The sequence below is a fragment of the Engraulis encrasicolus genome, chromosome 2, assembly GCF_034702125.1.
Source record: "Engraulis encrasicolus isolate BLACKSEA-1 chromosome 2, IST_EnEncr_1.0, whole genome shotgun sequence".
In the NCBI taxonomy this organism is placed as follows: Eukaryota; Metazoa; Chordata; class Actinopteri; order Clupeiformes; family Engraulidae; genus Engraulis; species Engraulis encrasicolus.
Window position 1 is genome coordinate 28116388 of NC_085858.1, and position 66614 is coordinate 28183001.

At 43.4% G+C, this 66614-nt stretch overlaps 1 protein-coding gene across 4 annotated transcripts; it reads left to right on the top strand.

Annotated features, from left to right (window-relative positions):
- Nucleotides 1–5482: 5482 nt before the first annotated feature.
- ints1 (integrator complex subunit 1) lies at nt 5483–60241 on the top strand. Of its 4 annotated transcripts, none has more exons than XM_063185923.1 (48): nt 5483–5549; nt 6083–6165; nt 6276–6563; nt 6767–6963; nt 7429–7566; nt 8181–8340; nt 10876–10981; nt 11443–11629; nt 12472–12617; nt 13602–13743; nt 15850–16026; nt 16301–16409; nt 16607–16727; nt 17313–17390; nt 18253–18410; nt 19703–19799; nt 20844–20935; nt 21266–21326; nt 21934–22131; nt 23136–23265; nt 23990–24169; nt 26395–26544; nt 27509–27688; nt 29594–29698; nt 30333–30500; nt 30816–30927; nt 31309–31470; nt 33151–33297; nt 34590–34688; nt 35990–36114; nt 37057–37335; nt 37777–37936; nt 39881–40012; nt 42072–42228; nt 43158–43281; nt 44714–44844; nt 46213–46300; nt 46613–46923; nt 49623–49752; nt 51123–51256; nt 52734–52926; nt 53646–53770; nt 55328–55437; nt 57226–57345; nt 57986–58056; nt 58799–58890; nt 59444–59553; nt 59713–60241. In XM_063185923.1, the coding sequence occupies exons 2-48, from the start codon at nt 6111–6113 to the stop codon at nt 59826–59828; spliced, it is 6651 nt and encodes a 2216-aa protein (XP_063041993.1). In that variant the 5' UTR covers nt 5483–5549; nt 6083–6110; the 3' UTR covers nt 59829–60241. The 4 variants fall into 4 exon arrangements, with proteins under 4 accessions (XP_063041993.1, XP_063042002.1, XP_063042017.1 ...); XM_063185932.1 differs by having other exon boundaries at nt 57229–57345; XM_063185947.1 differs by lacking the exons at nt 53646–53770; nt 55328–55437; nt 57226–57345; ... (2 more) ...; nt 59444–59553; nt 59713–60241 and having other exon boundaries at nt 52648–52773.
- Nucleotides 60242–66614: the final 6373 nt, after the last annotated feature.

The window sequence follows — 66614 nt, forward strand, 5'->3', positions numbered from 1 at the left end:
TACAGTGTTGTCGTCATCAAATTTCAGAAGTTTGACAGATGGGGAGTTGGATGTACAGCTGTTGGTGTAAAGAACAACACATGAGTTTTACAGCCATGCAAAATAGTGCAGGCTTGAAGACACTTTTTTGTCCGTAGGGTTCATGAGTGCCCTTCTCTATTTGATAATGCCATTTTGTGTGATCACACTTGTTCCTGATGCTTGCCATCGTACCAGCAATTCTTTGTGGACACTAAGACACATCTAAGGAATTGATTAAGCAAAACTGGCATTAATATAATATTAAGATAATCTAATATTTAGTCTTTAGTAGGGCAGTCATGGGGAAGCGGTTAGGTCGTCAGACTTGTAGCCCAAAGGTTGCCGGTTCGATTCCCAACCCACCAGGTTGGTGCGGGGAGTAATTAACCAGTGCTCTCCTCCATCCTCCTCCATGACTACCCTGAGCATGGTACCGTCCTGCCTTACTGCTCCATTTCGGGCGCCATTGGGGGCTGGCCCCTTGCACCGGTGAGGCATAAATGCAATTTCGTTGTGTGAAGTGTGCAGTGAACACTTGTTTGCTGTGGAGTGCTGTGTCACAATGACAGTGGGAGTTGGAGTTTCCCAGTTGGGCTTTCACGTTCACTTCACTAATCTTTTTAAAGGAACAGTCCAGTCTTCTTCGATGTTCACATATTTGCTGTATTTCCATGTAATGTGCATATCATTTTGCTCTCAGTGTGTTCAGTGCTTAGATTGGCATTATTAGCATAGTTTAACACAATCACAGGAGGTAAATGGTACCATTGGAATCAAGCCACAAGTGATTACTTAAAGGGACACTGTGCAGGAAATGGTCAAAAATGGTACTGCAACTATGTTGCTCATTGAAACTGGGCTGACAATTGCCAAATTTGATCTTTACATGAAAGTTTTCGAAGTAATAAACAAATATTTTCTAGTATGGTCCAAGTAGAGGAGTGATTATACGATTCCCCTACGCTTTTACCAAAGCAAAATGTCAATTATCAGTATTTTTTTTCAACTAAATGACCTAGATGTTTACATAGTGTATATATTTAAGTTTCCAAACAAACAAATTGCCAAGCTTAATCTTAAATCATTTGATAAATACTCTAATGAAAGCGAACATTTGCTTAATTATTTTGTCAACAGTGTTATGGACAAATACTATGTCATTTCAAACATATATAAAAATACTACAGAGTTGAAACAATATATGTTTGAAAGTGCTTATGTCCCTTAGCAGTAATGTTGTCATTAATCTGTGCATCTGATATAGAAAATGTGATTGTTGAGCTTCATAAGTAGGATTTTATGAGTCACTGTGATACAGACTGACACATTTTTCATCATAAATCCCTGTAACGTCTGATTTGAATATAGTCACCCTCCTTACACAAGACTTCCTTCTCCAGAGATAATCCCTAGTGTATGTTCATAAGATTTTTCCAACACATAAGGGATCAATAGCGCAAAAACACTTTCAAAACAGTCAACCGTGTTACTCAACTGTGTTACGGTCAACAGTGCAGGGGAACAAGTCGGCACTTTTTTAGGAGAAAAAACAGAGCAGACAAACCCATCTCCCTAGAACATAAATTATTTTGTTTGTTTGTCTGTCAATATGGATATAAATTGGCGAAAACATACTCCTCCTCAACTGTCATCAGTGTTGCCAGATTGGGCTGGTTCCCGCCCAATTGGGCTGCTTAGGATGGCCGTGTGTGGGTAAAAATGGCATCTATCAGAAAAACCTTCCCACATATAAATCAATAGAATTGGGCGGGTTTTTAGGGCGGATTTTGATCATTTTTTGGGTTGGAAATCATCAGCCTCATCTGGCAACCCTGACTGTCATACTTAATTGTAACACCATTGACGGTAACACCGTTGACATTTCAGCCATTTTTATGGTGTTGTGCTAACTGAGGACCTCAGAAGTTCCACCACAACACCTTAATCAATTCATGTATCTGTATGCTTTATCTGTGTTTTTCTACATGTGATTTCTAATTCAGATTCTTATGAATATGTTGATAACACAGTTGACAGGCAATTTTCCCGCTATGAGAACATGAAAAAGAATGGATTAAATTATGGAAGGATGGAGCTCAAAATTTACCAAAAAGTCTTCCCGTATCCTGCCAAAGAGGTTATGACATCACGTGATGTTATTCGTATGGCCTAAGACCAAACCATTACTGATTTATGGAGGAGGTTTCAGACCGTGACACGGTTAACACAGTTTTCGTGGACACACACAAAATGGCAAATTTCATGTATAATGGAAAGGACAGTGGTCTTTCTGACAGTTTTGTCATATTGTGATGATTACTGTGAATCAACATTTGCAATCGTCTTGGGCAAAACAAGTTTCTTTACATGCTAATATGAAGACTGAATCTGACATTTGGAAAACAGGACGGCATGAAAACGCCCAAAACCAGTATTAAATATTCATTCTTGTTGAGGGAAATAATGCTATGTCTACACTTTCTGTATTATATGAAAGATAAATGTTTTCTAATGTCCAAAACATCATTGGATGCAGTTAATAGTTAGTGGAATTGCCAAATAAAATCCACGGACTTAAAAGTGTAGGCGAATTAGAGAATCACTCAGAGTCATTTTTGCAGCTAAAAATGGCTATTTTTAGAAATTCAAAATGGCGGACCATGGAGAAGATCCCCCTTTTCATGTATGAAAAGTGCAATTTTCCCAGTCATAATGAATACTTAGAATTTGATGCGGGTGGTAAGTATTCATGAAAAAGGTAACATTAGTGAATGGGGAGCATGAATTCTGGAAATAAACAACTAAAAATCTCACACAGTGTCCCTTTAAATGTACGGAATTAAATAGCTGTTTTGCACGCTGGCAATTTTTTCAGTGATTTTTAAGTGCTTCAAGTACATTCATGATGTCTTATGTGGTTCTATAGACTTCCATTGCTATTTTAAATATGGCTGTACTGTCTAACTAGTCATTGCAAACATAAACAGAAAAAAAATCTAAGGACCTTAAAGGACCACGTCAGTCAATTTCAATATGCTGTTGCATTGCTCACGCTACCCTTGACTTGTCAGTATTAACATAGGCCTACTCCAAATATTTTCCCAAAAGGTACTGCTGTTTGAAGTTGTCTTCTGATGTAGCATAACCTTTTGGATGTTTTTTGGGAATAAATAAAAATGTTTTTTTGAAATGTAAACAAACCGCTGCCCCCATTACAATGACCAGGATCTCAGAAAAGGTTGAAGAAAAAAACAAAAACCCTCAGGTACTGACAAGTCCAGGGTAGTGTGAGCATTAAAACTGCATGTTGAAATTGACTGAAGTTATCCTTTAACTATGGGTAAGCAATAAGATGGACTATTCCTTTAATCCATTTGAATTGTATACTGCCATGCAGTTTTCACAAGGAAGAGCATGAAGAAGGACTCGTTGCCGAAACGTCAGCACCAAGAAAAATTTAAAGTGGTGAACCGTGAAGAAGCAATGTTGCACTCTTCCTTGTGAAAACTGCATGACTGAAGTACCCCGAAAAGTTGCACCTGCTGAAAAAGAAGCCTTCGAGGTGTGCAGGCTCTTGCAAAATGTTGTATGCCGCCTTGGACTGCAATAGGCATGTTGAGAGTCGACACTTTGGCCTTGGAATTCCAAAGTTGTATGTGAACACAGTCTCCAAATTTAGCCCTGTCTAAATGACAATAGCATGTGGTATTTTCTGTCATATATAGGCAAATAGGAACAAATACAATTCGTTTTTTTTTTCAATCTAACCAGACTATGCAGATGGGAACACATTTGTCATTTGGCAATGATGATTCAGAAATATCTGTGTTTTACAGTTATTTTTAACGCACCCGAGCCAAACTTTGACAGCTTGAGAGCAATCCATCACTCTATTTATGTCCATCGAACATAAATAAAATAGACTTCTCCCTTTCATTTAAAATAGAAACCAAGTTACTCTTGGCTACCCCATGCCTCCACCCAGCAGGAACTGGAAAATGCAGAGCTTGCAGTTTATCACAACTCTTTTGCTACAATCTATCAAAAAATTCTATTAATTTAATACATGTCTGAGTAGGCTAATGCCTTTTTTGTATCTTGTGTATCTGTTAAGTCTGAAAGAAAAATTGTGGAAAAGCATGACACAGGGAACTATGTTGTTATTGTTTTTATTAATGTCCATGAAGTCACCGCTCCCTATATGTGGTTTTGTGTGGAAAAAGCTTATGACAAAAAATGTTTTTACAGGGCGACAGACTTCCCCTCTGAGACAGCCTTTATATTTGGAGGATTGACTAAGCATTCCACTGACCTCACCGAAATATGTTTAATATGAAAAACAGTTTATATAACACGTTGGCAGCTTGTAGTGGCATGCGTTCAGATGGTGAAGTAGTATTTTCTGCCCGTGTGCATTGAAACACTGGCAGATCCCTGTGGTTTCTGGCCGTGACGCAACACCCACCATGAAAAGCCCTTTTAATTGGTTTTATTATTCCTGATGAAAACTGTAAAATCGCACAGGCTTAGCGGGCAGTATCAAGTGGCAAGGAGGGTGCACATTACTGTTAAAATGTTTTGCATATCAAACTTTTAATGATGTCTGAATGATGACCTTTAAGAAGATCTTTGACCATGAAAAAAGTATTAAATCAGTGTGCTTTGAACTGGCACTGCATCTCTTATACATCTGTGTGAAGCAGTGTCTTTCTTCCCCTCCCTGTCTCTCTGTCTCTGTCTCTGTCGCTCTCCCTCTCTCTTTCTGCATGTGTGTGTGTGTGTGTGTGTGTGTGTGTGTGTGTGTGTGTGTGTGTGTGTCTGTCTGTCTGTCTGTCTGTCTGTCTGTCTGTCTGTCTGTCTGTCTGTCTGTCTGTCTGTCTGTCTGTATGTATGTGTGAAAAAGGGTTTGGATCGAAGCACATGTTGTTTTCGGGGTGAGCCTTACAGTGTGTGCTTTGTGGTGTTCTCGTCTGGGTAAAGAGTTCTGTTTTCTTTTGTCTGGCAGGCACAGTAATGTCTCTTTCCATGCCTGACATCATTTTGTAATGTGAGGATTCTTGGAACTGGCCTGGGCTTTCAAATGAAACAGTGCCACCCAGAGTCTTGCCAACAGCCCTATATGCTGATCTTGCTGAACTGAACAGACTGTGTGGGAAAGTGTTCACAATGTAAATTACCCACACATTCTAATGTCTACTTTGCATTGAAGTAAATTATAGCCTAACAGACAAACTAAAACCACCACAATTTTTAAGTGCATGCAAAAACTGGTAATATGGCTGCATCTTAAGGGTGTCCTGTAAATTAGTCTACTGCTCCAGACATTCCTTATCTATTTTTTTCTGTTACTTTTTGCTTGTTGTTTTGTATCAATACATGTTTAACTTATGTAACTTTGTTGTAAGATTGTTTCTTTTTGAAGTGACATAATGTTGCCAATTTTGTCTATCAATGGGCGGGACTTCCGTCTAGACACGGCTGCATTGCTTCCGCTCTGAAGAAAACATGGAGGCACAGTGAGAAACATTGTAATTGTCTATTTTCTGTCGTATTATATTAATTTACAAACTTCTGTGTCTGTTTCCCCGTTGGTTCTTCTTACATGGATCTCACAGGGTTGTGTCATGGAACACATATCTGAAGCTTCAACGTAGCTTAGAGCTAGTGTCGTATTTGTGAGCGGCTGCTATTATCAGTGGAGTTAGCCTGGTTAGCTAGCTGTGAACATGCAAGCTACTCCTTTTCGTGAAATAGAAAGCTTTCTTCTCAAGCAAGATATGTGCAAATCGATGTGTTTTGTGTTGTATATGATTGCAAATCACGCACAATATCGACTTATAAATGTATTATTGACAGATACATTGCAGCAGATCAGTTGGAAGTATTAGCCTGCAACTCACCAATAGTGGATGTGGTGTTGTCTTCCAAAAGTAGGATGCAGTTCAGAACTTCTAAAAAAATTACTCGTCAATAGCAAAGCTGTAGCTGTAACAATAAGGTGAATGTACATATTCTGGCCCGATAACACGGTAATGATGTTACTGTCAATCTTTTCCTCCAGCATCCCTAGTAGATGTTGAAGTGTCACAATGAATCGACCAAAACCTACAACACTCAGGCGGCCTAGTGCTGCAAAACCCTCAGGTATGTCATTATCATCTTTAACAGTATTGCACTATTATAACAGTTTATTTACCAAAAACATGACGAGAATGGGTTTTTTTTCCATACCATTTGTGCAACATGTGTTCCAGGCCACCCTCCACCAGGAGACTTCATTGCCCTGGGGTCAAAGAGTTCAGCTAGTGAGCCCAAAGCACCTGCCCTCCTGAAACCAACTTCAGCAGGCTTGCCGTCTGACCGCAAGAGAGAGACCACCTCCGCCCTCCCCTCTTCCTCGGGTCTCTCCAGCTTGGCCAAGCGTCCAAAGCTGTCCTCCACACCCCCCATAAGTGCACTGGGACGCCTGGCAGACGCTGCAGCCGTTGATAAGAGAGCCATCTCTCCATCAATCAAGGAGCCGTCTGTTGTTCCTATTGAAGGTAAGTTATGATAAAACGATATTTCTGGCAATGATAATGATGGTGATGGCTGTAGTTTTGATGGTTCCTTGTGCCAATTGGTAAATTCTCTAAATTCCAATAACTTTCCTCATATATTGCTACGACCGAGAAATGCATCTAGATGTGATATTCATGAAATCTCAGCAAAATTGATGATCAATCTGTTTTTTTGTCTTTCGTAGTTCCCCCTGCCGTTCTTCTGGATGAGATTGAGGCTGCGGAGGCTGAGGGCAATGATGACCGCATCGAGGGGGTGCTCTGTGGTGCCGTGAAACAGCTCAAGATCAATCGGGCCAAACCGGACTCCACACTCTTCCTTAGCCTGATGTTCCTGGCCAAAATCAAGCCAAACGTCTTTGCCACTGAGGGTGTGATTGAGGTGAGTGCTTGATTCTTTAATTCCATAATTGCCATCACGAGTCTGGTAAACTAGGCCTTTTTTGCTACATTTATTATTTCTACACTGTGTCAAGCTGTTGGCATGGTTGACTGGTAGACTCTTTTTCAGATCATTCAGCATACAGTAGTACAGAGAGTGTGCTCCACTGATGTCTACGTTGTGGGCGCTACAGGAGCCATAATGTTAAACATGAAATCAGCATCATTGTTCACAAATAATAATAGTGTAAGGGTCTGGTTTCAGTTACTGGGCTATTATATCACAGCATTGCAGAAGGCACTGCACGTGACGTTTTCCTTGTCACATACTGCAACTCTGCTATGTCAGTTGGTCTGCCAGTCCAAATTAAAATGGGTTTGCTTTTTGGGAGGGTTTTCACATGAAATAGGACGGCTGGCCTAGGACTATTTTTTTTAATTGTTGTTTTGTTTTCATAATCTCCAGGCGTTATGCAGTCTGCTGAGACGAGACGCCTCCATCAACTTCAAGGCCAAAGGCAACAGCCTGGTGTCTGTGCTGGCCTGCAACCTGCTCATGGCAGCCTATGAAGAAGACGAGAACTGGCCAGAGATCTTTGTCAAGGTGAGCAGCTGCTGCTTCCTTTTTCTGTCCTTTGTCTGTCTGCTGTGGCGTAGTAAGATTATATTAGATTGCCTTTGTATTTCCCGAGGGGAAATTTGTTTCCACCACCATTTAAACAAGTTTACAGCCAACATTGAAGACAAAGCAGCATACACAATAGAGTACACAAGGACAGCATAACATGAAGTACAATATACATTCATACACAAATACTGTCGTCAAACACATAGGCCTACTCTCAACATGTACACAAATCCACTCTTTTTTTCAAATCGTCTTGGTGGCTTAAATAAATTTAAGCCACCAAGACGATTTGAAAAAAAGAGTGGATTTGTGTGCATGTTGAGAGTAGACCTATGTGTTTGACGACAGTATTTGTGTATGAATGCATTGCGGGTTTGGAATGATGACTCCCCCCTCCCAAAAAAACCCCCCGTCTTGTGGGTGTTTTGCATTGTGAAGTTGTAGGTTTTTACTTCAGCCATGTGATTCCTGTGCTTGCCTGCATTCCTCTTTGTTCATGAACGTTCAGCAAACCCACTGTTCATTACAGTGCTGTACAACCATTGGAACTGAGGACTCACACCGAAATATCTTTTGTTTTGCTGGAGTAGGTATACATTGAGGATTCCTTGGGAGAGCGTATATGGGTGGACAGCTCCCACTGCAAGACGTTTGTGGACAACATCCAGACGGCCTTTGGCACCAAGATGCCGCCCAAGAGCATGCTGCTGCAGGCAGAGACGGGCCGCTCCGGAGGAGACCTCAGCGCAGGTAGGAGGTCCAGATGACAGGGGCTCAGACAGTGCACTATGATTTCCAATACGGATGTTCAATTATGGGGAAAAATCAATATATCGATTGTTTCAGTCAATATTGAGATCACATTTTTTTAAGAAAAAAAATTGTGTCAAACAATTCACAATCTTCCCTCCCTTCAGCAGCATGAGTGGAGAGCCATAGAGGAACACTCAATGGTGTTCTGCATGAGTTGGTTAGCAGGTCTGCTTTGCGCTCGCAGTAGCTCATGGAGGGGAATGTGTTGTGTGCAGCACAGCCTGCCTTTTGGCAGTGGACAAATGACAAAAAATTGCTGCGATCGTTTGACAGCAAAATTGATATCACGATATGAATTTGATATAGTGCACAGCCCTAATTTCCAGATGACGTGGCGTGGGCACAGGTGATGTGAGGTTGTAATGAACACAAGTGAGGTTCTACAGTGCCCTCCATAATTATTGGCACCCCTGCTTGAGATGTGTTTTTTAGCTTCCAATTATTTTATTTTTTTTCTAAATAATATGGGACCTTAATGGAAAAAAGAGAAAAATCCAACCTTCAATACAAGTGCATTTATTCAGTGGGGAAAAAATCCCACATAAAGAAAAAATTATTTGACATCAAATAATGTGTGTCACAATTATTAGCACCCCTGGTGTCAATATTTTGTACAACCCCCTTTTGCCAACAAAACAACACCTAATCTTCTCCTATAATGTTTCACAAGATGGGAAAAGACAGAAAGAGGGATCTTCAGCCATTCCTCTTTGCAGAATCTCTCTAAATCATCCAGAGACCTGGGTCCTCTCCTCTGTACTCTCCTCTTCAGCTCACCCCACAGGTTCTCAATGGGGTTGAGGTCAGGGGACTGAGATGGCCATGGGAGGAGCTTGATTTTGTGTCTGGTGAACCATTTCTGTGTAGATTTGGCCATATGTTTAGGGTCATTGTCTTGCTGAAAGACCCAGTGATGACCCAGCTTCAGCTTTCGGGCAGAGGGCAACAGATTTTGATTTAAAATGTCCTGGTATTTCAAAGCATTCATGATGCCATGCACCCTAACAAGGTTCCCAGGGCCTTTGGAAGCGAAACAGCCCCACAACATCACTGACCCACCCCCATACTTCACAGTGGGTATGAGGTGCTTTTCAGCATGCGCATCTTTCGTGGTACGCCAGACCCACTTAGAGTGTTTGTTGCAAAAAAGCTCAATCTTGGTCTCATCTGACCAAAGCACACGGTCCCAGTTGAAGCCCCAATACCGCTTGGCGAACTCCAGACGCTTGCGTTTATGATTGTGAGTGAGGAAAGGTTTTCTCCGTGCATGCCTCCCAAACAGCTTGTTGGCGTGTAGACAGCGCCTGATGGTTGATTTGGAGACTTTGTGACCCCAGGATGCTACCATTTGTTGTAATTCTGTAACAGTGAGCTTTGGAGATCTTTTGATTTCTCTTACCATCCTCCTCACTGTGCGTGGTGGCAAAATAAACTTGGGTCCTTGTCCAGGCTTGTTTACCACTGTTCCAGTTGTTTTGAACTTCTTAATTATTCCTCTCACAGTGGATATGGGCAGCTGCAGTTGATTCGCAATCTTCTTGTAGCCTCTGCCTGACCTGTGAAGGTCGACGCACATCTGCCTCACTTGTATGCTGTGTTCCTTGGTCTTTCCCATGTTTAAGAGTGGATAAGAGAAATGGCCTCGGTGTCACGTCATATTTATACCCCAGGGAAACAGGAAGTGATGAATTACTAATTAAATGTTCCTACATACTCTGGTAAACTTTGTAAACTACTGTAGAAATGACAGAAATGCTTCAATTATATTTATTTCCTGGGAATTGGTAAGGGTGCCAATAATTGTGATTTAATGAAAAATAATTATTTTTTAGTCAGGGATTTTTTTATTTTCTTACAATTCATTTGAGTTGAAGGCTACATTTTCCTACAATTTTCAGTGTGACAGTATTCTTCTGCAATAAACACTGAATTTATTTTAAGGCTTTTAACACATCTCAACCAGGGGTGCCAATAATTATGGAGGGCACAGTATATGTTGTCTGAATAGCACTAACTTGCAAGCAAATTATGTCTCAACGTCAGTATGACAAAATGCAGTACTTCTCAGCTCAAATGAATCGGAGGAAGACATGCTATCTGTATACGGACAAGTACCGTTGAGCGAGTGGAGATTAGAGAGCTGCAGTATTTCTGTTAGACATTTTCTCTGGGCTTGTGCTTCCTTGCACTTAACGTGTAATCTTGTTTTATGTATTTGCTTCTATATTTCTATATTTTCTTTTGATTTTTTTCCCCCCATTTTTTTTCCTGCGTCCTGTCTTTTTTCTAATGTGATGTGTACAAGAGATATTCATCTCAACATGATTTGTTTCCATGGTTCTCTGGTTTCCCTGCTGCAAAACACATACAGGTTACAGTACTTAGGCCATCATTCTGGACAATGATAATAATAATTGAATGCGACACACAGTGATCAGGAGAGTTGTCTGAACTCCTCATTCTTATGTCCAGGTAACAGTCCACACCCCTCCACTCCAGACGAGGATGACAACCAGGCAGAGCTGCTCATAGCGGAGGAGAAACTCAGCCCAGAGGACGACGGACAGGTCATGCCCAGGTATGCCACCACAAGGGGGCAAAGGGTCTTTGGAGCACAGCTTTGTTCCAGAGTTATTTTAAAGAACACTTTACGCCAAGTTGCATGCTGAACTGTTGCTAATTTTGTAACTTCAGTACAAGCATGAGAAATCAAAACAATGAACGCTTGCATTTTTCCTTTTTTTTCTGAATTTTGTGATGGAGTGGCCATCACTAGGCGTCTGATTGCACAATGACTGTCATGCCAACAAGCCTGGGTCTTTGGTGGTGTAGCAGTCAGAGCACCACTTTGTTACCTTTATCAGGGAGTCTGATTTGGAGGCTGAACGAGGCACCTATATTCCTCTTTATAACATACCTGTATTAGTAATTTCTTATTTAATTCTTGGACATTTTGTTGTAAGTCTATTCAGACCATGTCACATGTCAATTTTACAATGTGTGCGTGCGTGCGTGTGCGCGTCTCTGTTATCCTGTCAGGTATGAGGAGCTGGCGGAGAGCGTCGAGGAGTATGTGCTGGATGTGCTGCGCGACCAGCTGAACCGGCGGCAGCCCATGGACAACGTGTCCCGCAACCTGCTGCGGCTGCTCACCGCCACCTGTGGCTACAAGGAGGTGCGCCTCATGGCCGTGCAGAGGCTGGAGATGTGGCTGCAGAACCCCAAGGTCAGTCCAAAACCAGAATTAGAATCCGAATTGGAATCCAAATCAGTTCTTCAGAATTTAGAATCATTGTCAGTTTTAAAGATGTGACTGCTGTGCTGAACAACCAAGGTGAATCCAATTTGAGTAGTTTTAATGCACTGATCGAGCTTTCCTGCGCACTGCCAATGCTCAAGATACCGATTTTAACGAGTTGGCATACTAATTGGCTGAGGGTGCAAATGTGTCTGCAAAACCCTAAGGTGTTAGTCATGTCAGAATTACAATCAGCTTCATTTTGGAAGTAAACTTGAAATATAAACTTCTGTTGTAATGCAACCAGATGCTTGTTCCTCAGTGTTGAGACATGTAATTGTATCTGGACAATACAAAGCAAAACTATTCATTGCAATATGCAATACTAGACAATTTTACAACAGATAGTCAGGCTTTGCCCATTGGGTATTGGTTTCATAGGCGCATTCCTCACATAGCACACTATAAAATGTCAATAAACATTGGCCAATTCCCCACATTGTGCACTGTGTGTAATCCCTATGCTGTGGCGGGAAACGCCTAGCCGAGCCTAGATTCATGGTGAGGCATCCAACAGCCAGTCATAATTGAAAGACATAATGTATGCCTCTCTAAGATAATAGGCAAGCATTGTTGTTAATGTATTATTAACCACAAATGCTGGCAATAGCACATCTTTCCATAATGTAATAGGGCAGTACCATTGTTCATGTTTGATGGGCCATCTAATAGCAATACATCATTAGTTAAAAGCTATTTAAAACGTATTGCTCTGAAAAAAAAAAACAATTGTATTTTAAAGATCCTTTTGGCTCTCCCTGTTGTTGTAGCTGACTCGCCCAGCTCAGGACTTGCTGATGTCTCTGTGTATGAACTGCAACTCGCATGGTGCTGACGACATGGAGGTCGTCTCCAACCTCATCAAGATCCGCCTCAAGCCCAAAGTGCTCCTCAACCACTACATGCTGTGTGTCAGGTCTGTACCTGTCTGCTGTTGTGTGTGTTTTTTTTTTTCATTTTTAACTGGATGGTAAACCACTAGGTCAAGCTGTGGGCTGGTTCCACCTGACACTTAAAAATATTCTAATATTTCTTGTTCACTGTATCAAATTCGTCTGTCGTATGGGAAATGTGTTTGGTGACACTTGGAACAAATGTCTTAATTGGAAAAAGAAATATTGGCATGAAAGCTGGTACATGTATTACATGCAAGTTGATGTGTCTTTTTCAGCTGATTTTCTACTATACAATTAGTGTTAGTGGGTCACAATCAAAATGAAATCACCATTTAGGCTTAGCAAAGAAAACAGACATGACAAACATGACACAATCGGCAGTGCTTTTTCATGTTACTTGGAGGTTTATTGAAATTCACAATTTCAGTACAATGGTACCAAAGCGATCCCAGTTAACAGTGCAAACGTGGCTCAAACAGGCCGTGTCTCGGTCGTCCACAACCACAGCCAGTCATCATTCTCCTCTGTGGCTTGGTAGATGAAGACAAGAAACATAACCATGTCGATCTTATCTGGCCCAAATCAACATCTCATTTGGGGGAACATTACAGTGTTGCTCTGTCGGGTTGGAAATATGGCATCACTTTTCATCCTGTTGGTTTGGGACAGACGATTGGAAAGGATTTTTGACAGTCATGCAAAATAAATGTGGTCAACTGAGATGACCACAGGAAAGTGATTATGCTGTAATCCTGACAGGATGCTGGATCCTCACTATTAGAACCAGATCCCACTATTCAGTCTTCAAAACCAACTTTTTTTGCGCTCAGTTAGTAAAATCTAAGGCGTTTATTTTGCCAGCTGTTGCGTTGCAAGTGAACTCGCACAGACCCCTGACTCCCACCACCTCCCCTCCCCCGTACAGAGAGGACTGAAAAGAGTTATTGCCTTGTCATGTGTGGGTCGCCTCGGTCTCGCAGTTTAATGGTGTTTGTGTTTCACAGGGAGCTCCTGAATGCGCACAGGGATAACCTGGGGACCATGGTGAAGCTGGTGATCTTTAACGAGCTGTCCAACGCCCGCAACCCCAATAACATGCAGGTGCTGCACACGGTGCTGCAGCACAGCCCAGAGCAGGCGCCCAAGGTGAGGAGGACCGGGACAGGAAACTGTAGAGATACTTAAAGGGACACTGTGTGAGATGTGTAGTTGTTTATTTCCAGAATTCATGCTGCCCATTCACTAATGTTACCCTTTTCATGAATACTTACCACCACCATCAAATTCTAAGTATTCATTATGACTGGAAAAATTGCACTTTTCATATATGAAAAGGGGGATCTTCTCCATGGTCCGCCGTTTTGAATTTCCAAAAATAGCCATTTTTAGCTGCAAAAATGACTCTACTTGGACCATACGTAATCAGTGGGTGTTGTGGTGTCTGGTGTTGTGTTGTGAACTACTTCCCTGACCAGGAGAGGAACACCATGGAGTGACCCCTGGGTCACTCCCGGACTCATGCTATATCTGGAGCACGCTCAGACAGACATTGAGCTTGCTCATCAACTTGCAGCGTTTGCCACTGCTGGCATTTCCTGCTTGATGGGATTTCACAGGCATGCCATGATGATGGAGCTTAGGTGCCTTAGCCTTGCAGTAGACAGGAGTGTTTGGGTGGGGAAGGCTTAAAGAAGCGCCTTGTGTTGTCTGATCTCGAGTCTTAATCTGTTTTTTTTCCCATCTCACCTCCACTGGAGAGGGTCATAGAGGTCAAACTAATCTGGTTATAAACAGAAGGAAATACAACAATCCTCTGTAGCAGGGTTTCCCAAACTGGGGTGCACGAGTTGAATAGAGCAATGGCTGAGATGTGGGTTTTTATACAAAAATTAAGGAACATTACGTAGTTTGTAATTGTTTTTTGGTGAATTGCATGCTGGAAGGATCCAGCTGAAGTGTCTTTTATAACTTCTAGACTTGTTATGCAACAAGTTCCATTAATGATGGCCAAAAAACTGTCAGGTCTATTGGAAATGAAGATTGCCCAAAATGTGCGGCTGTGCATCATTTGCTTAGGGGGTGCACGAACCACATTGAAATGTAAAAGGGGCTGCGCAGGGGGAAAAGTTTGGGAACCGCTGCTCTGTAGGGTTATGCAACAAGGATACATGACATGCCATTTGACTGGTTATAGCATTACAAGTTGGACCCATGTTGTGTACACTAGCTTCCTGGAATGCGGCATACAACTATTTTTTTAAAATGTAGCCTACCCCAAAATTTCATTAAGGTCGGATGATTCAGCAGTATTCGAAAAACAGCTATACACCTGACGAAGACCGCCTGAGGTCGAAACGTTGTGTTCAATAAATCAGTGAGCAGTAACAGTGTGCGGATTTCCTTTCTTCTTTTACGCACGTTTGTTTGATCCAGCACCTGTTTTACTGGATGTGCGCGCATCACCTACACTACTTTCAGCAGTATTCGAACCCATGTGCGTGTCTGTGTTTGCTCTCTTCTCCTTCTCTTCCTTGTCATCAGAGACAATTGATAAGGTAGAGACGATTCATGAAGCTGTTGAAGCTGTTATTTCGGTCCATCATGTCATTACCATTCCTGTATATCTTATTGTCTATTTCTATGTCTATACCTAAAGTATGTCTATGTCTGCATGAGAAGGTAAGAAACGTAATTTAAATTCTTGGTATGACCAGCAGGGCTCTAAATTAACACCAGCCAACCGGCCAAATGCTGGCGAAATTTCTCTTTGGCTGGTAGAATCAGTTCAATAAAGACGCTTTTGCACACCTCTGTAGTTGGGCAGGTGCGTAGGATGTTATCCCAGCCGGGTTGTCAGTGAAGTGAAAAGAAATCCCGCACACTGTCCATTCCACCAACAAACTTTAATACAAAGTTTCGGTCATCCGACCTTCTTCAGGTAAAGTTCACCTGAAGAAGGTCGGATGACCGAAACGTTGTATTAAAGTTTGTTGGTGGAATGGACAGTGTGCGGGATTTCTTTTCACTTCTTTGGCTGGTAGAAAAACCAACTCACTAGCCGACTTTGACCCATTAGTGAGTGTATGCTTGGCTAGTAAGATTAACATCTACAAACCATTTTGACTGGTGACAAAAAAGTGAATTTAGAGCCCTGATGACCGTGCATGTAAAGAAGTTGACAATAAAGCCGACTTGACTTGACTTGACTTGACTTGACACCTCACTTGAAAAACCTTTTGTTGTTGCCTCCAGTTCCTGGCCATGGTGTTCCAGGACCTGTTGACCAATAAGGACGACTACCTGCGGGCCTCCCGGGCCCTGCTGCGGGAGATCATCAAGCAGACCAAGCACGAGATCAACTTCCAGTCCTTCTGCCTGGGCCTCATGCAGGAGAGGAAGGAGCCCACCTACATGGACATGGAGTTCAAGGTCAGACTCCTGGAGAGGGCACACACAGTCAAACTTTTGCTGCAGTGACAATGAATGAAACGATATCTGTCTATCTCTTCGCCAAAATGATCTTAATTACTATTTATACATATGCATATTTTTTTTTTTTATAGGTCTACGTGTTTTATTCAAACATATATTGTTATAACAGGTCTGGTGTTAATAAAGATATTACAGCATGCCGCATACACTGTGATGTTTCTCTTCAATGGTGTTTGCTGACTGTTCCTCGTGTCCCTGTGCTGCTCCTCAGGAGCGCTTTGTGATCCAGGTGACAGACCTGCTGACTGTCTCCATGATGCTGGGCATCAACGCTCAGGTCAAGGAGGCTGGCGTCGCCTGGGACAAAGGAGAGAAGAAGAGTAAGTCACCCCCACTCCCATCACCCCTTTCAGCATTTGACCAAGTAACATACCATTCAATTTAACTGAGCAAGTGGTCAAGTTTGGTGAAGGTCCTTCGTGGTTGTGGACTGAGGCTGAAAACCACTTCTTGACTGCGTGTGTGTGTGTGTGCATTTGTGTGTGCGTTTGCATTTACATGGGCGATTTCGTTGCAGACCTGGAGGTTCTGAGGTCATTCCAGAACCAGATAGCTGCCATCCAAAGAGATGCTGTGTGGTGGCTGCACAGCGTCATTCCCACCATCAGCAAGCTGGGGGCCAAGGACTACGTCCACTGGTACTGCTGCACAATAACACACACATCTTCAGTTTGATTTACATATGCAATCATTACATTTTAAATATGATATTGTATGTATGAGAAAGGATACACACTATGGTATGCACAATATAGTTTCAAGGTCCTAATTAATTTTGTATTATCTAATTGTACACAACAAATGACTGTCTACTGGTACAAACAATATTGCATACTGTACATCATCTAGCCTCGTGACGTCCATCATCTCAAAATAAAATTGCATGCATTCATTATTACCGTATTCACTCTCTCCACTCCACCCGCCCTAGTTTTTTACGAGCAAAACGTACTGCACAACATGGCAGTCAGTCAGACCACCAGCACTGAAGAAGATAATTAATGAAATTAAGAAATTAAATTAGTCTGGAATAAATTTGTTACTGTCAATTGTGGCAGCCAATTGTCTGGGGATTTGAACTCATCTTTTTTTTTTCTTCCTCTCTCATTTCTCTCTCTCTCTCTCTCTCTCTCTCTCTCTCTCTCTCTCTCTCTCTCTCTCTCTCTCACACTCTCTCTCTCTCTCTCTCTCTCTCTCTCTCTCTATCTCTATCTCTCATAAAGCCTTCACAAAGTCCTCTTCACAGAGCAGCCCGAGACTTATTACAAGTGGGACAACTGGCCTCCAGAGAGCGACAGGAAGTAAGCTTTCGCTCCAGCACTCATTTCAACTGACACACCATGAGAGACCATGTTTGATGTAGACAGCAAAAGCCATTCGTCTGTCTCTGAATGCAGTGTACAGAATGTCTAAATTTAACTTGGCTGCACGTTTTATTTTAAACCTTAGGTCTGCCCCTGCTTGCCTGTTCCTACTAATTATTTTACAGACGATGCAAATCATTTGTGTGTGTGCATTATATAATTGGAGGTAATTCTTAATCCATGCATTTTTTTATTGTAGATTTTATAATGTCCAATAATACAATGCAGTGTAATTTAATGTAATATATTATGATGAAATATAATATAGTCAAACATGTAATATAATACAATATACCCCATAGTAAAATGGAGTATAATTTAATGTATAATATGGTGTAATGATGACATAATATAAAAGTATAATATGAACATGGCAATTAATATAGGTAGATAATTCACAGGGTTCCCACTGGTGCTTGAATTCCTTGAAAATGCTTGAATTTCAATTAAGTGCTTTCAAGGTTGTGAAAATGCTTGAATTTTTGGTGAATTGCTTGAAAATGCTTGAAATTTGTGTCAAGTCAAACTCAGTACGCCAAAAATCTGAGGGAGTGAGATGTCAGATGGGATTTGCCATTCGACACCCTAAAATTGATTAGAATGCAGGAAATTGCATCTTAAAAACACATTTTCTGGGGGAGGACCCCCACACCCCCTTCCTGCGAGCTATCAAAGGTGCTGGAAAACTGAAAATTTGGTGCTTGAAGGTGCTTGAAAAGTGCTTGAATTTGTTCATGAAAAAGTTGTGGGAATTCAGTACTGTCCTAATATGTTTCTGTGGGATGTGTTGCGTTGGCAGTTTCTTCCTACGTCTGTGCTCGGAGGTGCCGCTGCTGGAGGACACCCTGATGCGCGTGCTGGTGATCGGGCTGTCGCGGGAGCTGCCCCTGGGCCCCGCTGACGCCATGGAGCTGGCCGACCACCTGGTCAAGCGTGCCGCGGGCGCCATGTCCGACGGTTAGTCATGTCATGTCTTGTGGTGTAATGTAATGCACACCAACTGCTGCTGACCGCAGGACAGGCTCATCTGATCTGATCTAACTGGCTGGCAGGGCAGTCAGGCTGGCTGGCTGGGCTGACTATTGGTCCCGGTCAGTCACATTATGCCGTGTTCCGATGTGCTCATTCATCAGGCAGGGTTATCGTAAGCCGTTTATAGACTACCAGAGAAAAGGAAGCATTAGTCATTAAACAGGCACACACACACGTGCGTGCGCACGCACACACACACACACACACACACACACACACACACACACACACACACACACACACACACACACACACACACACACACACACACACACACACACACACATACACACAGATGCACAGTTGCTCACGCTAGTCCCTACGGAGCATGGTAACAGACGGCACAGTAAGATTGTAAGGGGGGGTGTCAAGGGGAGGCCAGAACATCTGTGCTGTCTGTTTTTGGAACCTGTGGGGAATTAAATGTGAATGTGAATGAGCGCTTACGTCATGCAGCATCTTTTGACTGTGTAACTTGTGACTGGTACAAGTCTGCATGCCAGTCAAGCATTGTGACAAGCTCAGCCGCGCCGGGCATGGAATTTTTAAAGTTTTTAGTCATGAACATTTTACATTTTGTGAAAACAAAACATGTATACCTGTACATGGTAAGCCCATTTTGTATCCTGCTCACTAATGCAAAAACATCTTTTGAGGGCATGTGTTGCAATAGTCCAGCTGTTCAATCGTCGGAGTCGGCACTTTGTTGTACTGTCTGTCTGTCTGTTTTTCCCTATGACTTTTCCATATGACTTATTGTCTGTATGTACGTTTTACCTTTCAGGCTGTCTGTCTTTGTGTCATTGGGTGTTGTTCTGCCTGTACGTTTGTTTGACTGACATCTGTCTAACTTTGTATACCCGTCGTGGGGTACGTTCCAATATGCGGACTCCCGTCCTCCACTTGTGCTTGTGGCCTCGCGTCTTGCTGACACCCTGCCGCCGTGGAGAAAACAATAAAGTTTCCCCGCTGTCAGTCTAGCCACAGCAATTTTTGGGGGAGCTGTTCTTCATTCACCATCCCGATTGCAAATGAGGAAATGGCGTTAGCATTGTGCTTTTTCAAGTTATTGAATTAATTTTCTGATGTCATCGTGAGGTCACAAGCAGGCAAGTGAGCAAGGGAGGATGGAAGTCACTATATTGGAATGCACTCGTTGTGTCTGCTACCCTGCCTTTGTATCGAACCGTCTTCCTGTCTGTGTCTGTCTGGTGCAGACATGGACGTGTTGAAGGTGGAGAGGATCCAGCTGATTGATGCGGTGCTGAACTTGTGCACCTACCACCACCCTGAGAACATCCAGCTGCCAGCTGGGTAAGAAGACACACACACCCATCTCTCTCTCTCTCTCTCTCTCTCTCTCTCTCTCTCTCTCTCTCTCTCTCTCTCTCTCTCTCTCTCTCTCTCTCTCTCTCTCTCTCTCTCTCTCTCTCCTTGCTGACTCGTCTACCGCCCTCTACTTGGAGTGGATTGTAAAATGAAAACAGTGTGTTTTAAAAATGTGACAAAAAACCTTCAGTAGTCCTTCAAATAATAGTTTGCCCTTCAAATATAGTCCTTCAAAAATAGTTTTAATGTTCATGATGCAGGGGCACTGCACACGATACTACAAATAAAAATGTGGGAAGAAAATGTGCCCATTGACATCACTGCCCCCTCCGGGCTTCCGTCATCTGCTGGGCCTGACGCAGACTGTGTAGACGCCCTAAAGGCAAGGCAAGGCAAGGCAAGGCAAGTTTATTTATATAGCGCATTTCATACACAGGTGCAACTCAATGTGCTTCACAAAGTTAACAAATGTAAAAGAAAGGAATCAGGGAAGAAAGAAGGAAATAGATTAGAGTCAAAACATTGAGATGAAACACAAGTTAAAAATAATAATAAAATAAAATAAACATTGAAAAAAAAAAAATAATAATAATAAGAATATGTAATTTAAGCTAGGGGAAAGCATCTGAGAACAGCTTTGTCTTGAGTTTGGATTTAAAGCTATCAATAGTGGGTGCACTTTTTACGTCATCTGGAACATCTTAACCCATTACCAAGAGTTACTCACGGAGACAAACAAATGAGTGAACGTTTTAAAGATGACGTAGCAACATCACAAGCTCTCTCAGCAGAAACAGCTGATGGTGACCTGATGGCCTGGTAGTGCTTTATTTTCTTGTCCTGTAAGGAAGGTCTGCCTTGTGAAAGCCTGTGACTCATGCGTTCTTTGCTTTCTTCTTCTTCTTCTTTCTTTCTATCTGTTTTTTTCTCTTCTCTCTCTCTCTCTCTCTCTCTCTCTCTCTCTCTCTCTCTCTCTCTCTCTCTCTCTCTCTCTCTCTCTCTCTCTCTTTTGTGTTTTATATTTCAAAGCTATCAGCCGCCCAATCTGGCCATCTCCACTCTCTACTGGAAAGCCTGGCTGCTGCTGCTGGTGGTGGCTGCGTTCAATCCCCAGAAGATAGGTGAGGAAGAAACACGGCTGAGTCATCACATTGCTTTTACACTACGCATCAGTGCAGCACAGCCTCTGCTGTTGTCTCCGCTCATCTGTCTTCTGTCTTGTGTTCTCTCTCTCTCTCTCTCTCTCTCTCTCTCTCTCTCTCTCTCTCTCTCTCTCTCTCTCTCTCTCTCTCTCTCTCTCTCGTGTTCTCTCACTCGTGCTCTCTCTCTCGTGCTTGCTCTCTCTCTCTCTCTCTCTCTCTCTATCTGCGCTTCACTGCCTGTGTTGAGGGATGTTTTTGTAGCCTGTTATTGCAGTGACGTCTTTCTTGTGTGCTATGCTTTTCCCTCAGGTCTGGCAGCCTGGGATGGCTACCCTAGCCTCAAGATGCTGATGGAAATGGTCATGACCAAGTATGTTGGAGAGCTTCAAAAGTCAAGTAGAGTAGACTTCATAGGGTTTTACAGTTTTTGGTACTTTGATGAAACCATTATCCCAGAGCCTGAGTGGTCTAAACCAATTAATTTGAAATGTATTTTCTTATGTCAGCGTCACATTTCCGGAGACCTTGTTGTTTCAATTTGTTCAATAATACAAAATGATATATAATTGATATATAATAATGATACTAATTTGTATATATACACCAATGGACGCAGCAGAAGTGAGTGTGCTGTGATTTTAGTAAAGCAGAGTAGAGTTCTTTTTTTCTCCAGCAGCCTACACAGTATACGCACCATACCCATCGCAAGACAGGTTTTAACATATTGCACACATTATGTATGTACAAAAAATAGAGGTTGTATTTAGCCACCAAAACCAACTCTCATCTTTGTTGATCACTCACAAGACAACTGTGTCATTCGTTTCATAACTTTTAATGAACCGAACTGCAACACCCCCAATTGGACTACACCCTGCCCCAAAACATTTTCACAAAACAAGTATGTGAGCTGCTAAAGGAAATACATTTATAGCAAATAGTTAACAATCTCCCCCTCCTCTCCCCCCTCTTGCCAGTAACTACTCCTTCCCTCCGTGCACTGTGGCGGACGAGGAAACCAAGAACGAGATGATCAGCCGCGAGCTGCAGGTGTCCACGCGGGAGAAGCAGGACATCCTGGCCTTCGAGAGTCACCTGGCCGCCGCCTCCACCAAGCAGACCATCACGGAGAGCAACAGCCTGCTGCTCTCCCAACTCACCAGCCTCGACCCACAGTCAGTACTTATACTGGATGTCCGTCTGTCCGTCGGTCCGTCTGTCTGTCTGTCTGTCTGTTTGTTTATTTATCTGTGTTTCTGTTTGTGAGAGTGCATGTGTGTGTGAGCAGACCATCACCGACAACAACGGCCTGCTCCTGTCCCAGTTCACCAGCCTTGACCCCGGTGTGTGGGTGTCTGTTGCCCTTCCCCACTAATGCCATCAAACACAACAGCTTGTTAATTGTACAACAATTTATTTGTAACCGAGAGAGCTTTTGGTTCTTTGCGTTAAATGAAAAGCAGCTATTGGGTTTGTAGCTGATTGAAGTTTGAAAAGGAGGAGTCCACACACTTGGATTCCTTTTTAGAGTTTAATTCTGTAGCAGAACTACTACCTTTGAGGACCCTAGAGAATCTGGAAAAGACAAATGAAGAAAAAAAAAATGGTTGAAACATAGTTCCGCCATGGAATAAGAGCGCCTCTTTTTAAACTTAAAGGAGAAGATTTTTAGTTGTTTATTTCAAGAATTCATGCTGCCCATTCACTAATACTTACCACCACCATCAAATTCTAAGTATTTGCTATTGGAAAAATTGCACTTTTCATACATGAAAAGGGGGATCTTCTCCATGGTCCGCCATTTTGAATGTCCAGAAATAGCCATTTTTTACTGCAAAAATGACTGTACTTGGACCATACTAGAAAATATTTGTTTATTACTCACTAAACTTTCATGTAAATATCAAATCTGGCAATAGGCAGCCCAGTTTCAGTGAGCAGCATAGTTGCAGTACCCTTTTTGACCATTTCCTGCACAGTGTCCCTTTTAAGTCAAGAATAGAAACATTCCAGTTGTCTAGATCCTCACCCCACGTGTGTGTGTGTGTGTTGTGTGTGTGTGTGTGTGTGTTTGTGTGTGTGCGTGCGTGCGTGCATGCATGCGTGCGTGCGTGCGTGCGTGCGCGCGTGCGCGTGTGTGTGTGTCTCTCTCTCTCTCTCTCTCTCTCTCTCTCTCTAGGGGTCCCCCTCGCCGGCCGCCTCCCCAGATCTTGGAGCAGGTGAAGACCCTGAACCAGTCCCTGCGTCTGGGACACCTGCTCTGCCGCAGCCGCAACCCCGACTTCCTGCTCAACATCATCCAGAGACAGGTGAGATGGAATGACACGCTGTTGTAGGGCTGGGCAATATGACGATATATATATCGTTATCGTGATATAAAAGTGTATATCATGACCTTTCTCCTATATCGTTTATATCGTGATGGTAATTTTATCAGTTGTACACAATTGAATATCATTTAATTACATATCATGTTGTCACAATACACACTATAAGTTCATGTAACTGTAAAAAGTACAATAAAAAGACCCATTTTAAAGAAACACGGTTTTGCGACAACACAAAATAAAGACAGCAACTGAAAACATACGTAATTGTGACATATCGTGATATATATCGTAATATAAAGTAATCCATATCGTGATATAGGTTTTTTTCCATATCGCCCAGCCCTACGCTGTTGATCATCCTCCACAGGGATGGACAACTTGGATTGATGAGTTTCACAATCTGGGATCAGGGAGGTTGGATCAGAGAAAGTCAGTGATGGGCAATATGGATTCATTAGTTTACTATCCAGTGCCTGCCCAATTCAACCAGGTGATCATTCAACCAGACACCTGTTTGAATTGGTCAGGTAAAAAAAGGTCATTTGGAATATGTGACACTGGACTAAACCAGTGAATCCAATGTTGAATGTCATTCCCCTCGACAAACATCTTTGAATCCCAATGAGTTGATAATAATAGTCATATATAATGTTCAGCTTTCAAAACAAGCCTTAGCCTTATTACATGTCTTCCATGCCCATAGGCCTCTTCCCAGTCGATGCCCTGGCTTGCCGACTTGGTCCAGTCCAGCGAGGGCTCCTTGGACGTGCTGCCCGTGCAGTGCCTGTGTGAATTCCTGCTCCACGACGCAGCTGAAGACGTGACTGCCTTGGATGACGATGACGAGGGAGAGAGCAAGGAGCAGAGGGCCAAGAAAAGACAGGTTGGTGCTTCCCTACAGAATGAGTGGGACGCAGCGGAGCACCGCACTGCAACATCATTTGTACATTTATTTCAGCTCATTCTTGACAGCAGGATAATTTGCAGATACACGCCATCCTGGCAATACAAAGTGTCCCTATGCTCCCTATCTCCTGTAGAGTATAGAACAGATAATTGAATCCAGTTATTATGGCTTTGTTCCAGTTCTAGTCTCTGTCACTGTGCATTTTGCCAGTGTGTAAACATTGACAGGTACCGTAGGATAGGATTTCCTCATGTCATTGGCATGAGTTGCAATGTGCTGTTTTCACGTAGACAGTGGAGATGAATCCACATGTCTACCTTGTGTCCCTGGTGTTGTTCAAATCAACCTTTTTCATGTGTTATCAGACATCATTTGATTCCATGCATTCCAAGCAGGTATAAGAAGCATCCGGTGGTGTAGACATACATTTACACACCATTGTTTTCTTTCAAAGCCAGTAGTCGTTTACACCTGCCTCTCTTCAAAATGGAACTAGTTTGGTATCATTGCAAAAAAAGGCTGATTAAATCCATTGCTTGCATTGTTATTGAACTTGGTAACACTTTATTTTAGGGATACATATATTAGCACTAATACATACAATAAGGCTGTAACGATATTGCATCGAACCGAGGGATCGCGGTACGCAGACCCACGAACCCCTATCGCGAACCTTCCTCGCAGAATTGGGATGCGCCCTTTTAAAGTTGTTACCCCTCAGTCTAGAAAACAGCAGGATGCAGGCAAATGCTTGCATATGCGCTTAATGCTTGTATATGCGCTCAAAGACAATTAGAAATGGGGCGCACATGAGCGAGTAACACTTCCATTCACCCCTCTCTCCTGTAAAATGTTCCGTCCAACCAGCAGCACGTGCATTGGTTGTTATTCATTGCCTGAGCAACCTCCGCGACCGCGAGACAAAAAACTTGGGCAAACGTCGGAAGGTAAAGCACAGAAATGAACAACAGACCAAGAAGGCTTTATCAAACGTGTGAAGATGTTTTTGATTCATGCATGCGCCGATGTTTGTTGAGTGGAGATAGACGTTGAGCGGAGAGAGAGAAAGAATGCGAGAGAGCGAGATGCTCCGCCTGCCCAAATTTGAAAGAGCTTTGAAAGAGCTCTATACACTCAAAAGAGTCTCTGAAGTCGGGCGAACGTTGAGGTCGATGTGGATATTAGGCAGCATTATATCCTCCCCACATTGAAAGCCTGCCTAGCGAAAACATGCTCCATTTCAAAATGTCAAATCACAAAACCAAACAAAAGACAACGTGCGTGTTGCATACTGAGAACATAACTGAGGTTCATTTCGAGTTTTGTTTGTATAAGCGCGTGCGCTGCTGCACGATCAAAACAGTTTCAAAAATATTAAACATCAAAATTAGGCTTAAGTGTTGCATTTCTGTAAGTAACTTAATACAACATGTTTTCTGACAAAATATTACCAGTGTTGTTTTCAGTTAATGTTTGGATATTAATTGGATAATGTTTGACAATGTGAGACAGTTGTTATAGGCTACCTATACTGGAACCCTGACCCTTCTCTCTCCATCTCTGTCTCTCACACATGGTCAGCATCTCAGCATGATATGATCTAAGCCTATTTGTGATAAGCCTATTTTTCCTTGGTGAACTAATATCCCTTATTTCTCTGTGTTGTGCTTTGATGTCAACACCTGGGGAACAGGTTGCAGTGGTAGGCCTATATCTGCAACATCATTTAGTAGACCTAAAAAAAATAATGTAGGCAGGTAAATGCAAAAAGAAAGCATAGGCCTATATATAAATATAGCCCATAATTTATTTTCTTCTTATTTTTTTCCCTTAAAAAAATAATAAAATCGTGGGGCATATCGAACCGTGGGTCATATATCGTGATACAAACCGAATCGTGGGTTGGGTGTATCGTTACAGCCTTAATATACACTGTTAATGCCTGCATAAGTAACTTGTAAGGCATGCACTAAGCAAACGCCTACTATGTCCTTACTAAGGTTAAATTGGTAATAAATCCCTTATTGTGCATGAGCAAGACATTTGCGAATACATGTCTAACAAATGTTTGATTTTGCTTTGTACATGCCTTATAAGTTACTTATACAGGCGTATTGTTTGTATTAGTGCTAATAGATGTATCCCTAAAATAAAGTGTTACCGAACTTAAGTATCCCTTTTCTCTCTCCATGTCTGTCTAGCGTCAACAGAAGCAGCGTCAGCTCCTCTTGCGTCTGCAGGACCTGCTGCTGGGGCCCAAGGCGGACGAGCAGACCACTTGCGAGGTGTTGGACTACTTCCTGCGGCGCCTGGGCTCCCCGCAGGTGGCCTCCAGGGTGCTGGCCATGAAGGTGCGTGACGTCAACCAGCAATGTCACTTTGTTTCGTAGTTTTTTTTTTCTTTGTTTTTGTTAAGCTTTTTGATCTGCCTTTGTGCATGAAATGAAGTAGGATATTAATGCTAGATGTTTTGGCGTCTAGGGGGCTGGCCACGAAGGTGCGTCAACCAGCAGTCACTTTGTTTTTTATATATTTAGTCTTTTTTTATTAAGCTTATTGAGCTGGCTTTGGGCATGAAATGAACTAGTAGGCTATTAATACTAGATGATTTGGCGACTAGGGGGCTGGCCATGAAGGTGTGTCAACCAGCAATGTCACTTTGTTTGTTTTTGTTAAGCTTTATTGAGCTGGCTTTGTGCCTGAAATGAACTAGGCTATTCATACTAGATGATTTGGCGACTAGGGGGCTGGCTATGACGGTGTGTCAACGAAGGGCGTCAGGAGGCCCTCCCAGCGTGCATTGCACTCCTGTCTGTTTTTGCATATTGAGCAAGCTTTGTGTATGAAATTAACTAAGCTGTAATGCCAGATGATTTGGCTTCCACAGTGCAGGGTATTCATGCGGGTCACCTGTGGGTCATTTCGTGTGCTCCCAGAATCCACCAGGGTGCTGGCCATTCAGCTGGGTCCACCTTAACCATCAGAGGGGACGCCTGGCCGTTTTTGAGCTGCATTAGCTAGATGATACATTTGTCATCACTTTTTTTGTACTATGCTGACAGTATTCTACAAACATTATCTGTACTAGACAGTGAACTGTTGTATACATTTGTACAGTCACAATAAGTCAAGTCGAGCCAAGTCACATTTATTTTTATAGCCCATGTCATACACAGAAGGGCAACCCAATGTGCTTCACAAATGATGACAACAAAAGAAACAATGCAAATGTGTGTGAACAAAAGTTAAAACAACATGGCAATAAACAGCATCACACTGCATTTTGACCAATGACGTGTGCCTGTGCTGGTCCAGGGTTTGTCTCTGGTGCTGACAGAGGGCGGGCTCAAGGATGGCGAGGAGCGAGACCAGCCAATGGAAGAGGACTCCAGCGATGCCGAGTTGTTGCCCGGTTACCAGTGGCTGCTGCAGGACCTGCCCAAACTGCCGCTCTTCGACAGCGTCAGGGGCATGACCGCCAGCGCACTGAGACAGGTGGGTGAGGACCAGGGCTTGACATTAACTTTTTTACCCACCGGCCTCTGTGGCTAGTGGTTTTCCCAAGTCACTAGCCATTCAGGTATTCCACTAGCCACCGATTTTATATCATTTTGTTTTCTTTATCATGATAGCATACGTCTAACCTCAGAAGATGAGGTGCTAAAGCAAGATGAGTGTATAGCTTTCTACATAGAAGTATATCAAGCAAATAGAAAATTAGTTACTGAGCTTTTACTTGAACTTAAATGCAAACAATTGATACAGAAGGGGCAAACAATAGAATACACAGTAGGCTATGAAGGTATGTCATACCAAGGAATAAGCTGCCAGACAAATTGGCATAGTGACACTGAAAGTATTACTAGCCGCAGCCAAGTTTTACCAGCATTTGGCCGGTTGGCTGGTGCTAATGTCAAGCCCTGGTGAGGACCCAGAGACTGATGGTATTCAGGAGTGTGCAAGAAATGCTTCACAGAAAAAAAATGTGCAAAAGTGTGGGATGTTTTCAGACTCATTACAGTCAATCTCACGCTAGTTTTACACTTCAGCAAGGGGGCTAGTTAAAATCCTCTTCCAAAAAGTAGTTTGCTAGACAGGGTCTAGGCACACTAAATATAGTGTTTTACTCTAAACCCTTGAAAGATGGTCCTCACAGATGTCTGTAGATAGGATACCAATGACATTGACAGACCGCTCCCACCCCCTAAAGACACCTGCCAACACCCTTGATTACTCTAGACATCAACATGCCAAAGACTGTGTCACAGTTGCATCCTTACTGACAGATAGCGAGGTGTAATATCAGGTGACTCTTATCAGTTGCAGTGCCATTGGCAGGTTCTTACCAGCATGTGAATTAGGGATGTAAACGATTAATCGATTAATCGACTTAAATCGATCAATGTGTTAATCGATTAAAAAACATTAATCGCAATTAATCGACAATTCAACTGACAAGAGACCCAGGTGAAATGGGCATGTGAAGAGTGTGTGTGAAGAGGGGTGTGAATATTGGGAATATTTAAATCACATTTGGATTAAAGAATTGAAATAAAATTAATTTAAATGTGGTATTTTTTCTACATTTTTAATTAAAAGTTTTAGATTTAGTAGGTTTTTTTCGAGAAACATTGAGATTTCGGGGGGAAAACGCAGCTTATCAATTAATTGTAAGTCGATTGATAAGGCTATCAACAATGATTAATAAATTAATCGATAATTTGCATCCCTAATGTGAATGCAGACATGGCCACCACGTGCACTTCTCAGTAGAGGGCTGGCATTTTGAACACAGCGATAGACATGAATTCTATTCCTTCTTTTTTTAAGCCTCTCTGTTTCATGCCTTTTATTGGATAGGATGGTGTGAAATGACGCGGTGATATGAAGCGAGTGGGAGAAAGAGATGGGGGAGGAGCAGGAAATGCTCTCAGACCGGAATCGAACCCTGGTCCGCGCAACAGTCAATGTCCCAACCATTTGAGTCACGGCTGTTGCCATGAATTCTATTCTATACTGCAACGTTATGAAAAGTGACATTTGTTAAGTAGCGATAATCTGCACTCTAGAGTGGGAGTATTATAGTGGTTTATTGTGTAAGTGTTTCGGCCTGAGCCGTCCTTAACCTCTTTACCGATACGATTCGTTTATTGAGGATGCTCTTTTTTTTCTTTTTTTTTTAAAGATATTTTTATGGGCTTTTTGGGCCTTTATTTTGGATAGGACAGTGAAGGTGCGACAGGAAGTGAGTGTGGAGAGAGATGGGGTAGGGTTGGGAAATGACTCCGTCCGGACTCAAACCGGGGCCCCCATGGGCATGCAAGCCCAAGTCTGGGGGGCTTAGCGCGCTGCGCCACAGCGCCCCCTCAAGGATGCTCTTTTTTTATCCTCCCTACAAAGGCTATCCACATGGAGACGGACCCCCAGACCATCAGTGCCTACCTGATCTACCTGTCCCAGTACGCCCCTGTGGAGGAGCAGGGGGCACACAACGACCTGGCCCTGGTGAGTTCACTTCACACATGGCTGCTTTAAGAAAAGACAAAATGGCTATTTTTATCTTGATGATTTTGGTTGTTTTGGTTTGTTTTTCGTGCGTTCTCTCTGGGCCTCTACCTACCTGGTCATTATGCTCATCCTGTCCTATATCACGTGATTATTTTATAATTTTCGGCTTCAGAAACTGTAATGCTCTTGGGCAAAATTGTGTTAATATAGACCAGCACAAGACATGGTAGCACAAACTACAGGTATCAGTGCCAGTGTAACGGAGGCTAACTAGCACAGAGTTGGCGTGGTAAACCTGCCTCCGATAGCCTCATACAGTCTCGTGCCGTTGGGCCGAGAGACTAGTCTCTTGGCCCAGCGGTATCGTACTGTGTCTCCCATTGCTGGACCGTTGTAGTTGATGAGATCGCACGTTCGATCCCCGAGGGGGGTGAACAGGTGCAAGATGAGCTCCGTCACACCAGATACACATGATCATGTCACACCAAAAGTTTTTTTTACTGACTCTTTGCCTTTTGCAATCCCCCTCTTTCTGTTCCCTTCCTAATGCTCCCTCTTCCCCCTCCCACCTGTCTTTTCCATCTTTTCTATCCCCTCTTCTGTCCCTCTGTATGCCTCACCCCTCTCCCAGGATGTGGCCAGGCTGATTGTGGAGCGCTCCACCATCATGAACTGCCTGTTCGCCAAGCACTCGTGCCGGCCCGAGTCCGACGCCGTCCTCACCGCCCTCATCACCATCTTCTCAAACTACACCCGCAGGATGAGGAAGACCAAGGAGGGGGAGGACCTCTACAGCTGGGTGAGGAACAAGACGCATCATATACAGGGAAATAGGAAAACGGATTGCAACACATTTACATTGCAAAATACAAGTATATTATCAGAATAGAGACTAGGTCTCAATTTTACTGTGTTCATCAGGCTACTTTGGACCGCACGGAAATCTGTTCCATATAGGGAAATAAAGATAAAAAGATTAAAGAGTAAGAGTTAAAAGATCAGTCCATAAAATGTCCATGCACAAGATGTGGGTTTGATAAATATGAACTGAATCTTCACATTGCGCTAACTCTTCATGTCTGAATTTCCGTGTTTGTTTGATTTTCGTCACCAGTCTGAATCCCAGGATCAGGTGTTCCTTAGGTGGACCACTGGAGAGACGGCCACCATGCACATCCTGGTGGTCCATGCCATGGTCATACTGCTCACGCTAGGGCCGCCTAAAGGTATATACCACGGTGTCTTAAAACATTCTTGCTTTTTTCCATGTCATGTTGGTCAAAAGAGTCTACTTATAAGTAGGGATGTACCGAATCCAAGATTTGGTTTCAGATTTGGATGGATTAGGCCTTGTTGAAGGAGTTCGGTTTCGGTGATCGGAGTAGGATATGGTATTCGCTTTCGGATTCGGCCAAATCGTAAGCAGTGGATTTGGTTTCAACAGAACCTTAAAAATCAGGATTCGGCACATCCCCAGTTGTAAGCAACTGGTCTTCTTTCAGGCTCCAAAATATCAATTTTGACTGACTGTGACACTGAATGTGTAAAATCTGATCATCCTGGATACTTGTTGCTACTGTAGTCTAAACAATTGTTTTGGTAACTAGTCGGCGAAAGTGATTTCTTCAACCTTTTGGACATCTGGTTCCCGGACAAGAAGCCCCTCCCCACCGCTTTCCTGGTAGACACCTCAGAGGAAGCCCTCCTGTTACCCGATTGGCTGAAGCTACGGATGATCCGTTCTGAAGTGGCCCGATTGGTTGATGCAGGTATATGATTTTTTTAAAAATATATATATATATATATATATATATATATATATATTTAGGGGCTTTTATGCCTTTTTAGGACAGTCTGAGATGGTGACAGGAAGCGAGTGGGACAGAGAGACGGGGTGGGATCGGGAAATAACCCCGGCTGGACTCGAACCGTGGTCCCGGTGGGCATGCAAGCCCAAATGTTGGGGGCTTAGCGCGCTGCGCCACAGCGCCCCCACACAGGTACAGCTCCAGGCCTTTTTATTAGAATACCATGAAAAAGTTGATTTATTTCCATAATTCCATCAATAATGTTAAACTGTCATGGATTGTAGATTCATGGCCCAGTTTTTTAACTATTCCAATCATTAAATTGTTTATGTTTACACATTTTGGTCTTCCAGCTCAAAAAAAACATGAATTGGGGAATTCGCATCATTAGAATATTGTAATAAAATCACAATTTTCTTCATCAAAATTTGTTTCACATCAGTGCACATCAAATCAGTTAAACTTTGGTACTTTCTTCACAGCATGCAATGTTCAATACTTGGTTAGGACTCTCTCTGTCTTAATATTATTAATAATAACGGCCATGATGCGTTTAACATTGAAGTCAATGGCAGAAACAGTGCATGGGAGTAATGGAAGGCCAGATATCCTTTATGCTTTGCCGTCAGTTGTTTTTGTATAGCTGACCTGGTGTCCCACACTTCACTCTTCAATATACCCTGTAGATTTCCATGCCACGTTTTGGCGCTAACTCACCAGTTTAATTCTAAATAACCAGAAATGAAACCCCATTGAAAATGAATGGGGTTTTATTTCTGTTGATTTAGAATTAAACTGGTGAGTTAACACCAAAACGTGGCATGGAAATCTACAGGGTATATTGAAGAGTGAAGTGTGGGGCACCAGGTCAACAAACAAGAACAGCTGACAGCAAAGCATCAAGGATATCTGGGCTTCCATAACTCCCATGCACTGTTTTTACCATTGACTTCAATGTTAATCGCATCATGGCCATTATGAAGACAGAGAATGTCCTAACCAAGTATTGACCATTACATGTTATGTAGGAAGTACCAAATTTCAACTGATTTAATGTGACCCAAATTTTGATGAAGAAAAATTTGATTTTATAACAATATTCTAATAATGCGAATTCCCCAATTCATGGGTTTTTTGAGCTGGAAGTCCAACGTATATAAAAAAAAAAAAAATAATGATTGGAATAGTTAAAAAACTGGGCCATGAATCTACAATCCATGACAGTTTAACATTATTGATGGAATTATGGAAATAAATCAACTTTTTCATGGTATTCTAATAAAAAGGCCTGGAGCTGTATATGAATTTGACAAAAAATATGCCACTTCATGTCTGTACCGAAAGGCAGTACAGTTGCCCCGCCGGGACTCAAACCTTGACGTTCTGGGGTACCAAACTGGGCCTCTAACTGCTACATCAAAGAGCCAGGCTTGTTAATCTTTGTACTGTCCCAACTGTAATGTATGCAATGTAACTGTACTGTGTAATTGTAATGTCCAAGTGTCTTATAAGGCCCAGCAGCTAATCCAGTCTTATGTGCGTGTAAATGTCTGGCTGTATGTCATTGTTTAAGTATTTAAGTCAATATTGCACTAATATAAATATCGGAATAATATCGGTGGTCATTGTGTCTCTCCGTAGCACTTCAGGACCTTGAGCCCCAGCAGCTGCTGCTGTTTGTGCAGTCGTTTGGCATCCCCGTGTCCAGCATGAGCAAGCTCCTGCAGTACCTGGACCAGGCCGTCTCCCACGACCCACAGACGCTCGAGCAGAACATCATGGACAAGAGTGAGTCACTGACTTCACAATTACATTGTTGTCAAAACAAAGAGGCCTGTAACCAGTGGATGCTGTTGTGGAGTCAGTGTGCTAAGACACCACAACTGGGCTTGCATTGCTCTTTGCTATCATACTACTACACCACTATGACAGTACACATAATATAGTATAACTTTGTCATTGCCGTTCTGATAACAGAACATTTATTAGAGGGTCCTTTTTTAAATACACAGGAAATTGTATTTTATGACCGTTCTATTGTTGTATGCGGCCAGGCATGTGTCTGACCTTTAAGAGTCAAAATTCTTACTGTTTGTCAGATGACATGACGATCGGCCCCAGTTGACATTTTTTCCATGTAACCGGCCATACCTTTTGAAATCCTAGTTTTATGGCTATGGGCTATTTTCTGGGAGACTCCAAAAGGGGTAAAACCACAAGCCTTTGCGTGCACAAAACCCAAATGCACAATAAAGACAAAAAGAAAGCAAATATGCCAAGGAGCGGCACCTTGTGATGTGCTTGGGATGCGTGCATGCTGCCGTATTTGTGTATCTATCAAAAATGTGCTATAGGCCTTGTGTACACACATGACTCCTCTTTCTACTTCTGGAGGGACCGTGTGCATTATTGCTGTGGTTCCCCAAGCTGTGGTCCGGGACCCCTGGGGGGGTCACTGAGGTGCTGCTTAGCAAGTACCACATGTAGCACAAATATACATGTCTATGATAGCACAGCAAAAAACAACAATATTTTGTCCCAGCAAAAAAAAAAGTTTGAGAACCACTGACACATAAAGACTATGTTTGAAGTGCCTCAGTGGTTAAGTTAGTCAGGCCTCTCTTTGATTTGTGACTTGGAGTGGAGCTTAGCGCTTGTCTCTCCAAGTGGACTTTTTGTTTTCCTGCTGTCTGTGTTGTCCTGCTGTGGTCTATTGGGCAAGAGCAGCAGTGGTGTTCCCTGTGGTGTTCTTGCATTTGAATAACTTCTCTTTCTTCTCCCTCTGCACTCTTCTTCTTCTTCACTTGTCTGTCTGTCTGTCTGTCGATCTATCTACCTATCTCTTCTTGTTTCTATCTCTCTGTATCTATCTATCTCTATCTATCTATCTATCTGTCTATCTATCTATCTATCTATCTATCTATCTATCTATCTGTCTATCTGTCTGTTTCTTTAATACTCCCTCTCAATGTCTCTCTCTTTCCATCTCTTATTACATTTTTGCATCGCTCTACCCTTTTCTGTGTTGTCTCATTCTCTCTCCCTCTTTCTCTTTCCCCCACTCCCCTCGCTCTCTCCAGACTACATGGCCCATCTGGTTGAGGTGCAGCATGAGCGTGGTGCCACAGGGGGGCACACTTTCCACTCCTTGCTCAGCGCAGCTCTCCCGCCACGCTCCGGTAAGAACAACATAATGCCATCCCCCACCACACACACTGTTCAGGCCCGATGTGTCATTTTCAGCCCTAATTATCGTCATAAGTAGCCAAGTTTAAAATAATAAGCATCACTAGCTTAGAATAGCCGTGAGTTTGTCAGTTGAAGATGTTCCCCTCAAGTGTGAAAACAATAAACTACCTGATTTCTTAAATTCATGTCAACACCAAAAAAAAAACAATTTATTCCAATAATCTCTTTATCGAGAATAACCACATTATCTGTCTACCTTTAATCATGCTCGTTGAGCCCGTTTATATGCGCATCAATAAACCGTTTATGATCAGGTTTTTGGAGTTACCGGTTTTTTCGAGCGCTCATGTAAACTGAATAAACAGTTTTCATAACCGGTTTATTGCCGTTATCGGTTTATGAGAAATCCGATTCGCACAGGTAGGTTTTTGGCTAATAAACTGATTTCTCGTGTCATGTAACCAGCATAATCGGGTTATTGTCAGGTTATTGACATTCTAGAAGGATAAGTAGCCAATCACAAGCCTTAAACTCTAGCTTCGTGTCACACACTTTAGTGAGAACACAGCCAATCGACGAACTGCATGTAAACAGCAATAAACCGTTTACTCCAATAACCTGTTTATTCCAATAACCTGATTATTGCGGCCATATAAACGGGCTCATAGTCACTGCTTGTGTTGGCACAGGAGCTAGTACAGAAAAACAATGCTAAACAAAGTAAATGAAAGATGAATCACCGCACACTGGTATCTTTGCTGGTAGTTTATTTGGTGAACAACGCGTTTCGCTATTGCTTCATCAGGTTCAGAGTGAACCTGATGAAGCAGTAGCGAAACGCGTTGTTCACCAAATAAAGTACCAGCAAAGATACGAGTGTGCGGTGATTCATCTTTCATTTACTTGGATCCCTCTTACTGCACATCACCAGCACCTGGACAGTAGTTGTGGACTGGGACGTTACTTTGAACAATGCTAAACAATTCTAAACGTTCACCAGTTGTCTCAGCTACTTAGTTTTGGTTAGTCTTTGACTTGTGTTTTTTTATTTACAAGGGAATGTATGTAGTGTGATGTAATTGTAATGCAAGGTACACTAAATGTCCCACTACCATTCACTGAGCGCCTGAGAGCACCTAAGTGCTTTATTTTACACACGTTTGGACAGGCCAAGTAATTAGGACACCTGATTCTAATCATTTTGGATGGCTGAGCCAATACGTTTGGTAATGTAGCGCATGACAGATGGTCCAAACCCTTAATGCATGTCAACATGGTTCCCTGTCTTCAGACACTGCAGAGGTGAGCAAGGCCAAGGTGACTGTGGAGACGGCACACGGCTCGCTGAAGATGCGCACGGCCACTCAGCTGCCGGTCATCAGCCCTGACGATGACCTCACTGCCATCCTGCTGCAGGTAGGCCCCATAGGGTGAGGGGCAAAACATACCAAAGCCGAACGGAACGGTCGCGAGACGAACGCGGTCTTTCTGCTTAGTTTTGGCCGGTGTGTTTTTCTCTGCCTTTCACACTGACGGCGTTGGTGTGTGCGGCCAGTCCTGTTCAAAAAAGCCCCACAGCCAAAGCTAGCGTGCTACTTTGCCATTCATTTGAATGAGACACCGCCGGTCGCCGGCGTGAAAAATACGCTCGAGTTCTATTTTCCAAATGCAGCACGGCGCGGAGCCGGCTCCGCCGGTAAGAAACGCGGCCGTTCCGCGACGCTTTACCGCTCTGGTGTGTAAGACCCCTGATTCGCAGGGCATCGGGGGGACCAGGACCTTTTTTTTTTACACATTACATTACATTGCATTACACTTTTATCCAAAGCGACCCTGCAGTTATTTTTTTAAGGACAGGGTATTGGTTACAATCCCAGGAGCAGTGTGGGGTTAGGTGCCTTTCTCAAGGGCACCTTAGCCATGGAGTGAGGGAGGGAGTGGAAGGGTGGGAATCAAACCTGCAATCATGGCTGTGTACAAATTATGATACTGTAAATAGTTTTGAATGCCCCATGCGCTGCCATTTTTTTTATCAAAAATGTAAAAAACTGTTTGCTTTGGAATGCTGCGGCTAAACCCAGAATTGATCCATATACCACACATACTGGCTTGACATGTCCTTTATAATATTCATTTTTTTTATTTTACACCACACATTAACCTCACCCTTTAACCTCAGAGGTGAAACATTCTTCCTCATTGGGCTGCTGGGGGCTGGGGGGGTCACTTTTACCTCTTATTGCACTTTACTTGAAAACCTGCTGCTACTAAGTATTGTACCCCAAACACAATTTTGTTTCCTTTTTGACAATGACAATAAATTCTTCAATCTTGAATCTTGAATCTTGTCCCCCACAGCTTTTCCCGCTGAAGGTGGACCCGCGCTGGCCTCCTCCCGCCCCACGGCCCCTCTCCCTGGCCCTGCAGCAGGCGCTGGCCCAGGAGCTGGTGCGGGCCAGGAAGGCTCTAGTGGCCGGTCCTCCTCCTCAGCAGCAGCAAGGGGGGGGTGTAGCGGTGCGCTTGCTCCAGGCCCTGGCGGCGCTGCTCAACACGGCCCACGCCGGAGCCCTGGTGCTGGCCATGCACCGCAGCCACAACCTCTCCTGCCCGCTGCTGCGCCAGCTGCACCTCTACCAGGTACTGCACTTGTTGTTCTGATATTTCCTGTGCACTTTGTATTTGCTTGTGATGTTGGCTTGATTATGTCCTCTTTTGAAAGTCCACAAATGCAATGTAATGTAATGCAATGTAATGTACAGTCAATAACTTCTCCAGGCTTAAAAAAATACATTTTTCAATTTCTGTCACAAGGATCCCACAGTAGCGGAAATACTGTAAATGTCATGGAAATTGAAAATGTTATTTTTTTATGCCTGGAGGAAGTCATTGAATTTTTGTAAATTCAGTGAAAGTTTTGTAAGCTTTGGAATTTTACTGTTGATTTAACGTAACTATAGCCTTGCGTTTGCCTCGGGGCTTGTTGGGGCCCATCCTGTGTCTCCATTCATTCATCCATCCTCTTCCATACAGCCCAAGCTGTATTTAGTGCTGATGGTGTTGCTGTGATTCCCTCTGCAGAGGCTGGTGTCGCAGGACGTGCCCTTCTCCTCGCTCTTCTTCAACGCGGTGGTGCAGATGCACCGCTGGCTGGAGAACCCCGCCGTGGAGCCAGGACCCCTGCAGACCCTCCTCAAGTCACTGGCGGCACAGTCCTCCCACAAGCACGCCCTCTCCGACGGTAAGAGACCCCTGTGGCCTGTGGCTGATATGGGGCACCTAAGTCACACCCTTCTACTTCCGATCCGTGGGGCTGGAGCTCTCAAAATTTTGAATGGGAGTTAATGGAGCGAGTCAAGCTAAATCCTCATCCCGTTTGCCATGTGCTCCGGATTTCACATATGATGACAGTGAATTTGAAAGGTTTGGATTTGCGTCGTAAGACCACTCATTTTCGACACGCAAGAAACGTTATTTTAGCTTTTGTGCAAAACTGTGTTAGAGACTACACGTGCGCCTTGCATATCTGACGTGAACCGAGGCACAGCCAACCCTACCGCTGCACCGCGGCTTAAGTGGCTGCACGTCGGACATGTGACGTCTGTTGTGTAGTCCAAATAATTACATATTTTTGCACACGCACAACTCAAAAATCGCTTGCCAAGTGAAGTCAACAAGCACACCATTGGTTGTTATTAATGCTGAGGCACAGCATATTTGTGATCGACAGGGAAATGCGAGGTGGATCGGAAAATAGCTTTGATCAGTCCATTACAGCCCAGTCAAAAGTTTTGGCGTTCCCAGCCCCACGAGCCGCCCGGAAGGGGTGGAGACTTAGGTGCCCCATGGTCCTCCACAACTTCACCTCCCAGGAAGGTTGTTTTGTCTCTGTGTGTTCATTGGCTGAATTCGAAACGGGAGGCAGTGACTCGATGACTCTCCTCCTACATAAACAGATCACTGATCAGATAGGTGAAGTTAGCTGATGAGTCAGCCGTTACGAACGGCACTAACGAGTGCGTTGCCTTGCGCATTTGATGTTACGGCGATTCTATGGCGGGAGTTACGTTCATCACGTTAGCGCTTAGCTTACGCATGCTATTTGAAAGGTGAATGATCGGCAGGCGGCGGAATCGTAAAATAGGCTATAAATAGATCTAGCGACAGCATATTTAGATACTACAATATTGATTTATCCATTCGATTTTCAATATCTACATACATAAGTGTCAGAATAAAGAGTATGATAAGGTAGTAGCTTGGGTAGTAGCCATGTTTGTTTTTCAGGTTTCCGGTTGAGAGGGAGGTGGCGCACAGCATGTTGGGTACCAAGGCAGCGAAGTCAGCATCTGATGTATCCTCGAAATATCCTTGTTACGCCCACAAATGCAGTCAACTGCCGAGAGAGGAAATAAAGCAATTTTTCGTTTCGATCCACACTTCATGACTCGATGTCCAGTTAGCTCACTGGAAGGACAGCTGCCTTCCCTGTTTCGAATTGGGCCCATCGTCAATTTTCAGTGCTTTTTTAGTTTGAGGTTGCCATGTATTTAGGCTGGCCAGAGTAGTGCCAGTGCCGGCTTCCGCAACAAATTGGGAACCAAACTAACTAACTTACTTACTGGTGAACAAACTTCGTTGTTTATTTTACCACTACTGACCTAGATGCTGACGTCTTTTTTTAACCTAAGCAAACAGTGACTTGGTGTTCCTTCGTTTGCATCATGAACCAACTTTCCGGTTCCACAACACTCTAATTTTCAGCATGAGTCAGTTCATGGGCATCAGTCGGTTTAAGGTTAGGTTTTGGGAACAGGCGATATTGTGTGTTGGCCTTTTAACCCATTGACGCCTAAGGCACCTGCAAAAAAGGGTGCTGAATGCCTGAGCCCTTTTTAAGAAAAGCGGCCCTCAGCCTATAAAAACCTAAATATCTCAGCTTCTGATGCACATAAAAATATGCACCAAGTTGCATTTAAACGCAAAGACCCTTATCTTTCATTAGAATGTGTTAATTCATCTAAAAAAAACAGAGATTTTTAATAAAGTTGTCTCAAATCTCATGACCCTGAATGTTGCGTAATGCAGCTCCAGGCGCCAGGGTCAATGTTGCGCAACGCAACATCAGGCATCAATGGGTTAACTGTGTAAATGTGTCCCCCTTGCCTCCCGGTGTCTTCTGCAGTGCGTGCCGGGTTCCTGCACCTGGCGGATGTGTTGTCCCTTCGGCGGGACTCGGAGGTGGCCGTGAAGACCCTCATCGCCAGCCTCAGGGCCGGGGAGAGGTGCAACGCAGAGCCAGAGCTCATCAGGAAAGGTGGGGCACCAAGCGGACTTCTCCATGCTCTTTTCATGTGCTATACATATTCTATCAGCCTGTTTGTCTGTCTATATCTCTGTCTTTCTGGCCATATCCTGTCTTCATCCCTCCCTCCCTAATTCATTCCATCCTCATCCTCCACTTTTTGACCTCGTCTTTCGCCCTCCTCCTCCTCCTTTCTTCTTTTCTCCTCCTCCTCTTGTTTCACCTTTATTCTTGTATTCAGCTTCTTTCCTCGCTTCATATTCCTCTTCCTCTTCATATGCATCCTCTTCATATTCCTTTTCCTCCTCCTCCGCCTTACACATTCATCTTAATGTTCCTCGTCCTCTCTTCAGTCCCTTCTCTCCTCCTCCTCCTGCTCACATCTTCATATTCATCTTCCTCTCATCATCTTCAATTTCCTCCTCCTTCTCTCATCTCCCACCCCCATCCACTCATTTCTCCTCCTCATCCACCTCATCCTCCTTATAGCGATCACTCGTCTCAGCTCAGCTCAGCTCATATCATCTCATCTCATCTCTCTGAGGCTTGTAGCAGCAGGGGATCTGATCCCTCTGTGCTGTAGAACTCCCAGTTTGGCAGGGAGCATGTCTGCGCTCACACTAGACTTTGGGGAACTGCCCCACAGAACTCTCTCTCTCTCTCTCTCTCTCTCTCTCTCTCTCTCTCTCTCTCTCTCTCTCTCTCTCTCTCTCTCTCTCTCTCTCTCTTCCTCTGTCTGCCTTAAGCCTGGCTCAAACTACATGACTATCGGCCCGATTCTCAGCTGAAACCCCCCCTTACGATAATCGCTGGAACGTTACCCCACAGGACCATCGCAAGCGATTGTCGGGGAAGATTTCCCCGTCGCGTGCAACGTTCTAAGATAGAACTTTAGCAGCTCAAAGAGTCGCCGATCGCAAGTCGTAGGAATCAAACACTGTTTGATATTTGCGACTGGAAATAAAACGTCGGGCATTGTCTTGGTGGCTGCGAGCAGCGATAAGATTGACAGTTGCGATTCTCTTCTAGTGTGCGGTGCACCCCGACGTCAAAATCGGACACATAATCGCTAGTCGTGTAGTTTGAGCCTGGCTTTAGTCATCATGCTTTCCCTTCTTTTTCGCCCCCCTTCTTCCTTGTTTATCCTTCCATCCACCTTTATTTCTTGGAGCTCCAACAGCCAAACACCCTCAGACCACTATTGCACTCCTACCCCCCAAGACAAGCAGTGTAGTGCTTGCCTCCAAGTCTGACCTGCTTTCAAAACAACACATCTACCTTTGACCTCTTTGGGTGCGATACAGTGTGTGTGTATGTCTGTGTGTGTGTGTGTGTGGAGGGGGGTGGGGGGGGTTGTGTGTGTCTGTGTGTGTGTGGAAAGATGCCCCACCCCCCCCTCGCTGTCTGCGGCTTCTGTGGTCTGACCCTAGGTTTCTCGAGAAGTTTATACCCAGAATGCAATTACGGCGGCACACATTTCTTCCACTGTGGGATTGGCTGGAGTCTTGTGGAGAATGTTTTTGCTGTTTTTCTCTGTGCGCTGGTGCTGTGAATGTGAATTTCACAAGAGCCCTGGCCTGTAGGCTGTTTTTATTTTAATTATTTGCTATTCTGCTTTCTGCTTGCATGCTAGTGTGTGATGATTTGATGTCTGTTTGTTTGTGTCTGTTGAGTGTTAAAGGCCGTGGTAAAGGTCAGGTGTCCATGTGCGTGCGCGTGTGCGTGCGCGTGCGTGTGTGTGTTTTGAGTGTTAAAGGGGGTATTGAAGGTCAGGTGTCTGTGTTAAGTGTTTCAAAGCCTGGAGCACATTAGTTTCCTGTATGTAAATGAGCTACTGACATATTTTGTGCAGAGTTTATACTCATTTGGATTTTGATCCCTTTCTTTTGTGTCCCCTTGTGTAGTGTTGCTTGGTGTGATTGACAGGAAAATTCACACTGACTTGATAATAGTCAAGTATGGTATTAATAGTCAAATAAAGTAATCAAACTGTTGTCTGTGTAGTAGTGCTAAAGTAACATCAATAACTTGAAGATATAGTTTGATTACAATATTGTCTATGTGTTTGTAGTGCTGAAAGGCCTGATGGAGATCCGTTCTCCGTACCTGGAGGAGCTGTTGTCTCGGCTGATGTCCAACAGCACACCGGGGTCAGTGGCCATGATCATCTCTCTACTGCTACAGGAGATCGACGAGCAGGCTGTCAAGATGGAGACCGATTGCAAACCGTAAGCAGGAACGCACGCACGCACACACGCACACACGCACGGACATAGAGCAACAACCCCCTTACTATGCCCCCACACACACAAGCACACATACACAACCCAACAGCCTGCCAAAACACCTCATGTGCATGCACACACACACACACACACACACACACACACACACACACACACACACACACACACACACACACACACAGCTCTGTCAGCGTTTTTTAGCTAAGGGTTGAAATAAAGATTTTGTTATCTGCCTACTCTGCATTTCCAATCTGTTTTTCTCGTATGCTTAATGTCTGCTTTTATGACAGTATGGTTTGGATCCGCACGTTTGTAGTTTTGTCTCCCATGAGTCACCAAGTTTAATAGAATATCTGCTCTTAAAGTGAAAGACCCATTGTTGTTGCATTTATGCGTCACCCCTGCAAGGGGGCCGCCAAACTGGCGCCCCAAGGGAGCTGTGTGTTAGGAGGACTGTGCCATGCTCAGGCTACCTCAGCTGTGGAGTAGTATTGGGGAGAGCAGTGGTCGCACGCACACACGCACACACGCAGGCACACACGGAGGAATCGAACCAGGAACCCTCAAGCTACAGGCCGGGCTCTCTTAACTGCTTACCCATGACTACCCTTTTGTGCCTAATGCCGGCCAACTTCATCATAGGGCACCTTGAACCCCTAATGTTTTCAATGTTAAATTAACTACATCTAACCTAACAGGTTAACAAACTAGATTCCATTACTTGGTACAGTTATTTAAGCAGGGATGCCACTTAAGACCAGTTCCCAAAAAAGGCCTGTAAAACTTCTAATATTAGCACGTCATTATGTTTTGAATTGAAACATGTCAAATGTTCTCTGACTATTTTGCGCTTTCTTACCCTAAATGTGCTCCGATTTTTCCTCCTTCCTGTGGCTTCTTTGGTCCTGTAGTGGTGAGATGAGCAGAGCTGGGGCCAACTCGGGGCTGCTGGTGGACTGGCTGGAGAAGCTGGACCCTGAGGTCATCTCCACCTGCCCAGAGCTCCAACAGAAGCTCCTCTTCGCATTGAATAAGGTGATTATACAAGACATTTGGTAACGCTTTACTTTACGGTACAGTTACCATATGTAATTACTGTGTACTTTCTGGGTAACGACAGGGTAACAGAGAGAAGTTACATGATATCTAATGGGTAAAAAGGGGGTAATTACAAATTAAATACCATTAATTGGGTAACAACAGGGTAACAGAGAGAAGTTCAATGATTAGATGGTTAGAAAATATGCAGTAGTTTCATAGTAATTCTTGAGATATGTGTATTACATAGCATTTACTTTGTAATTACCCCTTTTTTACCCGTTAGATACCATGTAACTTCTCTCTGTTAACCTCTTGTTACGCAGAAAGTACACAGTAAATACTGTACCGTAAAGTAAAGCGTTACCAGACATTTTGCTCAGCGTTTTGATTTGGTTGAGGCCCAGTCAGTCTGTGTGTCTCTGTTATGTACAAGTGTGATATTTTTTTGTATTTTGCTGACTATGAGTCGCAGGAACAGCAAAACAAAAAGTGTGACTCACTTCTGTCAAGTCTGAAAAATACTGCTCTTGACCTGCGTTGTAATAACATCTACAGGGTGTATGCAGGGTTTTAAAAAGTATTAAAAGGTGATAAATTAAAAAGTCAAAATTTAATGGCATTAAAAGTCGTAAATTTGCTCAAAAAGTATTAATTTTTGAAAAACGAGGTATTATTTTTTTAGTTGCACCATTTTGATTTTAAAAATCTTTGTTTATTCACTGTTTATCACAGTTTTTCAAAACACCAGTGATTCGCGCAACAGTAGCCACCTGACCTAGTTCATAGCAGACTTTTAAACAGCACTCTGGAATCGCACTGCTCCCTTTCGGGCGTCTTTTTGCAAAACACGAAAGTGTAATGTAATGTTTAGAAGGTAGAAATTACAAAAGATGTCTTGTTAATACTGGAATCGGAATGTCGTGATGGTTGTAAAAAAAATCTAAAGGTAGTGAAAAAGGGTATGAAATGGTAGTAAATTTGACTTCAAGATTGCTGTATATACCCTGATCTAACTAGATAAAAAAAACAAGTCAGAGCTAGCTATTCTGTGGATTGTCTCCTTGATCAGTATTGACAATATGAGAGTGAAAACCTTTCTTCAGATTTCTGATCTCTAGTCTGATTCTCGTAATATCTAAGTGGCGAACAGATGATCCTATTCCTAATGGGGTAACGCCCTGCAACCTCCATTAGGGAGTGCACTCTTATATTGCCTTGAGGCATCCTATATGGAGTTCATTCTTTTTGGCTAATACTTTGGGAAAGTATTATTACATGCCTAACGTGTTTATTCTCTCTCTCTCTCTCTCTCTCTCTCTCTCTCTCTCTCTCTCTCTCTCTCTCTCTCTCTCTCTCTCTCTCTCTCTCTCTCTCTCTCTCTCTCTCTCTCTCTGTGTCTCTGTCTCTGTGTCTCTCCTGTGTGAAGGCCAAAGGGTCTCAGGTGGTCCTGGCTCCCTCGTACAGGCCATACCTGCTGGCCCTGTTGACCCACCAGTCCAACTGGGGCACCCTGCACCGGTGCATCAGCACCCTGCTCCACAAGCACCGTGACCAGAGGTAAGGCAAGGCCACGAGCCACACACCTATCCCACCCACCCCACAGCAGAGGTGCCAAAAACCTGGTTCAGAAGTAAAACACCCTGCCACACTTTCCCTTCCAACACCGGTGACTTCATAGAGTTAACTAGTCCAGCCGTCGTGAGTACTCAGCACAATCAGTAGATTCAGAGCTGGTTGGATCAAATTTGTGGCAGGGTTTTTACTAGAGATGCACCGGATCCTGATTTTTAGGATCCTGCCGGATACCGGCTCCACTGCTTAAGATCCTGCCGGATCCGGAACCGGATACCGGATCCTACAAAAGGGTTGAAACATATAGTCTACTCGCACACGTGGGCCCTTTTTATTACGTTGGCTCAAACTGTTTCTTAGATTCACTGGCTTATTGCCACATTACCTGCAACGGCCGCTTCCAAAGGGCTTTCACTCCATGCAGTGATTGGGGTTGTGAAAGACTGACTGAAAGGCCTAGGCTAGAGATGCACCAGACCCTGATTTTTAGGTAACATGCCGGATACCGGATCCACTGCTTAAGATCCTGCCGGACCCGGATCCTGTGAAAAACCCTATTATCCTGCTGTATCCGGACCGGATCCGGTGCATCTCTAGTTTTTACTTTCTGAACCCAGGATTGACACCTCTGGCCCAACTCGCCTATTATAGTCTCACCACAGCTCCTCCGTCATCACACCTGTCACGTGCTCCACGCTGCAGAGATGGATGTAGTGGGCTAGGAAAAGAGAAGAAGGGGGCGAGCTGCTGCCATTCATATTAGACTCACTGGACCACTTCTGTCACCTTCTGACTCATGCAGTCACAAGAGTTGTGAAGACACATGCTTATCATTCTTTCCTTGGCTCTGTGTGTGTGTGTGCGTGTGTGTGTGTTTGCGTGTGTGTTTGCGTGTGTGTGGGGGGTTTGGTGCCTTAGCTGCTTAAACTTTGCATTGCTTTTCAGTGACCTTTTGCATTTACAATGTGCTAAACTTGGCTGTCATCTTTTAACAAGCTCAGTTTGCACTGTGTGGCAGAAAATCGTTCTAATATCACTTAGCGTAGCATCTCCTCTCAAGGGGGATTTGATGAGTCATCGTCGGTACGCTGTTAAAGTGATCAGACGGGCAGATGGGCCCTGTAACATCTCTGGTTTCTGGTTCTAATCTTGAGTTCTCTCTTGCGCTCTGCACTCTCTCACTCACTCACTCACTCACTCACTCACTCACTCACTCACTCACTCTCTCTCTCTCTCTCTCTCTCTCTCTCTCTCTCTCTCTCTGTCTCTCTCTCTGTCTCTCTCTCTCTCTCTCTCTCTCTCTCTCTCTCTCTCTCTCTCTCTCTCTCTCTCTCTCTCTCTCTTTTCTTTCAGACTGGACCCCAGCCCAGCTCTGGACTTCCTGTGGGCATGTGGGCAGATTCCTCGTATCTGGCAGGGCCGTGACCAGAAGACGCCACAGGTACGTATGGCAGACAAGCACATCAGACTGCATTGTGATCCAGGTTGAGTGTGATTTGACCCATCAGTCATGCTGATAGGCACATCACAGCCTAGTGTGCATAAAACAAAATTCTAACAGCATTTAACTCCTCACTTGACATCTGACTTGACCAAAGGTAACCCATTTGCTACATAAATGCACACAAACTTAGGAGGATTCAGTGTCCCAACAGTTAAGGTGACTGCCTTTACAGAGTGAATTCACACACACATTTTTTTCCTTCACTCTCCCTCTCTGCCTGTTGTCCCCCCTCTCTCTTTTTGTCCTCAGAAACGCACAGAGAAGTTCATGCTGCGCCTGAAACCGGAGCAGCTAACCAGCTTGGTGGACCTGATCCTGGCTGAGTCTGAGCTGGACTGCCACGACCCGTCCTCCGGTAGCGGTGGCGGCGCTGGTGGTACCAGTACTGGTGTGGGTGGTGGTGGTGGTGGTGGTGCCAAGACCACAGGCCTGGACCCCGCCTCCTGCACGCTCATCCAGTCCCGGCTGCCGCTTTTGCACAGCTGCTGCCACGGCGACCTGGACAGCGTGAAGAAAGTGGCAGAGTACCTGATCAACTGCGCCAGGAAATGGGGAGACAGGTGTGTGTGTGTGTGTGTGTGTGTGTGTGTGTGTGTGTGTGTGTGTGTGTGTGTGTGTGTGTGTGTGTGTGTGTGTGTGTGTGTGTGTGTGTGTGTGTGTGTGTGTGTGTATGCATGTATGTGCGCGCACGTGTGTGTGTATGTGTGACTTTACTCAAGGTCAACAGAAGTACCGCAGTAATCACGTGCTAACCCTCCAAATACCGAACTGGTTTCAGGCTAGGGATGCAAATGATTAAATGATTAATCGATTAATCGACTTTAATCGACCAATGCATTAATCGATTAAAAAACATTAATCGCAATTAATCGACAGTTCAACTGACAAGAGACCCAGGTGAAATGGGCATATGAAGAGTGTGTGTGAAGAGGGGTGTGAATAGTGGGAATATTTAAATCACCTTTGGATTAAAGAATTGAAATAGAATTAATTTAATGTGGTATTTTATGTACATTTTTATTAAATTGTTTAGATTTAGTAGTTTATTTCCGAGAAACATTGACATTTCGGGTTGAAACGCCCCTTATCAATTAATCGTAAGTCGATCGATTAGACTATCAACTAATGATTAATGAATTAATCGATAATAGTTTATAGCCATTGCACATCCTTTCTTTATCCATAAATTCTACATCCTGATCTAGTGCCCCAGCCCATCAAGAAAGGCCGCTTATAAACTTGAGCTAACCGCATTTACACAAATGCACAATGTAGCTTCCTCTCCTCAGTAACCCACTGGTTACCCATGCCATCACTGTTGTTTGTTTATTTCCTGCATAGTGTGTTCCTCCTCAGTGTCTTTGCGTCATTTGAAACTCAATGATAAAGGCCTTGGTTAGACGATGGATTTCACTGCCTGCTAGTTAAATTGTCCTCCCTTGCAAGTTTACAGGCATAGCCCAGACCAAGGGTCCTGCTTTGATGGCTTCTTCTGGTCTGAAACTCAATGAGGAGTAGAAGAGGTTCTCAGTGGAGGGAAATTTGGGGTTGAGGACAGGATTAGGACGTTCCCAACCCAATCACCCACACTAACTTTATTTGTTATTTCATCTGTCCCTGTCTTCAATGCTCGTCTTAGCAATTGCAGCTTAAAAGATCTAAAGATCTTAAAGATCTAAAGATCATGAAGCTGACATGCTTCTCTCTCATGAATATGCCTTTGGTCATTACTGTGCTATAATGAGGGTGTTTTGGCCAAGGTCAGTAAAAACCACCCCAGAGATCTACAGCAACTAAACACAAGCTAAGCTGCCTTGCGCCTTTTTGTATATTTACTCAAGCAGAGGAACTGCACTGGGATAAGAAGGTTGGACTAAGTCTTGTTTTTGGGGATGGGAGGAGGGAGGAAGGGAGTGTTTGTAGGATAAACACTTGTCTTGTCCGTGGCCTGCTGTCCTCTCTCTGTAGTGATTTTGTGAGTGAGTTGTCCAATTCTGGATTAGCCTGCATCTTACAAGCACAAGACGATTAGCCTCCACAGAAAAAAGCAAGACGCATTAGCCTCTCCTCATAGCAAGGATGGAGGGCAGGGTCAAAAAGTGTTCCTCTCTGACTTTGGGCCAAGTCTCTTGCTGCTTTTCTGTGGGTTTATTTCCCATTTGTAAACATCACAAAGTGCTTTTGTCTGCCAAGAGACAGTTTGCATAGCCTTGTTTATGCTTCACTCTTCTCTCGTGCTGGTTGTTGGTGTTTGTGTTTAGTCTGCTAACTCTGAGAGACTGTGGTTGTTTTGAGGGCGAGCGGTTGGAGTGTCGTCGGCTCTGCGTGGAAGGCTTCTCCTGTCATCACGCTACTTGCGTATTTCATGGCCCTCAAAAGAAGTGGCACCGTCACTCGGCTTCTCTGTTTGTTTGTTTTGTCTAGTTTTTTTCTAGTACTCTTCTTGGCGAATCTTTCTGTTACATTGCTGTCGTCTCCTTTGTCTAATCTACTGTACGTTCGCTGCTGCCACAACTTCCCAGCACTTAAGACCATCTTGACTCCTTTACACAGATAGGAGCTTCTGAGGTCTCAATTATAGTGTAATTTTACATAGTCACAAGAATCAACAGTGTTAAGCCCTGTGAAGTAAATAAGGCTTACCCATTTCACTCATCGTGTTCTCCCTTGGGTCTTAAATGATCCGGATTATTGGTTGTCTCACTCACATACTGTATAGGCTAATATTGTTGCTGTATCCCAAGTTTTAGGCAGGTTTGATCAAACTCAATTCCTCTTCTTTTTTTCTTTTTTCATAGCAACTCTGTAAAAAAATATGTATTTACAAAGAAAAGAATTGAGTGCGATTCACCTCTCAATTCTTCACTCTTTTATTTAACTGGGGAAGCACCACGTGAGAGCACAGTGTATTGGAACTACTACTTAAGGCATGTTTGAAAAATGCTGTAAGTTAGGAATTGAAGTGTTAATCGTTTCTTTTTGCCAATCAACAAAGTGCAGCGAAATTAGAAAGTAGAAATGTAAATTAAATCAATATTCGGCTAAAACCTGCTTAAGACTTTTGAAGATGCTGTATTACTGTTTATGAATATGATCTAATATTATTGATTGCTTGTTTGTCTTGTGCTTTGATAAGCACACATTACCTGCTTACAACCTTTGCATAGTGCTGATTATGCATATGTATATAATATTGTGATGTAATATGAGGATGTGATATTAGTGCCAACTTGTATTCCCCCCTTGGCTTGTGTTGCAGTGTGATGAGCAAGCGTTGCCAGAACCTGCTGCTGCAGATCTACCTGCACTTCCCCCAGGTCATCCAGCGCCTCAGCCTGCCAGAGGCCGCGCTCAGCAGCCAGGGGGCAGCAGAGGGCAGCACCTGTAAGGTATGAGGAGGACAATGGAGCATACAACACACACACACACACACACACACACACACACACACACACACACACACACACACACACACACACACACACGTACACACACACACGTACACACACGTACACACGTACACACACACACGTACACACACGTACACACACGTACACACACGTACACACACGTACACACACACATTTAAACACACTTACACACACTTACACACACACTTACACACATACACATACACACACACACATACACATACACAGCAACTGCTGTTCTTTTTTAATAGAATACAGGCACTGTTTAACAGTACAGATACATATTTATAAATCAGTAGTGATCCGTTATTTTGATTAGTGATAAGGAAGGGGTCATATGGGACCAGCAGAGGGCAGCATGTGCAAGGCTGGGGAACACTTAAATCAAGCAACACCGTAGCTGCATGTCCTGTTCACATGGAATCATTGACTGTGTAGTGTAATAGCCATTGGGTGGAAGTGCAAGTGCTTTATTATCATTGAACTTGAAAGTCCCGCCCCTTAGTTCCGCATTTCACGGGACCTAAGCTGACCATCTAACAACATGGTAGCGAGTAAATATTATGCGCTGGGCTACAAATATGCTGTTTAAGAGGCTAGATACAGATTTTTCATGCAGAAGTATCAATGTTTTGTTCCGAGGCCGTCTGCATGAAAAATGTGAAGAAACACAGCTTTCTAAAAAGTTTGGGGGTTCGTACGAAAAATTAAACAAAAATATCAGGAACAACATATGTGGAGCTCGTGGCACAACTCGAAGGGGATCGAAATATAATTTTAATACCGCCATTGGATTACATGCTACGATTTTCGGCTAAACGCCGTTGAGGTCCCATGAAATTAGGGTGACGTCACTTTCAAGCTCTATACACTGGCTCGGTGATGATGGATGGTCATCAGTGATCATGATGAGTTGCTTGGCACAGCAGATGGCAGCACAGGAAGATCATGCCACAGCTGGAAAAAAAAATCTTTCATTTATTTTATTTGTATCGGACCATGTGCATTGTAAGCCTAAATACTAAGCTTACATATCGGTTCTACTACACAAGAGTTTTCCCCAGGCTGGTTGACTTTTCATGTGGGAATTTTATACGTGGATGCTGTATTACTGTACTTAGTCTTTTTTTTAATTATATTTTTTGTCTTAATTATAAGAGACAGTTTTGACCTTTTTTGCTAATTTTATCAACCAATGGTATCACGCTAATTAGTTAATCTGATTAACTTGGTGGTCAGTGAATGATACCAATTGCGATTCAATGGTATTATGCTATGTACGATGTATGTAATGTATGATGTTGATGTATTTTGCTCGTCTCCTCCAGCTGGATGTGCTGGTGCACCGTCTGATGTCTCTGCTGGGGGACACGGGAGACTCCAAGTCCGCCGAGAGCCGGGCGTCAGACGCCAACCTGGCCTGCAGGAGACTGGCCGTGTCGCACCCGGTGCTGCTGCTCAGGTGAGTAAAAGAAAAAGTCAAAGTCAAAGTAAACTTTATTATCCCAAAAAGGGAAATTCAAGTGGTCAGGGTGCTATACAAAGGTAGACAGGACTTAAGAACAAAATAAATACATAAAATGACTAGAGATTAATAAATACAACCCCCTCCCCCATGCCTCTCTGACTCCTCCCAAACAGCTGATTGCTACAATACATATAGAGGAGAGGAGAGGAGAGGAGAGTAGAGGAGAGACGCCGGGGGATCTTACTGCTGTGGAGCCATACAGCATGTTGGCACAGCAGTGTATAGGCTAATTCAGGGGTTCCCAACCTTTTTCAACTTGGGGCTCACTCGAAATTGTCAAAAATGTTCAGGGCCCACCTCTGACCCAATTAATAATAAAACTCAAATAAATCAACAGCAACACACACCAAAATATGATTATTATTTTTTGAAAATTATTTCAAGGCCCACTTGGAGTACCTTCAGGCCGCTGGGCTAATTTATATGTTGATGTTAGTTTGTGAACAAATGTGAAGGACATTTGCAAATCAGTCAATGAATTGGGGAGTTCATTTGCTGCTACTATGTCACAAAAACTGAAAAGAAAGAAAAGGTGGCAACATAAATCAACTGTTCTATTACACAGACATGTCTCGGCAGTTCTGACTTTCTCTGGATGATGCATGGCATGACCTCTTGCTACTTATTTTTCAGTTACCGTATACATTATTTTGGTCAGCACCCTAAAAGAAGAGAAAACATATTTTTGGGTGAAGCCTATGCCAACCTTTATGCACTGCTATATCACAAGCAACACATATACATTATCTGGTTAGACATCTTACGAAGCACTTAAGAACAAAAATACCCACCACAAATGCCCCCAGTGATCACACATGAGAGGCCATATTCTTAAAGAAAGTACCCTCACTGTTAAGTGTCCATATCCCCTCTTATACACCTATTCATGGTTGCCACAGCACCTGAACTGATAAATTTCTGCTGCTGTGTGTTTTCAATACATCAAGGCATTCATATTTATTCCCCACCCTCTCAGACACCTGCCAATGGTGGCCGCACTGCATTATGACCATGCACACCTGAACTGATATGTTTGCTCTAAATACGGTGTCAAGAGGATTCAGTAGTAAAGCATTCATACATATCCATTCCACCCTCTTCAGATACCAGCCGATGATGGCTGTGCTGACGCACGGGCACACCTGAACTGATAAATTATACTACCGTATGTTTTCAGTGCGTAAAACCATATTTGTCCCCCACCCTCTCAGACACCTGCCCATGATGGCTGCGCTGATGCACAGGCGCGTGCACTTGAACTGATAATACTACTACTGTATATTTTCAATACATTAAGCATCCATATTTGTCCCCCACCCTCTCAGACACCTGCCCATGATGGCTGCGCTGATGCACGGGCGCGTGCACTTGAACTGATAAATAATACTGCTGTGCTAATACTGCTCTTCAGACACCTGCCCATGATGGCTGCGCTGATGCACGGGCGCGTGCACCTGAACCTGCAGGAGCTGCAGCAGCAGAACCACCTGAGCTTCTTCAACGACGCGCTGGCCATCCTGGAGCTGCTCACGCCGCTCGTCTTCCACACACACCACCAGGGGGCACTGCACGACTGCCTGCTCTCAATCATCAAGATACTACAGGTACAGCAATACACACAAGAAAGTCAAAGACTGCGCGCACATCAGTGGCACAGGTGCTGGACCAAACGTAAGATAACTGAAAAGAAAAGAAAGGTCCGCAACACTGTTGAATGCTCCCAAATATTTAATGGCACAATTAATGCCATTAAATATTTGGGAGCATTTAACAGTGTTGCGGACCTTTATTTTCTTTACAGTAATACACACAGCCAGGCCACTAGCCAGCCAGCTATAGCAGGTCATGATGGGGATAGTCATCATAACCATTATGGGGATGATGGTTGTTATTAGAGAGAGAGAGAGGGAGAGAGGCTGACTCTTCTGAATGTCATAATGTGTAAAGCATACAAGGATAAAATGTGGAAGTCATTGGTTTGTCAACTTGACGTTGCAATTTTAAAAATGGTCTTTGATCTAAGGGCACTCTTAAATCTTAATCATATCACAAGAGCATAATGACCATCTATTAGTGCCTTCTCAATGCTTCCCTTAAGATTTGGGAAGATTTCCCCTAAGTGTTGATTTATGCTCTACAGAAAGGCTAGTATGGAAATGGGCTAAACCACATCTTAGATGGACATTTAAGTGCCCGGAATAGGACTGAGCTGCATTTGCAGCTTGTCACATTAACAGCATCTTTAGTTCCCATCCTTCATTGTAGCGGTTTCTCAGAAAAATGATTAACTCTCTTTCTGCTCTCTCTCTCTCTCTCTGTGCAGAACTTCAGGAGGTCCCGCTCTCCCTCTGCCTTCATCAGCAAGTTTGTGCACTTCATCCAGAAATACATTACCCACGATGCCTCAGCTGCTGTCACCTTCCTACAGAAGCACTCTGATATCCTACAGTAAGCAAGAGTTTATTTGTGATGTTTCTAGAATGCTCATTTACATCAAGGATCTGCTGGGCTCAAACGACACACCTGTAAAATCTTTTATGATTTTCATATCGGGTTGTGCTTCACACATGAAGAGAATCGGAACCAATAACCATGTACAGTATCCAATCATAAACAAGTCGCACACACTACTCAACGTTGAATTTGGAGTCGTGAGTATCAAACACGTTTGATATCTACGAGTTGCGGTTGGTAACCGGGAAGAAGTGTAGCTGGAGCCCAGCAATTGCTGGGTCCAATCACAACAGTCTGTGTTTAGCTAGAGATACATCCTTTAAAGGGTTGTGGGTTGTTCAACTAAACTACCAACACAAAGCATGTATTGTATTCTTCTCAGGAAACAAGCAAGTTTCCAATATAAGGTCTTCTCTGCCTATGTAGTGGTGGTTGGTAATTTACAGTATTCCATTGTATTTTACGTGAAAATACTGATATGGTAGCTACAGGAATAGGAGGAGCTATAGAGGGAATATGAGTTTTAAAAATAGCTTAAAAGCACTGCGGCTGTGCCTTTTAGCGTGACAATATTATTGCGGTGAAAACAAGGGAACTAGGGCTAGAATTTTTCCACAAAGCTAGGAACCCAGTTCTCACTATTTATTCTTCAGATTCATTGTGATCCCTCAAGCACTGAGTACACTCAGATATATTTAACCTTTTTGTCACGCTCCCCTGATCTTCCTCATAGGAAATTGTTGTACACATTCAAGGGTTTGTACTTCCCTCTAGTTTTTCCTTTCTCAGCTGATTTGGAGGCAAATGTAGGCTGGGAAAAAAAGAGTTCATCACAAGGCCTGCGTGTCTGCCACGAAGAGCTCAGTGCTTAACTTGTAGTAGGAGTGCAAAAACTGAATGTTTTTGTCACTCAACACTGCCTTATTGTTGCATTTATAGAGGGCTAAATATTTTGGCCCCGTCAGGGCCATTGTGGAGTTACTTGTTGATGTGTTAGTGGTTTCGCTTGTGCTTTTGCTCTTTATAAACTGGGGTGTGGGAGAACTGTTTGCAGGGTGTGTTCAGAGATTTAAAACAGATTTCCATGTTTATTTCCTGGAAGGCACTTGTGGGCTAGGGAGGATGTGCTCATGAGTTGCCCCGTTTTCCTGTCTTGCTTGCTTTTTGAGCTGTATCGGTATTATTTGGTTTTATTATTTAGTCTTTCAATTCATTCGTTTTATTCAAATATAATTTTTCTTCCTCATTTAATATTTTGTCCATGTAATTTTAACATATTTGTTCATATTTGGTTTTCAATTAATTTCTGACAATCAACTTCTTGTCTCTCCTGTCTTGTCTTGTCTGTCCTCTCTCTCTCTCTCTCTTTCTCTCTCTCTCTCTCTCTCTCTCTCTCTCTCTCTCTCTCTCTCTCTCTCTCTCTCTTCTCTCTCTTTTTCTCTCTTTTCTCTCTCTCTTTCTCTCTCTCTCTCTCTCTCTCTCTCTCTCTCTCTCTCTCTCTCTCTCTCTCTCTCTCTCTCTCTCTCTCTCTCTCTCTCTCTCTCTTTCCAGGGGTCTGTCCTCAGAGAACCCCGACTTGGTGCAGCTGAAGTCTCTGCTGGCTGGGCTGACCCTGCCTGTGAGGAGCGGCTCCTCTGAGAGTCATGCAGAAGACAGAGACGGTACGTACTGTATGGCACCCTGCCTACATACAAAATCAAGTAGGTAGCAGGCTTCACTCAGGTTTCTTGATAACTTTTAAGGGTGCTGTCCCAAATAAATACGTAGAATCAAAGAAACAGTTTCGGCGTGTGCCTTCCTCAGTGTGCAACCACACACACTGCACACTGAGGAAGGCACACGCCAAAACGCGTCTGTGCACAAAAATAAAGAAGAAAAAATTGATGCAAGATGCGCCCCCTTTTCTTTGATACCCTGTCTACATACGCAACACTCTTCATAGAAACAGCTCGTTTCATAGTTAATCAACCTGAAGCGCAAATGAATACATCCAACAACTATGTGCAATGCTACTAATAATAACGGAACATTTGGTCAAGGTGTAATGATTATTTTATAGTGATTCGTTATGGTGTGTGATGCAGTGAAGAATGCAATTAAGTCCTATGAACCATTGTGAATCTTCAGAATATCAACTTTTACATGAGCAAAGAGGGATTTAGGAGGCAACGTTAACAGAAAAATATGTTTAAAACTAGATAACAATTTTATTTTCAAATAATCTTACAGTGGTGTAATAATTTGTGGTAAAATAACTATTCTATTATAATACTATAGCACAGTCCTTTATCAATTAGTTTATCACTTACTATTGTGTTTCTGCAGACAGACATGGAAAATGCATCAGAATGTGTGCTTAGTCAAGCTTAGTTGCACCATGTACATGTCATTTCCCCCCCTTTCCCTCACAAAGTTTTCCACGACTACTTTAAGCGCAAAAAGCACATTATGTTTTGATTATGATTATGATAGATGGCCACAAACTATTTGGCCTGTCCAGCTAAAGGGGGATTCATACTAGTCGTGAGTGGTGCTAGTCTCCTTCATACTTCACTCACGACGATGGCGCGCGCCGTCACGTGACCTAAAATTTCGACACGCCCCCCGTCGTAAGCTCAAAATTCGGCGCGTGTCGCCACGTCGTGCACACGAGGATTTTTCTAACTTGTCGTGCGCCACCAGCGACCACGCAGATAGGCAGACAAAGCAGGAGTTGCGAAGAGAGGCTACAACTACTGTAGGCTACTACAGAATGGATCCTGCATCATTTTGAGGATAATAAAATGTCAGAGAGTTATTTTATCTTCTCTCTTAAATGTCGTTCAGTGAAACAATTGTTTACTTTGTTCAGAAGCACGTTGTGTTCGGCGATCTATTTATAAATTCTGCCGCCAGAACAATGCTCTCACATGGTCTTGGAATTATCTGGCAATGTAGGCTACAACAAAAAATATATGTTTCAATGTGGTAAGTCACAAGTCAGACGTTCAGTAGCCCTACAGCAGCCGTGTTTGGCTTTCTATTTTATACATCAGTAGAACTCACGCTGCGAGTTGCGAAAAATACTGCCGTTTCTCTCATGAACAGCAGAGGGCACTTCCGACAATGCGAGCAAGGCGCTTTTGAAGTATGAATAGTCTGTCGCAAGTGATGACGTCATTAATGGTTCTCGCGCCACTCGCGACAAAGTGCGCACGTGAAGTATGCAGAGCCCTTAAGTGTGTGCTTGAAGCTTGTGCTGTGAAACAAGAGGTGGCTTTATGGATGGTTTTGAAACGGATGTGAGTTAGTCTATGAACTCTATGTCTGTGTTTTACATATGCGTTATGTTTCCTATCTCTTGACTATTGTGTTAACAATTCTAACTCTCAAAACAAACGTCTCTTTCAAAGAGACCACGAAGGTTCGTCTTACTGCTTTCTCTTACCTGTAATTCCATCTCCCTCCAGCAGAGGACTCCAACCCTGGCTCCAACCTGCCCCTGGTCAGCATCTCGTCCGCCACACCGGTGACGGCTGGAGACATGACCAAGTACCTCAGGAAGATGTCCAGAGGGGAGGCCGTGGAAGGTAGGGCCAGAGATAGTAGAGAGAGAGAGAGAGAGAGAGAGGTTCCATTGGCCCATTGTTTCAGGGTTCTATTATTGCAAGGGGGAGGGGGGGGAGATCCCCCTTTAGGCAGACCTAGGCAGACCTAAGGACTGTTCTATTCAATGCTAGGAGTATTATGACACGCCCCTTTAGGCAGACCGGAACCTGGTCATGTTAGGTGGCCATAGCAACCTATTACATTGGCATATCGCTATATACTTAAAGAATCTCTGGTAGGGGTTGCCGGCCTTACAGTGTTGATACTAATGATATTGACACTGTACTGTATATGAACCAAGGATATTGTCCAATAGTCTATGCAGTGCTTAACTGGCTCTAAGTCTTTTGCTTTCAACTGATTCATATCCAGATTTTGTGTGATGAGATTCAGTGGTCATAAGACATAAGTGCTGCAAAATGAAAATAAGAATGAATGACGCAATTTTTTTTTCAATAGGCCCAAATCCAGAGATTATGAAAGACTTTTTCAAAAGTCAATAGTTTTATTTGCCTTTGTCTTTAACATAGAGTGTATTTCTCGCTTGTCATATCATATATCGTGTCTTAACTCTGTTGGCATCTCCATGTCAGGTCTCACTATGTCTACCTTTTTCTTTAGACGTGCTGGAGGTCCTGACTGAAGTGGAGGAGAAGTCCAAGAGGAGCCCGGAAATAATTCAGCACTTCACCGTAAGAGAGAAGCTATTATTCCCAGCCTTCTCCTCATGACAAGCTGACTTAATGTAACACCAATGCTGCCCTACTACCGAGCCAAAATACCTCAGCTCATCAGAGTGTGAAAATGGCTTGTGCCTGCTTGCATGGGTTTTCAGCGTTGCGACATATTTTTCCCCCAAAAAACAAACAAAAACAACAAAAATGACTTGAGATTTTGCTGAAACATTATAAGAGTGACTTGTGTTGTTTCAAGAATTACTATTGCCAATTATTCTTCCATTACACTGCAGAATAGTAGTAGCATTAATACCATTTATTTTAATCTTAATATTTCTCAACTTTTTCTATATGTATAATATTTCAATGTTAAATGTTCATTTGCATTTATTATTAATCATTTAGTGTTACCAGTCCATCACTGTTACCTCTGTCCTGTCTTGCATTATGTCAGTCTGTAATATATCAGTCCTGTGTATGTCTATGTCTTGGCATGGTATAGAGAGAGAAACATAATTTAATTTTCCTTGTATGACTTGTGCATATGAAGAAAGTAGTTGAAGAGAGAAAAACATGCACATCCGTCTCAAAAAGATTGGGTGCAGGACCAGCAAAAATACCATGAAAAACTGAAAGAAAAGTCCGCGACACCAAGCTCCCGTTGCAATGGGAGCTTGGTGTCGCGGACTTTTCTTTCAGTTTTTCATCATATGAAGAAAGTGACAATAAAAGTTGACTTGACTTCATTTCTTTCCAGAATGATCTCCAGAGGCTGATGAGTTCCCCTGAGGAGCTGTGCAGGAACATGGCCTTCAGCTTGGCCCTACGCTGCCTCCAGAACACACCCAGGTACAGTACAGTACAGGAGACACTCATTACATTACATTACATTACATTGCATTTGGCAGACGCTTTATAACCAAAGCGACTTTCAAAAGAGGACATAATCAAGCCAACATCACAAGCAAATACAAAGTGCACAGGAAATATACAGAACAAAAAGTGCAGTTGCAAAGAGGGGTTAGTTTTGTTTTTGTTTTTTCTTTTTCTTTTTTTTTAATTAATAAAGAGTACACACACAGCACACACACAAACACATACACACACGCTCACACACACACTCAAACTAAACTAAACTAGACTAAACACACTCTTCCAACAAACGTTTTTGGGTTGCTTTTTGTTTTTGTTGTCTAATCATTTAGTGAAGTTTGAAAGGTATGAGCTTATCATTGAACTGTTGCTTCAATTCGATTCGATCCTTATGTTAACATTTTTTAAAGTAACTATTTCACTGATGTGTGTGTGTGTGTGTGTTAACTGATTCTTTCTCTCCATCTGTCTCCTCCTTCCTTCATCTCTTTTTCTCCTTTCTCTCTCTCTCTCCCTTCTCTCATTCTAGCCTGGCTGCTGATTTTCTCCCTACCTTCATGTACTGTATGGGGAGTGGAAACTTTGACGTGGTCCAAACGGCCATCAGGAATTTACCAGAATATGTACTGCTCTGTCAAGGTATCTTCTATGTCACATGATTACTCGCACATTATTTTCCCTACTTCTGACTTAGGCTGGTTCAAAAGACATAGATGTGTCTGGGGTAGTTGCATGTATGCAGTGTACCATAGTGTTATGTCATTCTTTTAAATTGCATATTATGTATGTCTGTTGCAGAGCATGCTGATATACTGCTCCACAAAGCTTTCCTTGTGGGGATGTACGGACAGATTGACACAAGCTCCATCATCTCTGAGTCCATGAAGGTCCTGCATATGGAGGCCACCACATGAGGACAACTGCAGCAGCAGCATTACCAGGAGGAGGAGGAGGAGGAGGAAGCAGAGAACTGTCATGATTTGTTGAAATGAACATTCAGCCCCTACGTTTTTTGTTTGTTTGTTTTTTTGGGGTTTTTTTTTTACTGTCGCTGCCACTAGTTGCACACACCTCAAACTTGTCATTTTGTTTCTCTTCAAAAAGTGTCATCATTGTTTTGGAACGCTCTTAGGTTTGGAACATTATTTCGTTAGGTTGGTTGTTTTTTTATTATTATTATTATTATTAGGAAAAAAAATAAGTTGACCAAGAGTCAGATTTAGGTTTCTGTGTCATAGATACATGTAGGAATATTGCTTCCTACTCAAAACATTGTGATTGTTTGAAAAACAAAATTGAACAATAAATGTCATGTTTTTTTTCTCAAGACCCTAGACCTGTGCTTGTTATTTAGAGCTTGAATCGTTTTGTTTCAAATGTATATTTTTGTAATCCTAAAAAGGTTTTTTTTTGTTGCAATGTTTCTCCAAATACCCAAAACCAGTGATGCTTGCACAATCTGCAGCCTCTCCTCTTTCTATTCCCTAGCTTTTGAAAACCCTTGCGAGTCAGCTGTCTCTGAGTGAAGAATCAGGAATCACACAGAGGCACTTTGTTTTGTCTGCTATTTCTTTCTCTCTCTCCTTTTTCTCGGCTAATCTAAGCCCTGATGTGGATGCTGTGACGGAGGCCAATTTGCCATGAAAGTGAGTTGTTTTCAGCCGCGGTGTCACTGACTTCATCCCACAGTTCCTCTCGGTGGAGGCTAAAGAGGAGGCACGGAGCGTGAAGCTGCCATGCGGGCAGGCGAGGAGGGCCTCTCCACTTTCACTGTCTCTTCCCTCTTTCCCCCATTTCCCTTTCTCTTTCGCCTCGGGTAAATTAGCCCAGTCTGTAATTGTTCAATCACAACACACATGTTCACACACACACACACACACACACACACACACACACACACACACACACACACACACACACACACGCAGTCATACAGTGAGACCCCAAGCTTGAAGGCTACATGCGGGTAGAGCTGCAGCTTCAAGTCTAAAAGTCCAGTATGGTGGTGTCAGTTTACACTGGGGGGCTCCCAGCAAGGAGGACCTGTGTGTGCGTGCGTGCGTGCGTGAGAAAGAGGGAGGGAATACATCGTCTTGGAAAGACATGCCTGCACTAGCGGGGAGTGGGTGATGGAGGGTGGGGTGGGGTGATCATGGTTTCTGTGCTGGTCTCAACTGCTTCCATAGTGACGACCGCTCAGTCGGCAGTGGACATTTATTTCGATGAAAGGAGCTTCCTCTGAAAGGATGCCGACCGATACACTTCACGAAAACATTCATCCATTTTTTTTCTCCCTTACAATCCCTTTTAACATTCCAGATGTGATGACAGGCCGATGGGACAAGGGGGTGTCAACAAGGAATTCATTCATTTTCAAAAAGTTTTCATTTAGGTGCAATTTATACCTACATTTAGAATCTAATTCATTCAAAGTCAATACGGGATCTTATTTCATTTGCTGTATTTGCAACACAAGTTGTTTTAGTTTGTTTTAATGTCATTACTTGCCCATTTCCATCTCTTTTATTGTTTCGAGTATTCAATTTTACAAGAACGCCTTCCAAATGACTCATTTGGCAGTGCATCCCCATTTCCTCAAATTGGTCTCGTTTTCTTAAGATTGTTTTCCAATCATGCCAAGTTTGCATTACATCTGCACTCTTATGTTGAAGCAAAACCCCCTCTAGTGTCTGTGCCTGCGTCCCCAGCTAAACCTCTACCCGGTGTTGTCTAATTCACTTTATTGTGTTTTCTACCCCTTTTTTTTCACTCAGGCTCTGGAGAGCCTCTGATGGCAATTACCGTGACGAGCTAATTGCTGTGCAGATGTTGTAATTACTCTCATCTTCCATCCTTCTATTTTTTTTTCTTTTTTGCACGGGATGAAGCGCTTGATCAGTGCTAATTGTGCTTGAAAGGTGTCGGGTAACGTGGGGGGTACTCCAGATGACACGCGTGTGTGTGTCTGTGTCTGTGTCTGTGTCTGTGTGTGTGTGTGTGTGTGTGTGTGTGGTATACAACCGATGATTGCAGTGTGTGTATGTGTGTGTGTAGGCCTGCTTCATCAGCCAGCTCTGAATGCTCTTCAGCTCTGGTCTCTCTTCTCTCCCCTCCGTTCTTGGTTGGATGCCAGCATTCAGTCCACTGGCTTAAGAGTCAGCCAGGCAGAACAGGGATGAGTGACGACTGCAGGATTGGGGATGCAGGGGGCTGGATATAGTGGCTTTCCCGCTTCTTATTGCTTTGATAGCCCGGTGAGCAACTGCAAAGATGATGGCAACCTCTGGGTTGGATTCGTCATCCTTGTTAAGCTGTTGTACTGGAAGGCGTCTTTTAAGGTCTGCCGCGTCAGTGTCAGACTTTGAAAATCTCAGATCTTGGCTAGACAGCCACTGTTAAGAAACAGCTATGCAGACTATGGCACTTGCTCAATATAGCTCACAACTCTTGTCCAGATATCTTGCTTTAGGGAAGCTCTGTTGTGGTGAAAGGTGCCGGAGAGGACTTCTCCTCACATTGTAAAAATTACTATGTTAATTGTAAAACCCTCATTTGCCACTGTGGTGACATTGATGGACACATACAGTAGGCCTTCGACTGCCCCTGTGGAAGACACGCTGTCCTAAGGGTTCTTTGGGGAACCCTGGGTTCTTCCAAGAGCTTCAAGGGTTTTCGGAGAGCCTTTATGGGTCCTCTGGGAACTTTTGGTTCCCCCAACAAGCTGAGGTTCTTTGAGGAACCTTCAAATATTTATAGTGCATAGTGATAGAATTGAAGAAGCCAGCTTTCAATCCCAAGACCAGTTCCTTGACCTCCAGAGGTCACAGTGTTTGGATTTTGACTTTCCAGGAGACTACTGTGGATAACTGTCAATGATTGTTTCCAAAGTGACATAGTCTGGAGGCTACCTATTCAGTTTCTCGTAGGAAAGGTGTGGTTTACGATTTCCCATGGCTGATTACTGGGCGTTACAAATGTGTCATATGGCATGCAGTACTGTAGTAGCCCATAGCCAATTATCTCAATTGAATAATTCAAACAAGCTGCAGTCAAATATTCAATCCAAGCTGTCTTTCAGATCGGAACAATTGTGCAAAGCAGCATGGGATTTTCCAGGCTACGTCCAAAGCTCTTGGAGAGGTACATTGGATTCTCATAATACGGTAGATATTTATAGATGGCACAGACAGCATGGCATCCGATATTTAATCAAATGGAAGTAGGCTACAGCTTTGATTTTGTTGTCATTTTACTGATGTCTGTTTTGGGGCCAGTAGATGAATATCTGTTCCACCGCAGGACAATTTCCACCATGTACGTAAAATGTGATGAGAATAGGCAGTTGATTACAGCCTTTCAATCCCAAAACCATCAATCATGCTGATTAACCAGCACAAGCCACCGTTTTAGGATTCAGGAAGTTTCTGCTCCTGCATGATCTGTATGCTTTCATGCTTTCCAGGGTTGATAAATTGGCAGCTGTGGCCTAATGTTTCGGGAGTTGATCTTGGGGGGAAAACACAGCTGATGCTTCCCATCCAGTAGACCACCTTTTCGATTTCCTCTCAACAGTTAGCACTGAGATATACCGGTAGATGCATTACAATCTCAAGAACTTGGGTGAGAAACAGCAAATGCCCCCTGGGTTTCATAAAACTGAACTTGACTTCCTCTGTTCATGTATGCAGTGTAGCACTTTGTCATGTGTATGCGCGTTATTAACCATATACACTTAACCCTTGTAAGGTGTTTGTGTTTTGGTTACAAAGAAGGTGTCACTATTCACTAGGGTTCACTATTTTTTTCAGATTCATGTTCCTCACTGAAGATGAGCCAAAGCCAGTGAAGCTCAGTGTGAAAGAATACAGTAATAACTGATACTATTTTTCTCAAGCTAAAAACTGGAAACGGGTCAAAATGACCCGAACACCTTACAAGGGTTAAACTACTCAATTCTCTCTGTAGGCCTACATATTTGAGAGAGTTATCTGTACTGAGTTGTTTGCTGGGCATTGTGTACTGTCCACTGACTGAGCTTGTGTACTCATGGTTGTCTACCCTTTATGTATGTGCTTTGCTGTTTCATTTGCCCATTTTATGTTTGTGATGCTGGGAGTGTCAAAACAAATGATGACTTTCTTTGACGCTACCTACATAAGGTCTTCTAACTGTCATAAGAATGACATAATACATCAAGAACATTAATGACACATTACCAATGTTTTATGACTGTGATCATAATGTATCATTTGATTTTTCTAATGGCAACCAAATTGTGACACACATTATGATGCACATTATGACAACAGTCGTAAATATCAATAATGTGTCTGTAAGGTTCCTGACATGGGTCATTTTGTCCTTATGACTTTTACATGATGCCCTTATGTAGACCCATTCAAACAAAGTGTTAACAAACAAATTCCTATCAACTATGTTGATCTAATAAAGTGTTACCAAACAAAAATTCCTATCAACTACGTTCATCAAAGAAAGTGATTAACATAGTTGATAGGAATTTGTTTGGTAACACTTTCTTTGATTAGCATAGTTGATAGGATTTTTTTGGTAACAAAAAAGTGTTACTAAACAAATCCCTATCAACTATGTTGACATGGCAATAAACTCTTCAGCTTGCTCTTGAGCAAGACACCTACAGAGACTGTACCCAATACGCTGCCCCTAAGTCACGGCAAGTCAAATTGGATAAAGCATAGTAAGTAGCCTATAGTATAGTTTAATGTAACAATGATAATGCTGCTCAGTGCTCTAGATTAGAAGACGTAGTGTGGCTAGTGGACGTGATTGGGGCCGTTGTTGGTGGAGCGCCAGCCTGCCTCCCCAATGTCTCACCTTCAGGAGGGGACGGTGATGTGCCGCTACCTGCCCAGCGCACACCTGTTGGCGCTGTCTTCCTCCCGACAACAGCCGTCCCCTTAGATCATCTCCTCCGCCGCCACGCTTCAGTTGAGTTGCGCTTGGCTGGCGTGGAGAGAGAGAGAGAGGGGGGTGGTGGAAAAAAATGTGAACCGGCCTCTCTCCTCCTTTTTCACAGGCTGCTTTGAAGTGTAAAGTGTGATTGCCTTTGGATCGCGTCTGGCGTTCTTGAAGGTTTTGACATGAAAAGCAGCCGGGGCTCTCAGCTTTAGCCCATTGCCAGTGATCCAGGACTAAACCAATCATCCCGCTGACTAGGAGATACAATTACCAGAGTGAGTGGAGAGAAGGAGGAAGACAGGAGCGGATGAGGGCGGGATCCACTGCAGCCCAACACAACACATCACATCATATGCACACCACTACCACTACCATTGGCCCCTATAGCACTGTGGACACCACCAGAGGATTTGACACATACTTGAAATCTATGCTGGGTTAATGTACACACCAAAAGTAATAACACTGTCTTAGAATACGTCATCATTATGTCAAATGTTCTGATGTCAGCTATAGGCCTACAGCTGAAAAAAAAAACAATCGTTTCCCTTCCACGGTGGATATCTAAGTAACAGAGAAACTAACACTGACTAAACAGTCTAGAAAACAAACAAAAAAACGGGGGAAAAAGAACGCAACAGTAGATACTTTTCCATCGTAGCCATTAGAGACACTGACATTTACTAGACTGCATCTTTGCTGTTGGTTTGTTCTGGATATACCAGCAATGAATCCTTCCCATCCTATGTAGGACAACATCTGTGCTTAGGCTACTATTAACATTGATATTGATCAATACTAAGAATTATTCAGAAATGAATAGTGGCCTCATGGTTATTTAGTGAGCTGGTTGCTGTAGTGTAGCCTATTAATTAAAACTGCTCAACAATGAGCTAAAATGTGACCACAGAGCTATCAGTGTGTGTTGTTGCGCGTGTGGTATTCAATCCACATTTCTGCTGCTGCAAAAAAATACAAAGGCCAGTGTCAAAAAAAGTTGGAACTTGAACCTTCGTCTGGTGCGAGAATATGCTCTCTCTCTCTCTCTCTCTCTCTCTCTCTCTCTCTCTCTCTCTCTCTCTCTCTCTCTCTCTCTCTAAAGTAGAGAGCTGTGTGGATGACTTTCCCATGACTCTGTTGGCCAGGGTAATCATCCATCTTATCTCCAGTTAAAGCGGTTGATCAGGCTGAAAGGCTTGGCTCTAATGGACGAGTATTAATGGCGTTTAGCGTTGTTCACGCTCCCCGTCACTCCTGGGCTCTGCACTGACACATCCGAGAACAAATCCGATATTTTTTTGCAAAGGCACCCCCCCCCCTTCCTCTCCCCCTCCCCCTCTCCTTTTCAACATCCTTACAGCCCTCCACCACCCACTCCTCTCTGTTACAAATGAGAACACGATTCAATATAAAGACTCTGCACCCCTTCGCCGTTGAAGTTCACAGTGTGCCTTGTCCACTTGTCAGTGGTTAATTTGTTTCCACTCACACACGCTTCCAGATGGAAGTTTGAAGCCTGACCTTGTTTTGTGTGCAGAGGACAGGCAGTTAGACAGGTTCAGCCCCTGTCTTGCTCCTGAAAAGGATTAGGCCTATCTTCTCTCTTCCTCTCACCCCATCCTCCCTTCTTTCCTCCTCTTCTTCGTCTTTCTTCTTCTCCTCTTCTCTCTTCCTCTCTCTCTGTCTCTCTCTCTGAAGCCCGGGCTCCACTGCTTAAGTCTGTGCATAACGCTAAAGTGATAATGCATCACAAATCAGGCCGC

Coding starts and splice junctions, on each gene's coding strand:
- ints1 (XM_063185923.1), top strand. CDS start 6,111: ATGAATCGACCAAAACCTACAACACTCAGGCGGCCTAGTGCTGCAAAA. Junction 10,982..11,442: donor GACGGACAGGTCATGCCCAG/GTATGCCACCAC, acceptor TTATCCTGTCAG/GTATGAGGAGCTGGCGGAGA. Junction 27,689..29,593: donor CCGCCAGCGCACTGAGACAG/GTGGGTGAGGAC, acceptor CTCCCTACAAAG/GCTATCCACATGGAGACGGA.